The sequence below is a fragment of the Rutidosis leptorrhynchoides genome, chromosome 2 (genome assembly GCF_046630445.1).
Source record: "Rutidosis leptorrhynchoides isolate AG116_Rl617_1_P2 chromosome 2, CSIRO_AGI_Rlap_v1, whole genome shotgun sequence".
Lineage (NCBI taxonomy): Eukaryota > Viridiplantae > Streptophyta > Magnoliopsida > Asterales > Asteraceae > Rutidosis > Rutidosis leptorrhynchoides.
Window position 1 is genome coordinate 685,027,153 of NC_092334.1, and position 72,089 is coordinate 685,099,241.

The following is a 72,089-nucleotide window of genomic DNA, read 5'->3' on the forward strand; positions in this document are numbered from 1 at the left end:
AATGAATGCAGTCTTTGAAAAACGTCTCATATAGAGGTCAAAACCTCGCAACGAAATCAATTAATATGGAACGTTTTTAATCAATAAGAACGGGACATTTCAGTTGGTATCCGAGCGTTGGTCTTAGAGAACCAGAATTTTGCATTAGTGTGTCTTATCGAGTTTGTTAGGATGCATTAGTGAGTCTGGACTTCGACCGTGTTTACTTGAAAAATGATTGCTTAACAAATTTTGTTGGAAACTATATATTTTTAACATGTGAATATTATGTGATATATTAATCTCTTAACGTGTTTGATATTATGTGATAGATGTCTACCTCTAGAACAAGTCCCATTGACTCACCTAATAATAATGAAGAGTCAAATGTAAATTGGAATGATTCGTGGACTAATTCACAAGTTCCCGAAGAGGAACCGGAAGAAGAGTCGGAATCGAAAGAAGAATCAGAACCGGAAGAAGAGGAACCGGAGGAGGAAATAGAACCAGTGGGGGAAATAATAAAACGGTTAAGTAAAAGAAAATCCTCAACCAACCGACCAAGGTTAATTATGGTCAATGGTGTTTCCGCCAAGGAAGCAAAATATTGGGAGGATTACCAATTCTCCGATGAATCGGATTCCAACGAGAATTCCGATGATGTTATAGAAATTACCCCAACTGAATTTAAAAAGGCAAAAGAAAATAATAAGGGAAAGGGCATAAAAATAGAGAAATCTAATTCCAACCCCGATGAACTTTATATGTATCGTCAACCCCCGAAGTCCTTAAGTTGTAACAATGACCCAGGAACCTCTAAACCACCAGGTTTTTCTAAACCGTTGTGGAAAATAACAGCTAGTATTAGGGGAACATCATATATCCCTAGAAACTTGGCAAAACGAACCAAAACCGAAGAAGAAGAAGAAACAAGCGAGTCGGAATAAGATAGTTGTATTCGTGTGGTGTAATATATGTAATGTAGTGTGCTTATGCTTTATGATATATGTAAAAATTGCTTGTATTAATAAGTATTTTTTTTATGAATCTAACTCTTGTCTATTTTACAGTATAAAAACACAAAATGGATAGACAACCCAATATTTTAAGAGACCTACCCAGAGACATGATTGATGAAATCTTGTCTAGAGTCGGTCAGAATTCTTCGACACAACTATTTAAGGCGAGATCAGTTTGTAAGATATTCGAAGAACGTTCCAAGAATGCCTTGGTTTATAAAAGGCTTTCGTTCGAAAGATGGGGGATATCACATTGGAAAATCCATAAGTTACGATGTGTTTACTTTGACGCATATATTGCGGGGAACCCAAATGCTATTTTACGCAATGGGTTAAGAAATTATTTTGACTCAATATATCCGAATATTGGACTTCGTGATTTAGAAAAAGCGGCTAACATGCAACATAAAGAAGCATGTTATGCTTACGGATTAGTAATGTTCGCTTCTCACCAAAGTGAGAACAAGATCATCGGGCTACAACTATTAAACAAAACGTTCCCACAAGTGACGGAGTCGGTAATTGGGGTAAGAAATGAGGTTTTTAGATTGTTACGGGACTGTTGGACATTACGTAACCCTCGTCCCTTTGACGACATTACAACACGCTGTCTTATCAACGGCCATAACGGTTATGTTCCACAAGACCAAGGATGGGAAGTAGTCCTAGTAAAACCAGAATGCATGACTTGTTTCTGGACGTATGAATTATGTGTCTTTATTGCCTTTGCTGAACAACTTGTGTACTAGCTAGAATTATCTTCACAACTATCTTGTATCAAAGTTATTGTGTGCTATATTTCATGCTTTATGTAAAATAAGCGGTATTGTAAGTTTGTAAAATATTGTATAAAAGTTTGAACGCAAAATATTATTATAATCAGTTTTTCATATAGAATTGTAGTAGTTGAATTGTATATTAGCTACTAAGTATGAACTTAACGGGTAGGTACTACCCGAATTTAAACTTATAAAACGCAAATATGAAGAAAAAGCTTTTATAAATGAGTTCATATTATGCTACGAAATACTATTAACTACTCTTAATATTCTGTATGATTAACTTGTTCCATTTGATAATTTTGAAGGAAATGGCACCGACTACTCGACACACCGTGAATATGAATGAAGAGGAATTCCGTACTTTTCTAGCTTCAAACACAGCCGCAGTACAGGCTGCGCTACATACCAACAATAACCTTGGATCTAGCAGTACAGGAAATCGTGTAGGATGCACCGACAAAGAATTCACTGCCTGCAAACCTTCAGAATTTGATGGAACCGAAGGACCGATCGGATTGAAATGGTGGACCGAGAAGGTCGAATCGGTGTTTGCCATAAGTAAGTGTACTGAAGAGGACAAAGTGAAGTACGCTACGCATACCTTCACAGGTTCTGCGTTAACATGGTGGAATACCTATCTAGAGCAAGTGGGATAAGACGATGCGTACGCACTACCGTGGTCAGCATTCAAGCACTTGATGAACGAGAAGTACCGTCCCAGAACCGAGGTCAATAAGCTCAAGACAGAACTTAGAGGGTTACGAACCCAAGGATTTGATATTACCACGTACGAAAGACGATTCACAGAATTGTGCATATTGTGTCCGGGAGCATTCGAAGATGAGGAAGAGAAGATCGACGCGTTTGTGAAAGGATTATCGGAAAGAATCCAAGAAAATATAAGTTCACACGAGCCCACCTCCATACAACAGGCATGTAGAATGGCTCACAAACTAGTGAACCAGATTGAAGAAAGAATTAAAGAACAGACTGCTGAAGAGGCCAATGTGAAGCAAGTCAAAAGAAAGTGGGAGGAAAACGGTGATAAGAATCACCAATACAACAACAACAGCAATTACAACAATAATCGCAACAATTATCCCAACAATCGCAACATCAATCGCAACTACAACAAACGGCCCAACAACAACAACAACTACAACTACAACAATCATCCCAACAACAATAATAACCGCAACAACAATAACAACAACAATCAGAAGCAGCTATGCCAAAGGTGTGAAAAGTATCACTCGGGGTTCTGCACCAAATTTTGCAACAAGTGTAAAAGAAATGGTCATAGCGTGGCGAAGTGTGAGGTCTACGGACCAGGGGTTAATAGAACGAAAGGAACAAATGGTGTCGGAACGAGTAATGGCGGAGCAAGTAGTGTCGGAGCAAGTTATGCCAATGTAGTTTGTTATAAATGTGGAAAACCGGGCCACATTATTAGAAATTGCCCGAACTAGGAGAACACGAATGGACAAGGCTGCGGAAGAGTTTTCAATATTAATGCGGCAGAGGCACAGGAAGACCCGGAGCTTGTTACGGGTACGTTTCTTATTGACAATAAATCTGCTTACGTTTTATTTGATTCTGGTGCGGATAGAAGCTATATGAGTAGAGATTTTTGTGCTAAATTAAGTTGTCCATTGACGCCTTTGGATAGTAAATTTTTACTCGAATTAGCAAATGGTAAATTAATTTCAGCAGATAAAATATGTCGGAATCGAGAAATTAAACTGGTTAGCGAAACATTTAAGATTGATTTGATACCAGTAGAGTTAGGGAGTTTTGATGTGATAATCGGTATGGACTGGTTGAAAGAAGTGAAAGCAGAGGTCGTTTGTTACAAAAATGCGATTCGCATTATGCGTGAAAAAGAAAAAACTTTAATGGTGTACAGAGAAAAGAACAACGTGAAGTTAAATCTTATTAGTACTTTGAAGGCGCAAAAACTAATAAGAAAAGGTTGTTACGTCATTATAGCACACATCAAGGAAGTTAAACCTGAAGAAAAGAATATCAGTGATGTTCCCGTTGCAAAAGAATTTTCCGATGTATTTCCAAAAGAATTACCGGGATTACCCCCACATCAAGCTACCGCTTCTAGAATGGTTGCTTATCCTTCACTTTTTTTAGAGCGTATCACTATTCAAAAAAAAAAGTTTATGTAATCGGAAAAAGGGTTACGGTTGCGGAAACCAGAGAATTCTGGGTTCCACCCGCTTCCAGTCGAGTTCTATAGATTCCGATAGAGTCACCGCTCGCTTTTGCTCTTGACATAGACCTTGTACCAGGAGCTGCAACAATAGTTCGTGCTCCATACAGACTTGCACCCAGCGAAATGAAAGAATTACAAAGTCAGTTACAGGAACTTTTAGAGCGTGGTTTCATTCGACCAAGTACATCACCATGGGGAGCTCCTATTCTGTTTGTCAAGAAGAAAGATGGTACATTCAGGTTGTGTATCGACTTCCGAGAGTTGAACAAACTTACCATCAAGAACCGTTACCCATTACAGAGAATCGACGACTTATTTGATCAACTACAAGGCTCGTCGGTTTATTCGAAGATCGATTTACATTCTGGATATCACCAAATGCGGGTGAAAGAGGATGACATTCCGAAGACTGCTTTTAGGATGCATTACGGTCATTACGAGTTTATGGTTATGCCGTTTGGATTGACTAACACACCAGCTGTGTTCATAGACCTCATGAACCGAGTGTGTGGGCTATATCTTGACAAGTTTGTTATTGTTTTCATCGATGACATACTTATTTACTCGAAGAATGATCAAGAGCACGAAGAACATTTGAGAAAAGTGCTAGAGTTGCTGAGAAAAGAAAAACTGTAAGCTAAGTTTTCAAAGTGTGCATTTTGGTTGGAAGAAGTTCAATTCCTCGGTCATATAGTGAACAAAGAAGGTATTCAGGTGGATCCAGCTAAGATTGAAATCGTTGAAAAGTGGGAAACACCGAAAACTCCGAAACACATACGCCAATTTTTAGGGCTAGCTGGTTATTACAGGAGATTCCTCCAAGATTTTTCCAAAATAGCAAAACCCTTGACTGCATTAACGCATAAAGGGAGGAAATTTGAATGGAAGGATGAACAAGAAAAAGCGTTTCAATTGTTGAAGAAAAAGTTAACTACGGCACCTATATTGTCATTACCTGAAGGGAATGATGATTTTGTGATATATTGTGACGCCTCAAAGCAAGGTCTCGGTTGTGTATTAATACAACGAACAAAAGTAATTGCTTATGCGTCTAGACAATTGAAGATTCACGAGAAGAATTATACGACGCATGATTTGGAATTAGGCGCGGTTGTTTTTGCATTAAAGACTTGGAGTCACTACTTATATGGGGTTAAAAGTATAATATATACCGACCACAAAAGTCTTCAATACATATTTAATCAGAAACAACTGAACATGAGGCAGCGCAGATGGATTGAATTGTTGAATGATTACGACTTTGAGATTCGTTATCACCCGGGAAAGGCAAATGTGGTAGCCGATGCCTTGAACAGAAAGGACAGAGAACCCATTCGAGTAAAAGCTATGAATATAATGATTCACACTATCCTTACTACTCAAATAAAGGAAACTAGAAGTTTTAAAAGAGGGAAATTTAAAGGATGAAATACCCAAAGGATCGGAGAAGCATCTTAATATTCAGGAAGACGGAACCCTGTATAGGGCTGAAAGGATTTGGGTACTAAAATTTGGAGATATGAGAGAAATGGTACTTAGAGAAGCTCATAAAACCAGATACTCAATACATCCTGGAACAGGGAAGATGTACAAGGATCTCAAGAAACATTTTTGGTGGCCGGGTATGAAAGCCGATGTTGCTAAATACGTAGGAGAATGTTTGACGTGTTCTAAGGTCAAAGCTGAGCATCAGAAACCATCAGGTCTACTTCAACAACCTGAAATCCCGGAATGGAAATGGGAAAACATTACCATGGATTTCATCACTAAATTGCCAAGGACTGCAAGTGGTTTTGATACTATTTGGGTAATAGTTGATCGTCTCACCAAATCAGCACAGTTCCTGCCAATAAGAGAAGATGACAAGATGGAGAAGTTAGCACGACTGTATTTGAAGGAAGTCATCTCCAGACATGGAATACCAATCTCTATTATCTCTGATAGGGATGGCAGATTTATTTCAAGATTCTGGCAGACATTACAGCAAGCATTAGGAACTCGTCAAAGACATGAGTACTGCCTATCATCCACAAACTGATGGGCAGAGCGAAAGGACGATACAAACGCTTGAAGACATGCTACGAGCATGTGTTATTGATTTCGGAAACAGTTGGGATCGACATCTACCGTTAGCAGAATTTTCCTACAACAACAGCTACCATTCAAGCATTGAGATGGCGCCGTTTGAAGCACTTTATGGTAGAAAGTGTAGGTCTCCGATTTGTTGGAGTGAAGTGGGGGATAGACAGATTACGGGTCCGGAGATTATACAAGAAACTACCGAGAAGATCATCCAAATTCAACAACGGTTGAAAACCGCCCAAAGTCGACAAAAGAGCTACGCTGACATTAAAAGAAAAGATATAGAATTTGAAATTGGAGAGATGGTCATGCTTAAAGTTGCACCTTGGAAAGGCGTTGTTCGATTTGGTAAATGAGGGAAATTAAATCCAAGGTATATTGGACCATTCAAGATTATTGATCGTGTCGGACCAGTAGCTTACCGACTTGAGTTACCTCAACAACTCGCGGCTGTACATAACACTTTCCACGTCTTGAATTTGAATAAATGTTTTGCTAAAGAAGATCTCACTATTCCATTAGATGAAATCCAAATCAACGAAAAACTTCAATTCATCGAAGAACCCGTCGAAATAATGGATCGTGAGGTTAAAAGACTTAAGCAAAACAAGATACCAATTGTTAAGGTTTGATGGAATGCTCGTAGAGGACCCGAGTTCACCTAGGAGCGTGAAGATCAGATGAAGAAGAAATACCCGCATCTATTTCCAGAAGATTCGTCAACACCTTCAACAGCTTAAAATTTCGGGACGAAATTTATTTAACGGGTAGGTACTGTAGTGACCCGAACTTTTCCATGTTTATATATATTAATTGAGATTGATATTTACATGATTAAATGTTTCCAACATGTTAAGCAATCAAACTTGTTAAGACTTGATTAATTGAAATATGTTTCATATAGACAATTGACCACCCAAGTTGACCGGTGATTCACGAACGTTAAAAATTGTAAAAACTATATGATGACATATATATGGATATATATATATATATATATAGTTAACATGATACTATGATAAGTAAACATATCATTAAGTATATTAACAATGAACTACATATGTAAAAACAAGACTACAAACTTAATGATTTTTAAACGAGACATATATGTAACGATTATCATTGTAAATACATTTAATGTATATATATATCATATTAAGAGACATTCATACATGATAATATCATGATAATATAATAATTTAAAATCTCATTTGATATTATAAATATTGGGTTAACAACATTTAACAAGATCGTTAACCTAAAGGTTTCAAAACAACACTTACATGTAACGACAAACGATGACTTAACTACTCAGTTAAAATGTATATACATGTAGTGTTTTAATATGTATTTATACACTTTTGAAAGACTTCGATACACTTATCAAAATACTTCTACTTAACAAAAATGCTTACAATTACATCCTCGTTCAGTTTCATCAACAATTCTAATCGTATGCACCCGTATTCGTACTCGTACAATACACAGCTTTTAGATGTATGTACTATTGGTATATATACTCCAATGATCAGCTCTTAGCAGCCCATGTGAGTCACCTAACACATATGGGAACCATCATTTGGCAACTAGCATGAAATATCTCATAAAATTACAAAAATATGAGTAATCATTCATGACTTATTTACATGAAAACAAAATTACATATCCTTTATATCTAATCCATACACCAACGACCAAAAACACCTACAAACACTTTCATTCTTCAATTTTCTTCATCTAATTGATCTCTCTCAAGTTCTATCCTCAAGTTCTAAGTGTTCTTCATATTTTCTACAAGTTCTAGTTACATAAAATCAAGAATACTTTCAAGTTTGCTAGCTCACTTCCAATCTTGTAAGGTGATCATCCAACCTCAAGAAATCTTTGTTTCTTACAGTAGGTTATCATTCTAATACAAGGTAATAATCATATTCAAACTTTGGTTCAATTTCTATAACTATAACAATCTTATTTCAAGTGATGATCTTACTTGAACTTGTTTTCGTGTCATGATTCTGCTTCAAGAACTTCGAGCCATCCAAGGATCCGTTCAAGCTAGATTCATTTTTCTCTTATCCAGTAGGTTTATCCAAGGAACTTAAGGTAGTAATGATGTTCATAACATCATTCGATTCATACATATAAAGCTATCTTATTCGAAGGTTTAAACTTGTAATCACTAGAACATAGTTTAGTTAATTCTAAACTTGTTCGCAAACAAAGGTTAATCCTTCTAACTTGACTTTTAAAATCAACTAAACACATGTTCTATATCTATATGATATGCTAACTTAATGATTTAAAACCTGGAAACACGAAAGACACCGTAAAACCGGATTTACGCCGTCGTAGTAACACCGCGGGCTGTTTTGGGTTAGTTAATTAAAAACTATGATAAACTTTGATTTAAAAGTTTTTATTCTGAGAAAATGATTTTTATTATGAACATGAAACTATATCCAAAAATTATGGTTAAACTCAAAGTGGAAGTATGTTTTCTAAAATGGTCATCTAGACGTCGTTCTTTCAACTGAAATGACTACCTTTACAAAAACGACTTGTAACTTATTTTTCCGACTATAAACCTATACTTTTTCTGTTTAGATTCATAAAATAGATTTCAATATGAAACCATAGCAATTTGATTCACTCAAAACGGATTTAAAATGAAGAAGTTATGGGTAAAACAAGATTGGATAATTTTTCTCATTTTAGCTACGTGAAAATTGGTAACAAATCTATTCCAACCATAACTTAATCAACTTGTATTGTATGTTATGTAATCTTGAGATACCATAGACACGTATACAATGTTTTGACCTATCATGTCGACACATCTATATATATTTCGGAACAACCATAGACACTCTATATGTGAATGTTGGAGTTAGCTATACAGGGTTGAGGTTGATTCCAAAATATGTATAGTTTGAGTTGTGATCAATACTGAGATACGTATACACTGGGTCGTGGATTGATTCAAGATAATATTTATCGATTTATTTCTGTACATCTAACTGTGGACAACTAGTTGTAGGTTACTAACGAGGACAGCTGACTTAATAAACTTAAAACATCAAAATATATTAAAAGTGTTGTAAATATATTTTGAACATACTTTGATATATATGTATATATTGTTATAGGTTCGTGAATCAACCAGTGGCCAAGTCTTACTTCCCGATGAAGTAAAAATCTGTGAAAGTGAGTTATAGTCCCACTTTTAAAATCTAATATTTTTGGGATGAGAATACATGCAGGTTTTATAAATGATTTACAAAATAGACACAAGTACGTGAAACTACATTCTATGGTTGAATTATCGAAATCGAATATGCCCATTTTTATTAAGTCTGGTAATCTAAGAATTAGGGAACAGACACCCTAATTGACGCGAATCCTAAAGATAGATCTATTGGGCCTAACAAACCCCATCCAAAGTACCGGATGCTTTAGTACTTCGAAATTTATATCATATCCGAAGGGTGTCCCGGAATGATGGGGATATTCTTATATATGCATCTTGTTAATGTCGGTTGCCAGGTGTTCACCATATGAGTGACTTTTATCTCTATGTATGGGATGTGTATTGAAATATGAAATCTTGTGGTCTATTATTATGATTTGATATATATAGGTTAAACCCATAACTCTCCAACATTTTTGTTGACGTTTTAAGCTTGTTTATTCTCAGGTGATTATTAAGAGCTTCCGCTATCGCATATTTAAATAAGGACGAGATTTGGAGTCCATGCTTGTATGATATTGTGTAAAAACTGTATTCAAGAAACTTATTTTGTTGTAACATATTTGTATTGTAAACCATTATGTAATGGTCGTGTATAAACAGGATATTTTAGATTATCATTATTTGATAATCTACGTAAAGCTTTTTAAACCTTTATTGATGAAATAAAGGTTATGGTTTATTTTAAAAATGAATGCAGTCTTTGAAAAACGTCTCATATAGAGGTCAAAACCTCGCAACGAAATCAATTAATATGGAACGTTTTTAATCAATAAGAACGGGACATTTTGAAATGTCCCGTTCTTATTGATTAAAAACGTTCCATTTTATAAACATGCTTAAAACGTATATATCAACAAAAATGCTTAATAATCACCTGAGAATAAACATGCTTAAAACGTCAACAAAAATGTTGGTGAGTTATAGGTTTAACCTATATATATCAAATCATAATAATAGACCACAAGATTTCATATTTCAATACACATCCCATACATAGAGATAAAAGTCACTCATATTGTGAACACCTGGCAACCGACATTAACAAGATGCATATATAAGAATATCCCCATCATTCCGGGACACCCTTCGGATATGATATAAATTTCGAAGTACTAAAGCATCCGGTACTTTGGATGGGGTTTGTTAGGCCCAATAGATCTATCTTTAGGATTCGCGTCAATTAGGGTGTCTGTTCCCTAATTCTTAGATTACCAGACTTAATAAAAATGGGCATATTCGATTTCGATAATTCAACCATAGAATGTAGTTTCACGTACTTGTGTCTATTTTGTAAATCATTTATAAAACCTGCATGTATTCTCATCCCAAAAATATTAGATTTTAAAAGTGGGACTATAACTCACTTTCACAGATTTTTACTTCATCGGGAAGTAAGACTTGGCCACTGGTTGATTCACGAACCTATAACAATATATACATATATATCAAAGTATGTTCAAAATATATTTACAACACTTTTAATATATTTTGATGTTTTAAGTTTATTAAGTCAGCTGTCCTCGTTAGTAACCTACAACTAGTTGTCCACAGTTAGATGTACAGAAATAAATCGATAAATATTATCTTGAATCAATCCACGACCCAGTGTATACGTATCTCAGTATTGATCACAACTCAAACTATATATATTTTGGAATCAACCTCAACCCTGTATAGCTAACTCCAACATTCACATATAGAGTGTCTATGGTTGTTCCGAAATATATATAGATGTGTCGACATGATAGGTCAAAACATTGTATACGTGTCTATGGTATCTCAAGATTACATAATATACAATACAAGTTGATTAAGTTATGGTTGGAATAGATTTGTTACCAATTTTCACGTAGCTAAAATGAGAAAAATTATCCAATCTTGTTTTACCCATAACTTCTTCATTTTAAATCCGTTTTGAGTGAATCAAATTGCTATGGTTTCATATTGAAATCTATTTTATGAATCTAAACAGAAAAAGTATAGGTTTATAGTCGGAAAAATAAGTTACAAGTCGTTTTTGTAAAGGTAGTCATTTCAGTTGAAAGAACGACGTCTAGATGACCATTTTAGAAAACATACTTCCACTTTGAGTTTAACCATAATTTTTGGATATAGTTTTATGTTCATAATAAAAATCATTTTCTCAGAATAACAACTTTTAAATCAAAGTTTATCATAGTTTTTAATTAACTAACCCAAAACAGCCCGCGGTGTTACTACGACGGCGTAAATCCGGTTTTACGGTGTTTTTCGTGTTTCCAGGTTTTAAATCATTAAGTTAGCATATCATATAGATATAGAACATGTGTTTAGTTGATTTTAAAAGTCAAGTTAGAAGGATTAACTTTTGTTTGCGAACAAGTTTAGAATTAACTAAACTATGTTCTAGTGATTACAAGTTTAAACCTTCGAATAAGATAGCTTTATATGTATGAATCGAATGATGTTATGAACATCATTACTACCTTAAGTTCCTTGGATAAACCTACTGGAAAAGAGAAAAATGGATCTAGCTTCAACGGATCCTTGGATGGCTCGAAGTTTTTGAAGCAGAATCATGACACGAAAACAAGTTCAAGTAAGATCATCATTTGAAATAAGATTGTTATAGTTATAGAAATTGAACCAAAGTTTGAATATGATTATTACCTTGTATTAGAATGATAACCTACTGTAAGAAACAAAGATTTCTTGAGGTTGGATGATCACCTTACAAGATTGGAAGTGAGCTAGCAAACTTGAAAGTATTCTTGATTTTATGTAACTAGAACTTGTAGAATTTATGAAGAACACTTAGAACTTGAAGATAGAACTTGAGATAGATCAATTAAATGAAGAAAATTGATGAATGAAAGTGTTTGTAGGTGTTTTTGGTCATTGGTGTATGGATTAGATATAAAGGATATGTAATTTTGTTTTCATGTAAATAAGTCATGAATGATTACTCATATTTTTGTAATTTTATGAGATATTTCATGCTAGTTGCCAAATGATGGTTCCCACATATGTTAGGTGACTCACATGGGCTGCTAAGAGCTGATCATTGGAGTGTATATACCAATAGTACATACATCTAAAAGCTGTGTATTGTACGAGTACGAATACGGGTGCATACGAGTAGAATTGTTGATGAAACTGAACGAGGATGTAATTGTAAGCATTTTTGTTAAGTAGAAGTATTTTGATAAGTGTATCGAAGTCTTTTAAAAGTGTATAAATACATATTAAAACACTACATGTATATACATTTTAACTGAGTCGTTAAGTCATCGTTAGTCGTTACATGTAAGTGTTGTTTTGAAATCTTTAGGTTAACGATCTTGTTAAATGTTGTTAACCCAATGTTTATAATATCAAATGAGATTTTAAATTATTATATTATCATGATATTATCATGTATGAATATCTCTTAATATGATATATATACATTAAATGTCTTTACAATGATAATCGTTACATATATGTCTCGTTTAAAAATCATTAAGTTAGTAGTCTTGTTTTTACATATGTAGTTCATTGTTAATATACTTAATGATATGTTTACTTATCATAGTATCATGTTAACTATATATATATCCATATATATGTCATCATATAGTTTTTACAAGTTTTAACGTTCGTGAATCACCGGTCAACTTGGGTGGTCAATTGTCTATATGAAACATATTTCAATTAATCAAGTCTTAACAAGTTTGATTGCTTAACATGTTGGAAACATTTAATCATGTAAATATCAATCTCAATTAATATATATAAACATAGAAAAGTTCGGGTCACTACAGTACCTACCCGTTAAATAAATTTCGTCCCGAAATTTTAAGCTGTTGAAGGTGTTGACGAATCTTCTGGAAATAGATGCGGGTATTTCTTCTTCATCTGATCTTCACGCTCCCAGGTGAACTCGGGTCCTCTACGAGCATTCCATCGAACCTTAACAATTGGTATCTTGTTTTGCTTAAGTCTTTTAACCTCACGATCCATTATTTCGACGGGTTCTTCGATGAATTGAAGTTTTTCGTTGATTTGGATTTCATCTAACGGAATAGTGAGATCTTCTTTAGCAAAACATTTCTTCAAATTCGAGACGTGGAAAGTGTTATGTACAGCCGCGAGTTGTTGAGGTAACTTAAGTCGATAAGCTACTGGTCCGACACTACCAATAATCTTGAATGGTCCAATATACCTTGGATTTAATTTCCCTCATTTACCAAATCGAACAACGCCTTTCCAAGGTGCAACTTTAAGCATGACCATCTCTCCAATTTCAAATTCTATATCTTTTCTTTTAATGTCAGCGTAGCTCTTTTGTCGACTTTGGGCGGTTTTCAACCGTTGTTGAATTTGGATGATCTTCTCGGTAGTTTCTTGTATTATCTCCGGACCCGTAATCTGTCTATCCCCCACTTCACTCCAACAAATCGGAGACCTGCACTTTCTACCATAAAGTGCTTCAAACGGCGCCATCTCAATGCTTGAATGGTAGCTGTTGTTGTAGGAAAATTCTGCTAACGGTAGATGTCGATCCCAACTGTTTCCGAAATCAATAACACATGCTCGTAGCATGTCTTCAAGCGTTTGTATCGTCCTTTCGTTCTGCCCATCAGTTTGTGGATGATAGGCAGTACTCATGTCTAGACGAGTTCCTAATGCTTGCTGTAATGTCTGCCAGAATCTTGAAATAAATCTGCCATCCCTATCAGAGATAATAGAGATTGGTATTCCATGTCTGGAGATGACTTCCTTCAAATACAGTCGTGCTAACATCTCCATCTTGTCATCTTCTCTTATTGGTAGGAAGTGTACTGATTTGGTGAGACGATCAACTATTACCCAAATAGTATCAAAACCACTTGCAGTCCTTGGCAATTTAGTGATGAAATCCATGGTAATGTTTTCCCATTTCCATTCCGGGATTTCGGATTGTTGAAGTAGACCTGATGGTTTCTGATGCTCAGCTTTGACCTTAGAACACGTCAAACATTCTCCTATGTATTTAGCAACATCGGCTTTCATACCCGGCCACCAAAAATGTTTCTTGAGATCCTTGTACATCTTCCCTGTTCCAGGATGTATTGAGTATCTAGTTTTATGAGCTTCTCTAAGTACCATTTCTCTCATATCTCCAAATTTTGGTACCCAAATCCTTTCAGCCCTATACCGGGTTCCGTCTTCTCGAATATTAAGATGCTTCTCCGATCCTTTGGGTATTTCATCCTTTAAATTTCCCTCTTTTAAAACTCCTTGTTGCGCCTCCTTTATTTGAGTAGTAATGTTATTATGAATCATTATATTCATAGATTTTACTCGAATGGGTTCTCTGTCCTTCCTGCTCAAGGCATCGGCTACCACATTTGCCTTCCCCGGGTGGTAACGAATCTCAAAGTCGTAATCATTCAATAATTCAATCCACCTACGCTGCCTCATATTCAGTTGTTTCTGATTAAATATGTGTTGAAGACTTTTGTGGTCGGTATATATAATACTTTTGACCCCATATAAGTAGTGCCTCCAAGTCTTTAATGCAAAAACAACCGCGCCTAATTCCAAATCATGCGTCGTATAATTTTGTTCTTGAATCTTCAATTGTCTAGACGCATAAGCAATCACCTTCGTTCGTTGCATTAATACACAACCGAGACATTGCTTTGATGCATCACAATAAATCACAAAATCATCATTCCCTTCAGGCAATGACAATATAGGTGTCGTAGTTACCTTTTTCTTCAATAACTGAAACGCTTTCTCTTGTTCATCATTCCATTCAAATTTCTTCCCTTTATGCGTTAATGCGGTCAAGGGTTTTGCTATTCTGGAAAAGTCTTGGATGAACCTTCTGTAGTAACCAGCTAGTCCTAAAAACTGGCGTATGTGTTTCGGAGTTTTCGGGGTTTCCCACTTTTCAACAGTTTCTATCTTTGCCGGATCCACCTTAATACCTTCTTTGTTCACTATGTGACCGAGGAATTGAACTTCTTCCAACCAAAATGCACACTTTGAAAACTTAGCGTACAATTCTTCCTTCCTCAATACTTCTAACACCTTTCTCAAATGTTCACCGTGTTCTTGGTCATTCTTTGAGTAAATAAGTAAGTCATCAATGAAAACAATGACAAACTTGTCAAGGTATGGTCCACACACTCGGTTCATAAGGTCCATGAACACAGCTGGTGCATTAGTTAAACCAAACGGCATGACCATAAACTCGTAATGACCGTAACGTGTTCTGAAAGCAGTCTTTGGAATATCATCTTCTTTCACCCGCATTTGATGATACCTGATAAGGCTAAAAAGGAACATATATTTTATAGCAATATCCCTCCTAAATAATAGGTTTTCATATGTAATTGTATTATATTTTCATTGTAATTGTTTAAATAAATAAGTGCGAAGACAAAAGGAGAAAACGAAGATTTGAAGACACAAACGTCCAAAAAGCTCAAATGTTCAAGATACAATTCAAAAGGTTCAATTTATTGATGAAAAACGTCTAAAAATGACAAGAGTACAAGTTACAAAACGCAAAGTACAAGATATTAAATTGTACGCAAGGACGTTCGAAAATCCGGAACCGGGACATGAGTCAACTATCAACGCCCGACGCAACGGACCAAAAATTACAAGTCAACTATGCACAAGAATATAATATAATATTTAAATAATTATATAAATTATTTATATATTATATATATTTAAAAATTATGTCGACAAGCTATGAGACAAATGATCCTGAGCTGGATTTTCAAACTCCGCGACTCGCGGAGTTTGAAGGCTAAAAACTCCACGACTCGCGGAGCTGTCAGAAATCAAAACTCCTATAAAAGGTCACGAATTCTGCGAGTAAAAAATATATAATAATAATAATACTCCCTAGTATAATATAAATAAATATATATATATGTATATATAGTATAGATTAGTGTTATATTAGATTAGTTTGGTTTATGTAAAAAGTTATTTTTACGGGTTTTTAAAGTCGGAGCTCTGTCCGTGTAACACTACGCGATAAATAATCAATGTAAGCTATGTTCTCCTTTTTAAATTAATGTCTCGTACTTAAGTTATTATTATGCTTATTTGAGCCAAAGTAATCATGATGTTGGACTAAATATTAAAGACGGGGTAATTGGGTTTTGTACCATAATTGGGGTTTGGACAAAAGAACGACACTTGTGGAAATTAGACAATGAGCTATTAATGGGCTTTATATTAAATTAACGATACCTCGTTAATTTAATATAAAGGTTATGATTTGAAGTATCTATATATAACCACATACGCTTAATCGGACACGATGGGCGGGATATTTATAAGTACAAATTATTGTTCATTTGACCGGACACGAGGATGGATTAATAGTCAATGGACTCATTAAAACAGGGGTGGATTACATTCAAGGGTAATTGGTGTAATTGTTAACAAAGTATTAAAACCTTGGTTTACACACAGTCGATAACCTGGTGTATTCATTAAGCAAAGTATTAAGACCTTGTTACAGTTCGAATCCCCAGTTAGTTGGAATATTTGACTTCGGGTATAAGGTTAAATTTTCCGAACAGTTTATAATTATGACCGATGAACTATTATGGACAAAAACCAGATAGGTTTCAAATACATCCAGGACAAAGGACAATTAGCCCAGGACAATAAATTAAAATCAAAACGTCAAACATCATGGTTACGGAAGTTTAAATAAGCATAATATATTTTATTTCATTTTTCCTCGTACTTTTATTTATTGTCATTTCAATTATTGTTATTTATTTTATATTGTTATTTAAATATCGTCATTTACTATACGCTTCGCTTAAAATATAAATCGACAAACCGGTCATTAAACGGTAAACCCCCTTTTATATATTATTATATATAATTATATATATTTTGTACAAATATAGTTGTTTAAAAATATAGTGTGCAATAAGCCCGCTCCCTGTGGAACGAACCGGACTTACTAAAAACTATACTACTCTACGATTAGGTACACTGCCTATAGTGTTGTAGCAAGGTTTAGGTATATCCCATTTGTAAATAAATAATTAAAACTTGTGTAATTTGTAACGTATTTCGTAGTAAAATATAGTACTATCATGTACCCCCACGCTACCACATCAAGTTTTTGACGCCGCTGCCGGGGACTTGGCGAAACGCTATATTTTTAATATATATTTGTATAAATATATTTTTAGAAAAACAATATCAAAAATATATATATATATATATATATATATATATATATATATATATATATATATATATATATATATATATATATATATATATATATATATATATATATATATATATATATATATATATAAATCTAGTTTTATGATTTTTATTTATAAAATTATAAAGTAGTTCTATTTTTATTTTAGTTTTTAAATATAAGTTTTTATTATATAAATATTTAGATTTTAAAACAGAAAAAAAAAAAACACGTCGAATTAAAAACTGTACCAGAGTTGAATTTTGGAACCCCGCGACTCGCGGGGTTTGCTGCTTGAAATACCGCGACTCGCGGAGACACTCTGACACACGTGACAGAACCCTAATTTCACATTAATTACGGATTTTATTATTATTATTATTAATAAACCCTAATTAGTTTAATTATTATAATTAGTTTAAGTTTTTTTTAATTAAATTGTATTTTAAATTTTAATTAGTTTTATTATATGTAAAATTAATAGTTTTAATAAATAAATAATATAAAAATAATATTTTTATAAAAATTGTACTTTTTACAACTTTTTGTATATTTTTATATTTTGTCCCTTTTTAATCGTTTTAGCGTAATATTTGTATTTTTAGCTCATATTTAGTTTTAAACTTAGTTTTTGCCATAGTTATTTTTACTTCTAGATTTTTAGGCTTTGCCGTAAAATCCCTTAAGTGCTTTTTCTTTAGACTAAGATTTAGGTGCTTTAGAATTTTGCGACGCCGTTTTTATATTTTAGTATCTTTTTAAGTTATTACCATTTGGGATATAGTTTTTCTTTTAATCTTTAATATTTTTAGACGCAACTTTTAATTCTTAGTTTTTAATTCCTTTTTAAGTTACGACGGGCTATTTTCTTATTTTTATTTTTCGACGTTTTTCGACGCGCATTCTTTTTCTTTCTTATTTCTCGACGCTTTAGTTTTTAGGACTAAGAAATTTTCTCTATTTCTTTTCTAATATCTCAAACAGAAAGAAAAATTATTTAAGTGGTTAAATTAATGGACGTTGACAATTTTCTACTTCGTAGTAATAGTTGGATTTGTTAGTGGCTGAGTTGTGAGCTTCCGATTTAAAGGGTTCTGGCTCCCTGCTGCATCTTTTGGCTATTCGAAACGTGGGCAAAAGCAGAAAAGTCTATTAATTGGACAACTTATATAAGTTTTTCTATTTTTATAACTAAATAGGATAATTAGTAAATGCACCACATTGTAGCTAAAATTTGGCCATCGCAATAAAATGGAAAATTTTGAAAACAAGGCTATGGAAACTCTTTTTGATATCCAAAATCAATTAAATCAATACTCTCAAACGAGTGTTGATGACAATTCGTTCGATCAATCTTGGATCACGAATGACGAAACAATAACTGGTTGTGAAATCTGTGGAGATTATCACTCAACATGGGAATGTTATTATTACGTTCCTATGAAAAATTACGCACCCACGGAACCTGAATGGAATGATTATGAAGAATACAATTCAAATTGGGATTATTTCCAAGAATATATCCAAACTCAACAACCAGTAGACGAGGAAAATTACGTGTCTGAAAATTTATTAGACAATATGAAAATCAAACTCGAAGAACTCAATGCTCAAAATGAACAAATGAGAGATTTTGTAAACCGGCAAGCTGAAACTCTATCAGACTACACACCTGTTGATCTGAGGAGTCGTGTGCAAGAAAATCTCATATCATCGAATTTTGATGAATTCGAGAGCTCCGAAATCACCAACTATCCCGATGATACTTTTTATTCAGTCTTACCAATTTTACAACATATCGACACATTAGCCTCTACCGACGAAATCATCGATCCATCAATGGATAAAGAAGAAGTAAGGGTAACAAATTGGTACTCTTGGGAATACGATAACGTTGAAAATTTTACCCCCAAGGCCAAACCGAACTTCACCATTCCACAACCTTCCAACCCAATATTCTCAATAGACGAGTCATTAACCGGAAATGAACTACGAGCTGTAATAGATAATGACACCTCGAATTTCACCCAATTGGGTAATAGAGGTGAAAACTTTGACGTCGAGAATAAAAGGAAAGAAACGTTAGAAATTGTCCACCCTATAATATGTATGTCGGTGTATATCGATCCATTTGACCAAGAACCAGAAAAGAGACATATCCATTTACTAAAAGCTACACTTAAAAAAGAATTAAGTAGTGACAATCGGGCGAGTCTAAACTTTAAACCCATTGATATATTATACACCACCCGAGATGTAAATAACTGGCTCACTACTCTAATTCGTGGAACTTATTCTACCGACTTCACATGTCGTCAGCTAAGAGTGGGGAAGTTTAACCCCACTTAACGTTAAATTAGGGGTTCGGGTTAGTGCATAACTCGTTAATAAAAATGCACGATTAGGGTAAAAGACGCATTTTCAAAAATTATCAAACAGTTCAGAAAAGCAACCGTTTTTGAAGAAAAACATGTGTGATAAAACAAGAAGGAATGAACGATGAGGTGCACCATCTATCATCCTGCAATTTTATGGTATCTTTAACTACTTTCTACACTAATCACCCTCATGAATTTATAATTATAGTCTGATTTCATGCAAATGAGGGCATTGCATGATCTTAAGTGTGGGGAAGGGTTATAAATTCTCTCGGGTTTACACTTGGTTTTATTTGCCAAATTTTGTGAAAATTTTAAAAAAAATTTCAACTAAATGAATTTAAAATCATGTTTATACATATTTATGAACGGTGAAAACTAGGTGTTAATACCGAAATTATCGTTACCTCGGAAAGGACATAAATTGAGAAACACCCTAAAACGATTGAATTCATTTAAAATGGAATAAAAGAGAATAAAAAGGCAAAGAAAGAAACTAAGTGTGGGGAGAATGTACCAAGTTATTCAATTAAAAACTATATATCACATGTTTCTGTAAAGTTATTGCAGGTGCTTTTGTTTTGGACTAAATTAACTGTTTTACCCGATTTACTGTAATATATTTGAAAGAAAAGATGGATCTACACGATGAATCAATTCCATCATTAAAAGGAAGTAAAGTCTTTCGAAAAAGACACGCGCTTCTTGATTTAGGTCATGAAGTTGTCGTCCAGACCAGCTGTAGGTTGACGAAAAATCTAGAAAAGTCATCTCTAAAATCAGCAGGAAATCCACGGACCTCAGCATCAAACAGGGTCGCCAAGTGGTCAGATTTATCCTAACCATGAGAAGGATTTATCTCGTACAATGGGGCGGGCACCGTGCAAATTAGCTTGATAAGACTAATGAATCAGATCCCCAGAAAGGATAATCTCCTTAAAGATCAAAAATCAGCTTTTAAGCCTGATATTACTCAATCCTTGAGATTGACCTTAAAGATTGAGAATTACAAACTCATGGAATTCAATGATATCTAAACTCGAGCTTGAACGAGAAAATATTTTGATCAAAAATAAAACCGATTTGTTTTCTGAAAACCCATTTTCAATGCGTTCATTACCTTTGAACGTAAAATCCTAGGAATTCACCTGGAATTCATTAGGTCACCTGAACCAAATCGGGTGTCAACCGTAAGAACGGTGTTGCATAGCATGGTCGGAGACAGGACCTTGTGCCAGACCAAAAAAATCATAGAATGATCTTTACTATTGCTCCTACAAAGGATAGTAATAGCATCCGACACGTTTATAGACCATAATCAAAAGCAAGTCATGGGACATTGCCTTAACAGTTTCTTGTTCATCGCTTTCCTTTACAACCGGACGGTAGTTTACCGAAAGGTAATATACGGAGCAAGTATACTGGACATGTTGCTTTCCCAATACAAGGTTAGCAAGTGGGTAACACAAAACCACAAGTGTTGAGCTAAAATTTTCAAATCTGAAACCCACACAACCCACAAAAATAATTTGCAAACACCGGTGAAGGGTTATTCCGAAAAACTTATCTAGGGTAAAAAACTAGATTGAATTTTCAAAAGATCAAATGTTTTCATAAAGATCCAATTTCCTTACGGATCTAAATTTTCATAGTCATGTGGGACTGTAAACCGCCTTTCAAATGTGCACTTTGCTTTGGAAACCGAAAGTAAATCGGCTATTTGATTGCAAGTGTCGTTGACCTAAACCCGAGGCAACTGTGGATGACACACCCACCTTTAACCATGGTTCTATCGTTACTATCATTGTTTATACCACCATATCAAAATCACTGATGTACAAAGTGTGACGAATAAAAAAGTGATTCATGTATGTTTTTATTTCAAATTCTGTATTGCTTGAGGACAAGCAACGCTCAAGTGTGGGGATGTTTGATAAGGCTAAAAAGGAACATATATTTTATAGCAATATCCCTCCTAAATAATAGGTTTTCATATGTAATTGTATTATATTTTCATTGTAATTGTTTAAATAAATAAGTGCGAAGACAAAAGGCGAAAACGAAGATTTGAAGACACAAACGTCCAAAAAGCTCAAATGTTCAAGATACAATTCAAAAGGTTCAATTTATTGATGAAAAACGTCTAAAAATGACAAGAGTACAAGTTACAAAACGCAAAGTACAAGATATTAAATTGTACGCAAGGACGTTCGAAAATCCGGAACCGGGACATGAGTCAACTATCAACGCCCGACGCAACGGACCAAAAATTACAAGTCAACTATGCACAAGAATATAATATAATATTTAAATAATTATATAAATTATTTATATATTATATATATTTAAAAATTATGTCGACAAGCTATGAGACAAATGATCCTGAGCTGGATTTTCAAACTCCGCGACTCGCGGAGTTTGAAGGCTAAAAACTCCACGACTCGCGGAGCTGTCAGAAATCAAAACTCCTATAAAAGGTCACGAATTCTGCGAGTAAAAAATATATAATAATAATAATACTCCCTAGTATAATATAAATAAATATATATATGTATATATAGTATAGATTAGTGTTATATTAGATTAGTTTGGGTTATGTAAAAGTTATTTTTACGGGTTTTTAAAGTCGGAGCTCTGTCCGTGTAACACTACGCGATAAATAATCAATGTAAGCTATGTTCTCCTTTTTAAATTAATGTCTCGTACTTAAGTTATTATTATGCTTATTTGAGCCAAAGTAATCATGATGTTGGACTAAATATTAAAGACGGGGTAATTGGGTTTTGTACCATAATTGGGGTTTGGACAAAAGAACGACACTTGTGGAAATTAGACTATGGGCTATTAATGGGCTTTATATTAAATTAACGATACCTCGTTAATTTAATATAAAGGTTATGATTTTAAGTATCTATATATAACCACATACGCTTAATCGGACACGATGGGCGGGATATTTATAAGTACGAATTATTGTTCATTTGACCGGACACGAGGATGGATTAATAGTCAATGGACTCATTAAAACAGGGGTGGATTACATTCAAGGGTAATTGGTGTAATTGTTAACAAAGTATTAAAACCTTGGTTTACACACAGTCGATAACCTGGTGTATTCATTAAGCAAAGTATTAAGACCTTGTTACAGTTCGAATCCCCAGTTAGTTGGAATATTTGACTTCGGGTATAAGGTTAAATTTGCCGAACAGTTTATAATTATGACCGATGAACTATTATGGACAAAAACCAGATAGGTTTCAAATACATCCAGGACAAAGGACAATTAGCCCAGGACAATAAATTAAAATCAAAACGTCAAACATCATGGTTACGGAAGTTTAAATAAGCATAATATATTTTATTTCATTTTTCCTCGTACTTTTATTTATTGTCATTTCAATTATTGTTATTTATTTTATATTGTTATTTAAATATCGTCATTTACTATACGCTTCGCTTAAAATATAAATCGACAAACCGGTCATTAAACGGTAAACCCCCTTTTATATATTATTATATATAATTATATATATTTTGTACAAATATAGTTGTTTAAAAATATAGTGTGCAATAAGCCCGCTCCCTGTGACGACCCGACCCAATCCATAGGGACGAATACAATAACATATGATTACATCGCGAGGTACTAGACCTCTAAATGATACATTTTACAAACATTGCATTCGTTTTAAAAGACAAACTTTCCTTTACATTGAAAGTTAACAGGCATGCATACCATTTCATAATATCCAAACTAAAAATGACCTAATCTGCCATTTACTTAGTAATAATCTCTAATGAACTTCAACGACTCGAATGCAACGTCTTTTGAAATATGTCATGAATGACTCCAAGTAGTATCCTTAAAATGAGCTAATGCACAGCGGAAGATTTCTTTCAAACCTGAGAATAAACATGCTTTAAAGTGTCAACCAAAAGGTTGGTGAGTTCATTAGTTTATCATAAACAAACATTTCATAATTGTAATAGACCACAAGATTTCATATTTCAAATTCTTATAAATAAACGTCCCATGCATAGAGACAAAAATATCATTCATATGGATTGAACACCTGGTAACCGACATTAACAATGTGCATATAAGAATATCCCCCATCATTCCGGGATCCTCCTTCGGACATGATATAAATTTTGAAGTACTAAAGCATCTGGTACTTTGGATGGGGCTTGTTGGGCCCAATAGATCTATCTTTAGGATTCGCGTCAATTAGGGTGTCTGTTCCCTAATTCTTAGATTACCAGACTTAATAAAAAGGGGCATATTCGGTTTAATAATTCAACCATAGAGTGTAGTTTCGATTACTTGTGTCTATTTCGTAAAACAATTATAAAAATTGCGCATGTATTCTCAGCCCAAAAATATAAAGGGTAAAAAGGCAAATGAAACTCACCATACTGTATTTTGTAGTAAAAATACATATAACATCATTGAACAAGTGTAAGGTTGGCCTTGGATTCACGAACCTAAATTAATTATATATATTTATATGTTGGTCAATATTTGTCTAACAATTTAAGTTAAGTCATAGTATACCACAATCCTAATGCTCGAGTCTAATATGTAAAAGTCAACAAAAGTTAATTTGACTCAAAATGATTTCCAAAATTTATACATGATTATTATATAGTTTAGATATCGTCGTTTTATATTTTTAAATATTTTAAAAGATTTATTAGAGTAAATAACATAATTCATTTGTTAATAAAATTTTATATTACAATTTATATATAATAAATTATACTTATATATATATTAGGTATAAAATTTATAAAGTTTATAAAGATAATATGATGGGTATTATTAACGTAATTATATTACACGTAGTAAAATATCTTTGTATTACATATTTATTTGATAAAATAACATTGATAATAATAATAATAAATAAAAGTCATATTATTTTGTAATAGTAATTATTATTATTTAATTAATAAAAATCAATATTTATATTTACTAAAAATGATATTATAATAAAATGATAATTCTAATTATGACGTCTTTAATATTTATGATACTTTTTATTATTAACTTTAAAATACTAATTTTTATTTAAAATGATAATAATAATGATATTTTATAATAACAATGACATTTCTATAAAAATGATAATTTTGATAAAATGATAGTTTTAATGCTAACGATACTTTTAATAATACTAGTAATGATAAAAATAAAAAGAACGATAATTTTATCTAAATCATTATCTTACAATATTTAAATTTCATCATGATACTCATACTCATTATTTCCTAATTAATTTGTTAAAGGTTCCTAAATCGTCTTTTATATCGCGTTCATTTTAATGAATATAATAATAATCATATTAGTTAAATATTACTGTTAATACTTTTAATTATAATACTAATAATAATTATTATGATAATGATAATACTAATAATCTATTTTAATGATAATAATAATAATAATACTAAGTATAACTTTTAATAATAATAAGTGATAGTAATAAAATAACAATTTTTAAGGATAATACTTTTTATAGATAATGATAATGATAATAATAATAATAATAATAATAATAATAATAATAATAATAATAATAATAATAATAATGATGATAATAATAATAATAATAATAATAATAATAATAATAATAATAATAATTAAATAAAAATTAGAACGACGATAATGACGAGGATAATAATAATCATTTTTATAGAACTTCAAATGACTATAACTTCCAATCCGTTCATCGGAACGATTCGACATCTAAAGGAAAAGTTATTAATTTTTCGCTAGCTTTCCAATGACATGCATATCTTATACCTTATCTCGACTGTAGGCGTAACTAATTCAAGATTTAACATAACCTATCTAAGGGCAATATCAAAAGTATAAGCATGCATAATCCTATTTTCTCGAGCACTAGTAAGGGATACACTATTAATAAATAAAAATTAATTTACGAGTACTCACGTATCAATATTGAGATTCAATATTGCAGGAAAGGTACGTAGACGCAACGGAGATGATAAACACTAGATTGACCTCACGAGCATACCCCCGAACATTACCCATATCCTCCATAGCTATAACCCATAATTTCCTTATCTCTATCCCTCTCACAAAACTTGTCTTGAAACGATCCGCTCATGACCTCGTCGTAATATTTTATGTATAATACTACTAATAACACTTCCTAATAATGCTACTATCAATAATAAAATTAATAATAATAATTTTAATATTAATAGTAATTTTAATATTAATAATAATAATTACAATAGATATATATATATATATATATATATATATGTATGTTACGAGATGCAGAAGGGAAAGAAATGATCCACCAAAACTGAATTTCGTTCGATTTAAAGCATTTGAAGCCACCTACCACCCCATGATCGAAATAATTGAGTGCCGACACTTCTTATCCTTTTCATTGCACAATACGTAATACTTATATGGAATTTAATATTTATTATATTAAATCTTTAGAATTAATTAAATATTATATTATATTTACGCTCATGGTAAAAATATAATTTTTACCAAAATGACACGGTCGTGGTCTCACGACTCATGTACCACTTTCGGTTTAGAAAACTAGCCTTTTACGTTATGTGACGTGTACCTTTTACAAAAATTAAACTTTCTCATCAATAATTTACCTCTATAAAAATGTAACTTATAAAATCGAGCGTTGTGGTCATTTCCTTCTATAAATCAAAGTCTCGTTGTTTGTCAAAATATTTTATTTTTAAATTAAACGTTTTGTGTCATGTACCTTTACTAATAACTAGACCTAAATTATTTAAAACTAACCCACTCAAAGTGTAACTTAATCTTTTGAGTGTTTTGATCATTTCCTTTTATAAATCATAAACTCGTTATTTATCAAAGTCCATCTATTAATATTAGTTTAAAATCAAAACGTTCTATGATTAATTATAATCCATCACTTTATAAAATATATTTATTTTTATTTAAAACTATAAACTTGTACATATCGTATATAATGGAAATATTAACGTAATAAAATACTAATTAAATTTCTCAATACTAATAATAGTTCATAGTTTATTTAAAAATCCGTTTAGAAAATCTTTTAACATGTAACGTTCACACTTTAAAACTTAAGTCGATATAATTCATTTATGAGCCATCGTTTAACTTAATTTCCTTATCTTTCTTAATATATCTTAATATCTAACGAATCAAATGATCAGGTTCTATTATATCGAAAACGTTTTCGCATGTTTGAAAGTAAATCAATCTAATATTATAAAATTCAATTCTCCACCAACTTTTGTCTAATCCTCATAATACTTTTGTCCTTACACGTAATCACTTTACTAAATCTTCCGAATACCGTTAAAAGTAAAGGTTTCCTAATTCAAAGTGGACCTCATAACAAAGACTCGTAATCATAATTCAATGTATCTGATAATTCAATCATTTGATTACATGAATATAGTTTCAAAGCTTTCGAGACTCAACATTACAGATTTTGCTTATCGTGTCGGATATATATAAAGATCAAAGTTTAAATTTTTTTGGAAATTTTCGGGTCATCACAGTACCTACCCGTTAAAAGAAATTTCGTCCCGAAATTTGATTGAGGTCGTCATGGCTAACTATAAGAATGTTTTCATGACGAATATGAGTCGATCATTGAGTAATAGAGATAAAACGATTTGTTTTTGTGAAGAGCACAAATGAAGCTATCACTTAAGAGTGAAAATGAATAAATGCAGGTTTGACTTAACCGGTGGCGTAGTCAAGATTGATTTCCGGAATTTAAGGAATTTAGAAGAAAATCTCCATAATAAAATTTAAAATTGTCAGTAATTTAGGAGATTAGGATCCTCTTTGGTTATAAATCTGCTTCGATTGCTCTGTCTATAAATCCACCCCCTTCATTTCCTTACAACTCACACCTTCCATTCTTTCTTCCTCAATTCTTACTTTAAAGTATTCGTTAATATGCTCCATCCCATCCTGATCCTTGATGTCTTCTTAACTTTCATATCTGTCATCCTTCTTTTTAATCTGCCACCGGAAGAATCTATTTACTTCTACTATACCCTAGGGTTTATAGTGTTTTTAGTTCTCCCGTGTCTTTACGTTGCTATATGCATTGACATATACGGTTTATGATTTCTGGGTGGTTGTTGGGTTTTATATCTTCCTTCATACTTTGATGTCCCTGCTTCTGTCTTTTATAATCATTGTCATCTACAGTTAATGCTCTCTTCTATTTGTTGCGATCTATACTCCAATCTCTGTTTCGAAGCTTTGTCCTTTCGTTTCTTCTTTTTGCGATTTAACATCTCTTGTAATGGTCTGGAATTCGTAGGTATGGATTTCAGAATGAACATAGTAATTATTCTAAGAATGAAATGGTAATGGTAAAATCTGGATTTGTTAAATTACCAGAATACCCTGGAAAGAACCGAGTCATCAAGAAATATTTTCTTGATATGTTTAGAGATTAGATAGAATGTAAGAGTCGTGTAAATGGCACATGATGATGGTATGTTCTGTGAATCATCATGTTCCATTAGAAACTCAACATGAATTACTGTATGATAATGACGTTGATCAAGTGTCATTATATTATACTAGCTCATGCATCAGTTTCCAACACTACTTCAAAACATTCATATTTGAATTTTTCAGAATTTAGAAACTCACACAGTTTCTTTTTATGTTGCAGATATTACGGAGAGATAAATGATCTGGAATAAGAATAGTTGTGATAATATCTCCAGAAATATGGAGAATATGTATAATGGGAGATACGAAGATATCTTATAATATTTAAGATATGATGATGATGAAGAATATCTGTCTGCGAATGTTTAGAATAAGATGTAACGTGTTTGCTAACGATTTTAGCAGACACTAAATCATTTGGATCCTTTGAAGGCAGATTCAGTCTCTGTGATTTGTCCACGGCTTCCTTCATACTTTGCTCAATCCGTTTTTCAGTACCAAATCCTTTCTTTTTCTGAGCTTTACCAACTCACTATCTTTTATCATCAAACTTTTGGCCGTTTAGATCATCTACCATTTTTATGTTTCCTCTGCATTTAATGCTATAATATCTGAATCACTGGTTATCAATCCGAGTTGGGTTCAGAAAAATCATGTTTTAGATGATTAAACGCTGGTGGTAATATGGTGGAATATGAAAGGTTCCCAAGTAACAATGACGAATGGGCAACGTATCTATCGAGGTTAAAATAAGACTAGTCCGACTAAAAAGTCGAAGTTGACTTGCTGAAGCTGTGACAAAATTGACTACTTTGAAAGGAATCGTAAAATTGTCTTTGCTAATAAATGATAAAGAATTCGACGCGGGTACGTGTTAAACTACGACTTTGGTTTCGAGAGTTTTTCAGGTACAAGACTTCGGGTAATGTGTGGTTGGATCATCATCTCAATTGTTCATTAGTTGAAGTATTTTTTCGGAATTTCGAAGGGTTTTAGATGCAGATTGTCATAGTCAATATCCAAAAGATGAAATCGACATGAATCTGATTGATTCTCAAATCCTTCTGAGTGTTACGAATAAGAGTGATTTCCTATCACAGTTTTGAGGTCAAAGTATAGCTTTGATAGATGTAGGAATTTAAGAGTGATGATTTCGGTTATATCTCGAAGTAAATTCAAAATCAAAATATGTAGTTGAATTTGGATATGAATGGTTGTTTTGATGCCTATGGAAGAATGTATATTATTGTAAAAGTAAGGAGTATAGTTGACGATCGTTAAGTCAGAATCGAAGAATGTAACATATTAATTGTAAATTTAAATATCTCTTCGGGTATTACCTACCCGTTAACAAAATTTCACAAGTAATATTTTGTACCAGAGAATTATAATCTTTATGAAAATATATGTGGGTATATCTTCTTCAGATGTAATACAGATTTAATGAGTTTAAAATCACATTAAACTCATTTAATTTTCGGCTTGAATTAGAAATGAGTAATCTCTAAAACATTAGCGATTACATAATCATCATGGAGTATTTCACTAATGCAATCAATACTTTAATATTTATTTTTATTGATATTCTTCAGTGAAGGATGTTGACGCTTGAAGAATTTTTGCGAACTTCGCAATGTGCGATTGATGTTTTCTAGAAAGTTTCGAGTGCATCGAAGATGAAAGTGTAAAATCAAACATGTTATTGAATGATACACTTGATTTGTTATGAAATTAGATTCATTGAGTTGAAACAGAGATTGCAGTTAACGATGGTTAAGTTGTTATTGATGGATGTACATCATGGCATATTAGTAATATGAATTTATACGAGTAGTATCCACCCTTTTTCAATTCATACTTAATAGCTTAGTACAAAATGTTTATTATAGTTTCAGAATTCATATATATACAAAATATATATATATAATTTCTTTAGAAAGGATGAGTTAATAATTCATAACTCGTTGATACAATATATTAGTTGTTGATTCATAATAATTTCCACAGTACTTCTTGACCTGGCGGAGCTGGTGATGTTAGAGGTGCTGACGATTCTAACGATGTTGACAACACTGACTGTGTTGGTGAGGTTAAGGGTACTGTTGATGCCGTTGGTAAAACAAGTCTAGCTTGTAAGCCGCGCACCATTCTTGTCAGGGTTTCGATTCTTCTCCCTATCATCTCTGTCCACTCATCTGGTTTACGGTTAAGGCTGAGAAAGATAATCTCTAAAACTTTAGAGATTACATAATCACCATAGAATGTTTCTCCGATGAAGTTATGAATCAATACTTCATCGTTTGTTGTTATTGGTACTCTTTGGTAGTTGTGGTGTGTGTGACGTTGATATCCGATGTACAAATTAGGATATTGAGGTGTGTAATACGGGTGTGATTGTTGGTGGTGGTAATGATCATGTTGATGTTAATGATGGTGGTTGCTGTTGATGCCGGTGATGTTGCTGGTGCTTATGGTATTGAGGCTTGCGATGTGGATATTACTGGGGGTACTGGTTATGATGCTGGTGCTGCTGATGGTATTTGTAATCTTCGCACCGTATTCTCCAAAGCCACTACCCGAGAGCGAAGCTCGTTAACTTCTTCTATTACACCGGGGTGATCGTCGGTTCGGACGAGCGGATAAATATAATCTAGAATTTGGTGTAGTATATAATCGTGACGAAATACTCTGGAGATGAGAGAGAAAATGGTTTCTCGAACAGGTTCGCCGGTAAGTGCTTCAGGTTCATTGCCAAGAGGGCAATTTGGTGGATGGAAGGGATCACCTTCTTCTTGTCTCCAATGATTGAGGAGGCTACGAACCCATCCCCATTTCATCCAGAATAGATGATGTCTGACTGGTTGATCCATTCCGGTCACACTGTTTTCAGAGCTCGAATGAAACTCCATATCGGAATAGCTGTCGTAGTCTGAGGAATTCGAACTGGTTGAGGGATCCATCTCGTATGATCAAGGGAATGAATTTTTGATATGAAATAGATTATAGGAGTTAGAATTGGTATCCTTCAATACAAAATTTATATATGTATATATATTACCAAAATCCCATAACTTACGGAAGAATCTTTGAAAAATGTCAGTCAAAGTTCACAGAAACGGATATGTCAGGATAAGATTTCGTCTATACACTATTATGCAATAAATGCAAGAAAACGCGTCTAGACTAAAGAATAATAATCAGGTAATTTCCTAAGGATGGTAAGTAGATGATTTTCGACACAAAATGATAAGCAAAAATTTTGACATGCAGACACGATCGAAGTCCAGACTCACTAATGCATCCTAACGACTTATCAGCTAGACACACTAATGCAGACCTGGTTCTCTAAGACCACCGCTCTGATACCACATGTGACGACCCGACCCAATCCATAGGGACGAATACAATAACATATGATTACATCGCGAGGTACTAGACCTCTAAATGATACATTTTACAAACATTGCATTCGTTTTAAAAGACAAACTTTCCTTTACATTGAAAGTTAACAGGCATGCATACCATTTCATAATATCCAAACTAAAAATGACCTAATCTGCCATTTACTTAGTAATAATCTCTAATGAACTTCAACGACTCGAATGCAACGTCTTTTGAAATATGTCATGAATGACTCCAAGTAGTATCCTTAAAATGAGCTAATGCACAGCGGAAGATTTCTTTCAAACCTGAGAATAAACATGCTTTAAAGTGTCAACCAAAAGGTTGGTGAGTTCATTAGTTTATCATAAACAAACATTTCATAATTGTAATAGACCACAAGATTTCATATTTCAAATTCTTATAAATAAACGTCCCATGCATAGAGACAAAAATATCATTCATATGGATTGAACACCTGGTAACCGACATTAACAATGTGCATATAAGAATATCCCCATCATTCCGGGATCCTCCTTCGGACATGATATAAATTTTGAAGTACTAAAGCATCCGGTACTTTGGATGGGGCTTGTTGGGCCCAATAGATCTATCTTTAGGATTCGCGTCAATTAGGGTGTCTGTTCCCTAATTCTTAGATTACCAGACTTAATAAAAAGGGGCATATTCGGTTTAATAATTCAACCATAGAGTGTAGTTTCGATTACTTGTGTCTATTTCGTAAAACAATTATAAAAATTGCGCATGTATTCTCAGCCCAAAAATATAAAGGGTAAAAAGGCAAATGAAACTCACCATACTGTATTTTGTAGTAAAAATACATATAACATCATTGAACAAGTGTAAGGTTGGCCTTGGATTCACGAACCTAAATTAATTATATATATTTATATGTTGGTCAATATTTGTCTAACAATTTAAGTTAAGTCATAGTATACCACAATCCTAATGCTCGAGTCTAATATGTAAAAGTCAACAAAAGTTAATTTGACTCAAAATGATTTCCAAAATTTATACATGATTATTATATAGTTTAGATATCGTCGTTTTATATTTTTAAATATTTTAAAAGATTTATTAGAGTAAATAACATAATTCATTTGTTAATAAAATTTTATATTACAATTTATATATAATAAATTATACTTATATATATATTAGGTATAAAATTTATAAAGTTTATAAAGATAATATGATGGGTATTATTAACGTAATTATATTACACGTAGTAAAATATCTTTGTATTACATATTTATTTGATAAAATAACATTGATAATAATAATAATAAATAAAAGTCATATTATTTTGTAATAGTAATTATTATTATTTAATTAATAAAAATCAATATTTATATTTACTAAAAATGATATTATAATAAAATGATAATTCTAATTATGACGTCTTTAATATTTATGATACTTTTTATTATTAACTTTAAAATACTAATTTTTATTTAAAATGATAATAATAATGATATTTTATAATAACAATGACATTTCTATAAAAATGATAATTTTGATAAAATGATAGTTTTAATGCTAACGATACTTTTAATAATACTAGTAATGATAAAAATAAAAAGAACGATAATTTTATCTAAATCATTATCTTACAATATTTAAATTTCATCATGATACTCATACTCATTATTTCCTAATTAATTTGTTAAAGGTTCCTAAATCGTCTTTTATATCGCGTTCATTTTAATGAATATAATAATAATCATATTAGTTAAATATTACTGTTAATACTTTTAATTATAATACTAATAATAATTATTATGATAATGATAATACTAATAATCTATTTTAATGATAATAATAATAATAATACTAAGTATAACTTTTAATAATAATAAGTGATAGTAATAAAATAACAATTTTTAAGGATAATACTTTTTATAGATAATGATAATGATAATAATAATAATAATAATAATAATAATAATAATAATAATAATAATAATAATAATAATGATGATAATAATAATAATAATAATAATAATAATAATAATAATTAAATAAAAATTAGAACGACGATAATGACGAGGATAATAATAATCATTTTTATAGAACTTCAAATGACTATAACTTCCAATCCGTTCATCGGAACGATTCGACATCTAAAGGAAAAGTTATTAATTTTTCGCTAGCTTTCCAATGACATGCATATCTTATACCTTATCTCGACTGTAGGCGTAACTAATTCAAGATTTAACATAACCTATCTAAGGGCAATATCAAAAGTATAAGCATGCATAATCCTATTTTCTCGAGCACTAGTAAGGGATACACTATTAATAAATAAAAATTAATTTACGAGTACTCACGTATCAATATTGAGATTCAATATTGCAGGAAAGGTACGTAGACGCAACGGAGATGATAAACACTAGATTGACCTCACGAGCATACCCCCGAACATTACCCATATCCTCCATAGCTATAACCCATAATTTCCTTATCTCTATCCCTCTCACAAAACTTGTCTTGAAACGATCCGCTCATGACCTCGTCGTAATATTTTATGTATAATACTACTAATAACACTTCCTAATAATGCTACTATCAATAATAAAATTAATAATAATAATTTTAATATTAATAGTAATTTTAATATTAATAATAATAATTACAATAGATATATATATATATATATATATATGTATGTTACGAGATGCAGAAGGGAAAGAAATGATCCACCAAAACTGAATTTCGTTCGATTTAAAGCATTTGAAGCCACCTACCACCCCATGATCGAAATAATTGAGTGCCGACACTTCTTATCCTTTTCATTGCACAATACGTAATACTTATATGGAATTTAATATTTATTATATTAAATCTTTAGAATTAATTAAATATTATATTATATTTACGCTCATGGTAAAAATATAATTTTTACCAAAATGACACGGTCGTGGTCTCACGACTCATGTACCACTTTCGGTTTAGAAAACTAGCCTTTTACGTTATGTGACGTGTACCTTTTACAAAAATTAAACTTTCTCATCAATAATTTACCTCTATAAAAATGTAACTTATAAAATCGAGCGTTGTGGTCATTTCCTTCTATAAATCAAAGTCTCGTTGTTTGTCAAAATATTTTATTTTTAAATTAAACGTTTTGTGTCATGTACCTTTACTAATAACTAGACCTAAATTATTTAAAACTAACCCACTCAAAGTGTAACTTAATCTTTTGAGTGTTTTGATCATTTCCTTTTATAAATCATAAACTCGTTATTTATCAAAGTCCATCTATTAATATTAGTTTAAAATCAAAACGTTCTATGATTAATTATAATCCATCACTTTATAAAATATATTTATTTTTATTTAAAACTATAAACTTGTACATATCGTATATAATGGAAATATTAACGTAATAAAATACTAATTAAATTTCTCAATACTAATAATAGTTCATAGTTTATTTAAAAATCCGTTTAGAAAATCTTTTAACATGTAACGTTCACACTTTAAAACTTAAGTCGATATAATTCATTTATGAGCCATCGTTTAACTTAATTTCCTTATCTTTCTTAATATATCTTAATATCTAACGAATCAAATGATCAGGTTCTATTATATCGAAAACGTTTTCGCATGTTTGAAAGTAAATCAATCTAATATTATAAAATTCAATTCTCCACCAACTTTTGTCTAATCCTCATAATACTTTTGTCCTTACACGTAATCACTTTACTAAATCTTCCGAATACCGTTAAAAGTAAAGGTTTCCTAATTCAAAGTGGACCTCATAACAAAGACTAGTAATCATAATTCAATGTATCTGATAATTCAATCATTTGATTACATGAATATAGTTTCAAAGCTTTCGAGACTCAACATTACAGATTTTGCTTATCGTGTCGGATATATATAAAGATCAAAGTTTAAATTTTTTTGGAAATTTTCGGGTCATCACACTCCCTGTGGAACGAACCGGACTTACTAAAAACTATACTACTCTACGATTAGGTACACTACCTATAGTGTTGTAGCAAGGTTTAGGTATATCCCATTTGTAAATAAATAATTAAAACTTGTGTAATTTGTAACGTATTTCGTAGTAAAATATAGTACTATCATGTACCCACACGCTACCACATCAATACCCGGAACGTAAGTCAATCTTTGAATAAACAGACGAGCCTTGTAGTTGATCAAATAAGTCGTCGATTCTCAGTAGTGGGTAGCGGTTCTTGATGGTAAGTTTGTTCAACTCTCGGTAGTCGATACACAACCTGAATGTACCATCTTTCTTCTTGACAAACAAAACAGGAGCTCCCCACGGTGATGTGCTTGGTCGAATGAAACCACGCTCTAAAAGTTCTTGTAATTGGCTTTGCAGTTCTTTCATCTCGCTGGGTGCGAGTCTGTAAGGAGCACGAGCTATTGGTGCAGCTCCTGGTACAAGATCTATTTGAAATTCAACGGATCGATGTGGGGGTAATCCCGGTAATTCTTTCGGAAATACATCGGGAAATTCTTTTGCAATGGGAACATCATTGATGCTCTTTTCTTCAGTTTGTACTTTCTCGACGTGTGCTAGAACAGCATAGCAACCTTTTCTTATTAGTTTTTGTGCCTTCAAATTACTAATAAGATGTAGCTTCGTGTTGCCCTTTTCTCCGTACACCATTAAGGGTTTTCCTTTTTCTCGTATAATGCGAATTGCATTTTTGTAACAAGCGATCTCTGCTTTCACTTCTTTCAACCAGTCCATACCGATTATCACATCAAAACTCCCTAACTCTACTGGTATCAAATCAATCTTAAATGTTTCGCTAACCAGTTTAATTTCTCGATTCCGACATATATTATCTGCTGAAATTAATTTACCATTTGATAATTCGAGTAAAAATTTACTATCCAAAGGCGTCAATGGACAACTTAATTTAGCACAAAAATCTCTACTCATATAGCTTCTATCCGCACCCGAATCAAATAAAACGTAAGCAGATTTATTGTCAATAAGAAACGTACCCGTAACAAGCTCCGGGTCTTCCTGTGCCTCTGCCGCATTAATATTGAAAACTCTTCCGCGGCCTTGTCCATTCGTGTTCTCCTGGTTCGGGCAATTTCTAATAATGTGGCCCGGTTTTCCACATTTATAACAAACTACATTGGCATAACTTGCTCCGACACTACTTCCTCTGCCATTACTCGTTCTGACACCATTTGTTCCTTTTGTTCTATTAACCCCTGGTCCGTAGACCTCACATTTCGCCGCGCTATGACCATTTCTTTTACACTTGTTGCAAAATTTGGTGCAGAACCCCGAGTGATACTTTTCACACCTTTGGCATAGCTGCTTCTGATTGTTGTTGTTGTTGCGGTTATTATTGTTATTGGGATTATTGTTGTAGTTGCTGTTGTTGTTGTTGTTGTTGTTGGGCCGTTTGTTGTAGTTGCGATTGATGTTGCGATTGTTGGGATAATTGTTGCGATTATTGTTGTAATTGCTGTTGTTGTTGTATTGGTGATTCTTATCACCGTTTTCCTCCCACTTTCTTTTGACTTGCTTCACATTGGCCTCTTCAGCAGTCTGTTCTTTAATTCTTTCTTCAATCTGGTTCACTAGTTTGTGAGCCATTCTACATGCCTGTTGTATGGAGGCGGGCTCGTGTGAACTTATATCTTCTTGGATTCTTTCCGGTAATCCTTTCACAAACGCGTCGATCTTCTCTTCCTCATCTTCGAATGCTCCCGGACACAATAGGCACAATTCTGTGAATCGTCTTTCGTACGTGGTAATATCAAATCCTTGGGTTCGTAACCCTCTAAGTTCTGTCTTGAGCTTATTGACCTCGGTTCTGGGACGGTACTTCTCGTTCATCAAGTGCTTGAATGCTGACCACGGTAGTGCGTACGCATCGTCTTGTCCCACTTGCTCTAGATAGGTATTCCACCATGTTAACGCAGAACCTGTGAAGGTATGCGTAGCGTACTTCACTTTATCCTCTTCAGTACACTTACTTATGGCAAACACCGATTCGACCTTCTCGGTCCACCGTTTCAATCCGATCGGTCCTTCGGTTCCATCAAATTCCGAAGGTTTGCAGGCAGTGAATTCTTTGTAGGTGCATCCTACACAATTTCCTGTACTGCTAGATCCAAGGTTATTGTTGGTATGTAGTGCAGCCTGTACTGCGGCTATGTTTGAAGCTAGAAAAGTACGGAATTCCTCTTCATTCATATTCACGGTGTGTCGAGTAGTCGGTGCCATTTCCTTCAAAATAGTCAAATGGAACAAGTTAATCATACAGAATATTAAGAGTAGTTAATAGTATTTCGTAGCATAATATGAACTCATTTATAAAAGCTTTTTCTTCATATTAGCGTTTTATAAGTTTAAATTCGGGTAGTACCTACCCGTTAAGTTCATACTTAGTAGCTAATATACAATTCAACTACTACAATTCTATATGAAAAACTGATTATAATAATATTTCGCGTTCAAACTTTTACACAATATTTTACAAACTTACAATACCGCTTATTTTACATATAGCATGAAATATAGCACACAATAAATTTGATACAAGATGGTTGTGAAGATAATTCTAGCTAGTACACAAGTCATTCAGCAAAGGCAATAAAGACACGTAATTCATACGTCCAGAAACAAGTCATGCATTCTGGTTTTACTAGGATTACTTCCCATCCTTGGTCTTGTGGAACATAACCGTTATGGCCGTTGATAAGACAGCGTGTTGTAACGTTGTCAAAGGGACGAGGGTTACGTAATGTCCAACAGTCCCATAACAATCTAAAAACCTCATTTCTTACCCTAATTACCGACTCCGTCACTTGTGAGAACGTTTTGTTTAATAGTTGTAGCCCGATGTTCTTGTTCTCACTTTGGTGAGAAGCGAACATTACTAATCCGTAAGCATAACATGCTTCTTTATGTTGCATGTTAGCCGCTTTTTCTAAATCACGAAGTCCAATATTCGGATATATTGAGTCAAAATAATTTCTTAACCCATTGCGTAAAATAGCATTTGGGTTCCCCGCAATATATGCGTCAAAGTAAACACATCGTAACTTATGGATTTCCCAATGTGATATCCCCCATCTTTCGAACGAAAGCCTTTTATAAACCAAGGCATTCTTGGAACGTTCTTCGAATGTCTTACAAACTGATCTCGCCTTAAATAGTTGTGCCGAAGAATTCTGACCGACTCTAGACAAGATTTCATCAATCATGTCTCCGGGTAGGTCTCTTAAAATATTGGGTTGTCTATCCATTTTGTGTTTTTATACTGTAAAATAGACAAGAGTTAGATTCATAAAAAGAAATACTTATTAATACAAGCAATTTTTACATATATCATAAAGCATAAGCACACTATATTACATATATTACACCACACGAATACAACTATCTTATTCCGACTCGCTTGTTTCTTCTTCTTCGGTTTTGGTTCGTTTTGCCAAGTTTCTAGGGATATATGATGTTCCCCTAATACGAGCCGTCGTTTTCCACATTGGTTTAGAAAAACCTGGTGGTTTAGAGGTTCCCGGGTCATTGTTACAACTTAAGGACTTCGGGGGTTGACGATACATATAAAGTTCATCGGGGTTGCAATTAGATTTCTCTATTTTTATGCCCTTTCCCTTATTATTTTCTTTTGTCTTTTTAAATTCAGTTGGGGTAATTTCTATAACATCATCGGAATTCTCGTCGGAATCCGATTCATCGGAGAATTGGTAATCCTCCCAATACTTTGCTTCCTTGGCGGAAACACCATTGACCATAATTAACTTTGGTCGGTTGGTTGAGGATTTTCTTCTATTTAACCGTTTTATTATTTCCCCCACTGGTTCTATTTCTTCTTCCGGTTCCGATTCTTCTTCCGGTTCCGATTCTTCTTCCTGTTCCGATTCTTCTTCCGGTTCCGACTCTTCTTTTGGTTCCTCTTCGGGAACTTGTGAATCAGTCCACGAATCATTCCAATTTACATTTGACTCTTCATTATTATTAGGTGAGTCAATGGGACTTGTTCTAGAGGTAGACATCTATCACATAAAATCAAACGCGTTAAGAGATTAATATATCACATAATATTCACATGTTAAAAATATATAGTTTCCAACAAAATTTGTTAAGCAATCATTTTTCAAGTAAACACGGTCGAAGTCCAGACTCACTAATGCATCCTAACAAACTCGATAAGACACACTAATGCAAAATTCTGGTTCTCTAAGACCAACGCTCGGATACCAACTGAAATGTCCCATTCTTATTGATTAAAAACGTTCCATATTAATTGATTTCGTTGCGAGGTTTTGACCTCTATATGAGACGTTTTTCAAAGACTGCATTCATTTTTAAAATAAACCATAACCTTTATTTCATCAATAAAGGTTTAAAAAGCTTTACGTAGATTATCAAATAATGATAATCTAAAATATCCTGTTTACACACGACCATTACATAATGGTTTACAATACAAATATGTTACAACAAAATAAGTTTCTTGAATGCAGTTTTTACACAATATCATACAAGCATGGACTCTAAATCTCGTCCTTATTTAAGTATGCGATAGTGGAAGCTCTTAATAATCACCTGAGAATAAACATGCTTAAAACGTCAACAAAAATGTTGGTGAGTTATAGGTTTAACCTATATATATCAAATCATAATAATAGACCACAAGATTTCATATTTCAATACACATCCCATACATAGAGATAAAAATCATTCATATGGTGAACACCTGGTAACCGACATTAACAAGATGCATATATAAGAATATCCCCATCATTCCGGGACACCCTTCGGATATGATATAAATTTCGAAGTACTAAACCATCCGGTACTTTGGATGGGGTTTGTTAGGCCCAATAGATCTATCTTTAGGATTCGCGTCAATTAGGGTGTCTGTTCCCTAATTCTTAGATTACCAGACTTAATAAAAAGGGGCATATTCGATTTCGATAATTCAACCATAGAATGTAGTTTCACATACTTGTGTCTATTTTGTAAATCATTTATAAAACCTGCATGTATTCTCATCCCAAAAATATTAGATTTTAAAAGTGGGACTATAACTCACTTTCACAGATTTTTACTTCGTCGGGAAGTAAGACTTGGCCACTGGTTGATTCACGAACCTATAACAATATATACATATATATCAAAGTATGTTCAAAATATATTTACAACACTTTTAATATATTTTGATGTTTTAAGTTTATTAAGTCAACTGTCCTCGTTAGTAACCTACAACTAGTTGTCCACAGTTAGATGTACATAAATAAATCGATAAATATTATCTTGAATCAATCCACGACCCAGTGTATACGTATCTCAGTATTGATCACAACTCAAACTATACATATTTTGGAATCAACCTCAACCCTGTATAGCTAACTCCAACATTCACATATAGAGTGTCTATGGTTGTTCCGAAATATATATAGATGTGTCGACATGATAGGTCGAAACATTGTATACGTGTCTATGGTATCTCAAGATTACATAATATACAATACAAGTTTATTAAGTTATGGTTGGAATAGATTTGTTACCAATTTTCACGTAGCTAAAATGAGAAAAATTATCCAATCTTGTTTTACCCATAACTTCTTCATTTTAAATCCGTTTTGAGTGAATCAAATTGTTATGGTTTCATATTGAACTCTATTTTATGAATCTAAACAGAAAAAGTATAGGTTTATAGTCGGAAAAATAAGTTACAAGTCGTTTTTGTAAAGGTAGTCATTTCAGTCGAAAGAACGACGTCTAGATGACCATTTTAGAAAACATACTTCCACTTTGAGTTTAACCATAATTTTTGGATATAGTTTTATGTTCATAATAAAAATCATTTTCTCAGAATAACAACTTTCAAATCAAAGTTTATCATAGTTTTTAATTAACTAACCCAAAACAGCCCGCGGTGTTACTACGACGGCGTAAATCCTGTTTTACGGTGTTTTTCGTGTTTCCAGGTTTTAAATCATTAAGTTAGCATATCATATAGATATAGAACATGTGTTTAGTTGATTTTAAAAGTCAAGTTAGAAGGATTAACTTTTGTTTGCGAACAAGTTTAGAATTAACTAAACTATGTTCTAGTGATTACAAGTTTAAACCTTCGAATAAGATAGCTTTATATGTATGAATCGAATGATGTTATGAACATCATTACTACCTTAAGTTCCTTAGATAAACCTACTGGAAAAGAAAAAAATGGATCTAGCTTCAACGAATCCTTGGATGGCTCGAAGTTCTTGAAGCAGAATCATGACACGAAAACAAGTTCAAGTAAGATCATCACTTGAAATAAGATTGTTATAGTTATAGAAATTGAACCAAAGTTTGAATATGATTATTACCTTATATTAGAATGATAACCTAATGTAAGAAACAAAGATTTCTTGAGGTTGGATGATCACCTTACAAGATTGGAAGTGAGCTAGCAAACTTGAAAGTATTCTTGATTTTATGTAACTAGAACTTGTAGAATTTATGAAGAACACTTAGAACTTGAAGATAGAACTTGAGAAAGATCAATTAGATGAAGAAAATTGAAGAATGAAAGTGTTTGTAGGTGTTTTTGGTCATTGGTGTATGGATTAGATATAAAGGATATGAAATTTTGTTTTCATGTAAATAAGTCATGAATGATTACTCATATTTTTGTAATTTTATGAGATATTTCATGCTAGTTGCCAAATTATGGTTCCCACATATGTTAGGTGACTCACATGGGCTGCTAAGAGCTGATCATTGGAGTGTATATTCCAATAGTACATACATCTAAAAGCTGTGTATTGTACGAGTACGAATACGGGTGCATACGAGTAGAATTGTTGATGAAACTGAACGAGGATGTAATTGTAAGCATTTTTGTTAAGTAGAAGTATTTTGATAAGTGTATTGAAGTCTTTCAAAAGTGTATAAATACATATTAAAACACTACATGTATATACATTTTAACTGAGTCGTTAAGTCATCGTTAGTCGTTACATGTAAGTGTTGTTTTGAAACCTTTAGGTTAACGATCTTGTTAAATGTTGTTAACCCAATGTTTATAATATCAAATGATATTTTAAATTATTACATTATCATGATATTATCATGTATGAATATCTCTTAATATGATATATATATACATTAAATGTCTTTACAACGATAATCGTTACATATATGTCTCGTTTAAAAATCATTAAGTTAGTAGTCTTGTTTTTACATATGTAGTTCATTGTTAATATACTTAATGATATGTTTACTTATCATAGTATCATGTTAACTATATATATATATATATATATATATATATATCCATATATATGTCATCATATAGTTTTTACAAGTTTTAACGTTCGTGAATCACCGGTCAACTTGGGTGGTCAATTGTCTATATGAAACATATTTCAATTAATCAAGTCTTAACAAGTTTGATTGCTTAACATGTTGGAAACATTTAATCATGTAAATATCAATCTCAATTAATATATATAAACATGAAAAAGTTCGGGTCACTACAAAACCCACCCAAACACTTTATTTTTTGCATTTTACAATCATGCATGTACATAAAATGCAAAATATATAGTGAGTTTAATAATCATCTCGAAGCATATTTCAACAACTTCGGCTCTAGGTACCATTGTTGGGATTTAACAAGTTTCATAATACTTAAAACATTTTAAGAATCAAATTAAAGCGGAAGCATGTAAATGTTACCATTTAAAACTTGTTATACTTTAACCAATTAAAGTTAAATCCCAATTAGGATCAAGTTGTGAAACATACTTACAAACTACAAGTAAGAAAGGAGTTTATACCTTCTCCAAGCTAGGTAGTAAGTGATGAAGATGATGATGATAAATGGAGCTTCAAAAGTATGAAACCTCAGGTTGTTATACCCCAAGCTTAACACCAACACCTTGTACTTTAGTTAGGCTTTGATAACACTTGAATTTGGCTTGCAAAAAAAAAAAGAAATGAACTCTCCTACACCTTGTAAAGGCCACGGCAGCTACTGCTCAAAATAGGGAGAATGCAGAATTTTTATTTGCTTGTTTTGATGTGTATAGCATGTGTGTGTTGGTCTTGCAAAATGTATTGGTTAATATGCACATGGAATGCAAGTAACAAGGTAAAAGCAAGTCAAAAGAGCATGCCTTCTCCATACTCCCATGCCACTTCCAATTCTTTTATAAACTTATTTTATAAGGCTAGATTTTATAAAACTAGTTTTTATAAAACTAGTTTTTATAAAACTAGATTTTATAAAATACATTTTTATAAACTTGCACATTATATATTTTACGAAACTAACTTTACAAAATGTAACATAACTTAATTAATTATTTAACCTATAAATAATTAAATCCATATTATAAGTTATGTTTACATTATTTTATAAAACCAATTTTATAAAATGTAACTTAACTTTATTAATTATTTAACCTATAAATAATTAAATTCTTGTTATATAAATTATACCATAATTTATATACACATCAAGTAATATTATTTAAGAAAACCATTTTTCTTAAATTTCAAGTGTTGCGTAATTCAATCAACGATCCAATCGTTAAGATCAAAATACGATTAAGGTGTCGGTAAGCTTGTTATTGGGTATGACCCGACTTGGATCAAAACATATTAGCCACATTAATTTAATATGTCTCTCGGGCATACGAAATACCTTCAAATATTACGTTAAGTTAGTTACCGGGTAACCACAGATAAGCATATACTTTTTTATACTGATTTGATATACTGACTTAACTTGCTGGTTGAAGCACTGAAATCTCGTGGTCTACATTACATTACTGATTACAAACAAACTATATGTAAGACCCTAAACCCAAGTGTACAAGTGTACCTAAACATCGATTAATCAAACTGTAGCAAACTGGAACTCACTGTCTGAAATTGAGTGTGTACGCGCAGCGCACCTTCAGGTGTGCGCTCGGCGCACTGTCCCAGCGACGGTTTTCTGCTTTTTCTATTTTGAGTTAAATGAAGGGAATATTGGTCTTTTTACTTGAGGGTCAGTTTTAGGCCACAAAAGGCAGATTGGTGGACTCTTTCAAGTCCACAACCTTATCTTCATTCTCTCATCTTCAACCTCAAACCCTAGAGTGAGAAAAGAGTTTAGAGAGAGAAAGCTTCATTTGGAGAAGAAGAAGCTTGAATTGATCAAAGTCACAAGTGTTAAAGTTGTTCATCTTGTTTACGGCTACGTTGTGGTTGTATTGGTAAGTTCTAACTCCAAGTTTTCATAGTATGATTAGTGTTCATAATTGGGGTTTTGAAATGGGTGTTCTTGAGTAAACCCACTAGTTGATTTTTAGGTGATTGAGTTAGTAAATGGTGTTGATAACCATTGTTGGTGGGTTTTGGGTTGGATGATGAAATTGATTAGTTGATAATCATGTTCGGGTGTTAATATCACTAGTTAACTTAGGTTATAAGTGATTATTAGTGTAAACTTGCAAATGGGTGTTTTGACTTGAGATTAGGTCAAAATGGGTTTTGTGTAAATTGATGCAAGTAATGTGTTTTGATGATTAAACCTTGATTAAAATGAGTTGTTAGAACATAATCACTAGTCGATTGTGATTATGGGGATTTTCGGGTGAGATTTGACTTGGTCAAAGTGGAAGTAAGTGCAAATGGGTCAATATTACACTTAATGGTGTTTTGGGTATAAGCTAGAGTGTTTAGCTTATTTGTTTGTGAATTACTTAGGTGATTTGCATTTGGATTATTAGGGGCTCTATCGGGATTGCTTTTCAAAGTAATCGTGGTGAGTGGAATATTTATACGTTTATGTATATAATTTGGTTGCTTGTGTACGACGTGGCATGTGTTATTCGGTAGAATACACTTCTTTTAGGCCACAATGGGACCGGGGTGCGGGACGAGGGTTTAAGTTCGCTAGTGTCGATACCTCATATGTATGGATTTCAATTTCGCTAGTGTCGACGCCATACCACCATTTCGTTATTCGATGAGGGTTTAAGTTCGCTAGTGTCGATACCTCATATGTAAGGATTTCAAGTTCGCTAGTGTCGACGCCATACCACCATTTCGTTGTTCGATGAGGGTTTAAGTTCGCTAGTGTCGATACCTCATATGTATGGATTTCAAGTTCGCTAGTGTCGACGCCATACCACCATTTTCGTCGTTCGATGAGGGTTTAAGTTCGCTAGTGTCGATACCTCATATGTATGGATTTTAAGTTCGCTAGTGTCGACGCCATACCACTATTTCGTTGTTCGATGAGGGTTTAAGTTCGCTAGTGTCGATACCTCATATGTATGGATTTTAAGTTCGCTAGAGTCGACGCCATACCACCATTTTCGTCGTTCGATGAGGGTTTAAGTTCGCTAGTGTCGATACCTCATATGTGTGGAATAGGAATTTGGTACTATTTGATGTTATGAACATCCGTGGCTTTCTAAGGGGGATTATTCCCTCGTGATCTTGTCTTAACCGGTGGTTTGTACGTATTCATATTTAACATTGTATTATGGGCGTGGCCCATATGTTATCATTGTTGGCTTGTTATACATTTTGGATACGTGATTTTTATGTTTTGCTAATGACGTGTGTTATTTTGTGTAGGTGAATGCAAGTAATTGAATTATGTATGTATGCGTATAAGTATTGCATTTACTAAGCATTAGCTTGCCCTCTCGTTGTTTACATTTTTAGGTTCGGAGGCGGACGTGGCAAGGGTATGCTCGGGATTAGATGATTTTCCCTTTTGATTGCTTGCATGGATTACTTTTGGATTCGACCTAGGATTGGGTAGTCTATCCCCAACATCATGCTTGTAGTTTTTGTTGGATCTTAAACTCTTGTGGTCGAACTTGTATTTTGTAATTAAAGGATAATTTGGGCATATGTGGGCCCGGCGTCGTAAAACTCGTTTTATTATTGAATCGAGTTAGTTTTACTTATATTAATGTGTTGTGAAAAGCATTTAGTCTAAAAGTGTCGGGAAGCAAGTGATCTTTAAACGAAAATTGGCAAAACCGGACAGAAGCTGCCAGGCCTTGTGCGCGCAGCGCACTGGGTATGGTGCGCTCAGCGCACTCCACTGTTGTATAAAAAAAAAATTACGCGTATTCGGTTGGATAATGGGTTGGGTCGTTACACTATAGCTCACCAACATCCGTGTTGACTTTTTAAGCGTGTATTTCTCAGGTACTTAGACGTTGTTGCTTCCGCTGTTAGACTTGCTGTTATAGTCTTGGTGTTATAGACTTGCTATTACAGACTCGCTGTGTTAGACTTCGGTTGCATTAATTAGAGATGTCTCAATCATGGAACGTTTGTTTTGCATTCGCAACTTATGTTATTTTGAATAATGGCTTTGTAACGACCTTTGTGTCACGTTATCTTCTGTAAAACGTTATCTTTTCATGAATGCAAAACTTGTCTTAAAACATCATGTAGTATTATACCGTGTAATGGACCTGTTGTTGACGATTCGTACATGATGGTTTTGTACGGGGCGTCACACCCACCTCTCGGGATCCTTCTCTAAAACCAATTCCAACTAGCATATGAAATCCGATCTGCAACCTTGGACTCTTTGTTGATGTCAAGCGCAAATATTCTCGGGAATCGATTAGCTAAAAGAATATCATCCACCCAAGGATCTAACCAAAAATTAGAACGCTCAACATTACCAAATCTGATGGGCAACCATGAAGCATCTAAACAAGAAGAGTTATGCAACATATCAATGTTTTTGACAATATCAAACCAGATACAAGAAGACTTTGTCGAGAGAGTACTTTTATTGCCTCTTTGATCGTGGATAATCTTGATAGTCTTAACCCAAGATGCATTTGTTTTTGAAACGAACTTCCACCTCTATTTGTATAATAAAGCCAGATTCAAGGAGGAAAGACTCGTGACCCCAAGACCTTCTTTCGAGATTGGATTAAGGATTAGACGCCAATTTACCCAATGACCCTTTTTCATTTTCTTTTTCAACCCAAAAAATGATGCACACAATGATTCAAGCTTCTTTATGATCGTGATCGGGGCCTTGAAGATGGAAAAATAGTAAGTACCAACGGCACCCAATACGAACTTAATTAGTGTTAGTATGCCCCACCCCCCACCTCCAATCGAAATCATATTTGCCTTACAAGAAGAAAAGTGTTTTTTGGTCTTTTAAATTATAGGCGTCCAACTTTCCACTCGTTTAATGTTCATGCCAACCGGCAGACCTAAATGATGAAAAGGAAGCGAAGAAACCATGCATCCTAAAGACGATGCAAGATTTGAAACCTCCGAATGGTGAACCCTCACTCCATACAACAAAGACTTATTGATATTAATCTTTATGCTTGAAACTGCGAAAAACAATATAAGATGAGTAAAAGGTTCGTAGCACTAGTTGCACACCAATCTCCATAAAACATTACGTCGTCGACATACATGCAAAGAGCGACCTGTTTATGTTTATTTTCCTAACCAATAAGGAGCGGATGATAAAGGGCCACATTTGTGGCATCATGGATAGTTGCTTGAAGTCCCTCCATTCCGATAATAAATAAAAAAAACGACGACAAAGGGTCACCTTGTCGAAGGCCTCTGCCTATGGAAAACTCGGAAGAAGGGCTGCCATTTAGTAAATTAGAAGCTTTCGAAGAAACGAGGCAGGCTCTAATCCAAGTGATGCACCTGTTATTGAAACCCATGTGATGCATTATCGTCAGAATATAATCCCAATGAATCGAGTCGAACGACTTATCGAAATCTACTTTAAAAAACATCGCCTTCTTTTTTTTTTCTTACACCAACTCACCACTTCATTTACCATTAGAACAACATCCAAGATCTGTCTACCTTTAATAAAAAGCAGGCTGGTCCGGGCCGATGATGTCATCAATAACCAAAGCCAGTCTATTAGCCAAGGGCTTTGCGATGGTCATATATTGAATTCCAATAAGGTTGATAGTACGAAAGTCTTGTACATATGTAGGATTCTCTTTTTACGGGATAAGAGAAGAAAGGAAGAGTTACAGCCCTTTGCAATATGACCCGCGTCTAAGAAATGTCGTACGGAACAAAAGATATCCGCATTCAAAATATCCCAAAAATGTTTGACAAATTTAAAGGAGAAATCGTCGGGACCTAGTGATTTTTCGCTGCCGCAAAATCACACCGTGTTTTTGATATCCTCATCTGAAAAGGCATCACTGAACATCGAAGGGTTATCAAGTGAAATTTTCAGGATATGAGGACTAGGGTGGGTGATGTTATCATGTTTCACGGTTTCACCTGCTTGAACTTTTTTATGAAAAAATTGAAAAATACATCTTTAATCAACGAGGGAGTAGTAACCCAATTGTCATTCGACATGACACCGCTATTTGAAATTTCTTCCGTTTTCTATTTTGCGAGGAGTGAAAAAAAAAGGTGTTTCTATCACCTAAACATATGTTTTAAATATTAGCGTAGCAAATTAATCTTATGGGGTATTAGAAAAAAAAAATCAATATTAATATTAAATCTTATAACATGACAAAGTCCGAGGAATCTATCTGGAGTCTATCATGTGTAAATATTCAATAGCTTCATAAACAATCCAAACATTTTTAATACAAAATATAATGATCATAATCATACTCCGTATTATGTTATTCATACCATCAATTTTAAAATTTTTAATGAAACCACGTAGAAACGTCACGTTTTATAACCACTTCGTTATCTTTTTAAAACCTTTGACTGAAATGCTTTAAAAAAAAACCCTTTCCTGATTTCAGCATTTATAAACCAGACTCTTGTTTATTTCTCATTCTCAATCTCTTTGCAACTACAATGCCCAAAAAATCACTTAAGAGTTTCTTAGTGAATTTTATGTGTGGATCTTCAGTAAACGACGTCGTCAAACATAACGTATCACCCGTTTCTCCTACATACGAGCCATTATCACCAAGAATCAGCTGGACAGGCCAAATCAAGAAAAAACTAACCACGACTACAACCACAACCACCACCACCAGCAACAATAACAATCACAATAATAACGACATCAACAACACTAGCAATCGTTTCATAGCATCTTCAACCAACGTGAGATCATCGTTTGGCCATTCTCTTCGTTATTCCATATTCTCCGTTAGAAACCTAATAACTTCTCCCGCGATTGATGGTGCATCTATTAACAAACCATTAGGCCATTCCAACCGGCACACGAATGTTCACAATCTTTTTTCTAGTAAAAATATCGAATCAATCAACAACAAGAAAGTTGTTTTGAAGAGAAGTAATAGTTGGGATGGTAGAAGAAGAATAAAAAGTAGTTCAAAGAAATATTATAAGAATAGTAGTTGTGATCATGATATTGAGAGAGAGGTGGTTATCGGACATTTGGAGCCCCCTTTACCCGTGGTGAAATGTTCCTCACGAGATCGAGAATCGAACATAAATCTTGGAACGAGACGTGGATTCCAAATGAAATCTCTACAGATTGAGCCGATTCGAGTTGCTATGAATCGAAACCATGGTGCATTTTCGGTTTCTACATCAGCAACAACCTTCGGAATGGATAAACAGATAACGTAAGTGTTTGGGATTTGATATCAAACGGCTTAATTACCTGTTTTTAGCGTTTTCAAAAGCAAAACTGTTTTTATTCAATTATTTTTGCAAATCCAAATTATAAGTTTGAGATTTGTTATTCGATATTTGAGATAAGTTGTTCTCGTTTCTGCTTTATGTACATGAACTTAAGCAGTTCTAACATCAATCCCAAACACCCCCACAACTTATAATTAAAAATTGGGTATCAGTAATAAAAGTATACAACGGAAAGTATATACGAAGTATTTATTCGTTTTTCTTTGTATTATTGGTTACACCAAATATAGTTGACACGAATTTCAGACTTTCAGTGGTAAATTACATATTTTTTATCGGCACGCTACAAACATGCTTATTTCTGTCTTATTTGTAACATAAAATATTAATTACTGGTATTAGTATTAATATTATATAGATAGGTACAGGGGCGGTTTTATTTAGGGGCAAGCGGGGGCAGCCGCCCCCAGTGGATTTGCAATTTTTAGTGTAAAAATTTTGGATTTTTCGACTTTGACCCGGTGAATTTTTTTTCCGCCCTAAAACCTTCAGATTTTGCCCCAAAACTTCCATAATTTGCCTAAAAACCTCAATTTTTTGCCCCAAAACCTCCATATTTTTCCCAAAAAAATTGCTAAAAAAATTGCTACGGTTTTAAATTTTTTTTTTCCCCCAGTGAAAAAAAATCCTGGTACCGCCACTGGATAGGTAGTTACTCCGTATAATTATGTGATTTGTTTCATATAATATTATAAAATAATGAAACTTATAGATTATAATGTATTATGAATTGTTATTTACAGAGATTACATAGAGACCATTTAAAGTGAAATGCCCCGTTCATATTAATTATAAACGTTTCATATTAATTGGTTTTTTTGCGAGGTTTTGACCTCTATATGAGACGTTTTTCAAATCTTGCATTCGTTTTTAAAAACAACCATAACCTTTATTATTGAATAAAGGTCTTAACGACATAATTTAGATTGTCTATCAAAGACAATCTCCTCAAATAAATAAGTTTTTTACACAACCCATTACAATATGATCAAATATATTACAACAAATACTCTGAATGCAAGTTTAAACAATATAAACAATTATGCCGACTCCAAATCTTGACCTTGGGTTGGCATACGACAACGGAAGCGTTTTTAATATTCACCTGAGAATAAACATGCTTAAAACGTCAACAAAAATGTTGGTGAGTCATAGGTTTAATTTCTATATAATAATCATAACATTTAATAAGCCACAAGATTTCATTTAATTAAATGTGCAGGATCATTACAACTGCAAAAATCATTCATACGATGAGTCGCCTGGTAACCGACCTTAACATAGAGCGCTTAAGATATCTGGCATCATACATTCCACTATTCAAATGTATGACAAGAACCCTTCGAAGTACTAAAGCATTTCCACTATTCGAAAATGGGGGTGGTTGGTGCCCGTAGATCTACCTTTAGGATTCGCGTCAATTAGTGTTTTTCACTAATTCTTAGGTTACCAAGCATAATAATAATAAGTACAGATATCCGGTATAACAAATCAATCGTAGAATGTAGTTCCATGAACTTGTGCTTATTTTGTAAAACATTTATAAATTTTGCATGTATTCTCATCCCAAAATAATTTAAATAGTAAAAATGGGACTATAACTCACTTGTGATGATTTCCGAATAGATGGTGATAAAACTTGGCCTTTTGACAAATTCACGAACCTAATAATAATATTCTTGTGTCAATATATATATATATATATATATATATATATATATATATATATATATATATATATATATATATATATATATATATATATATATAATTAATATTCCATACTTATGATACTTGTGATAATTTTAATTGGCCATTGTTAGTAGTCCAACGTTCGTAGTCCAATAGTCCAATAGTATAAATATATATATAAATATAAATGCGTATATTGTGTTAGAATTCACTAACACTATAATATATTGTCTTAATATAATAAGACACATAATATGTATATTGTCTGAAGCAATCCGCGACCCATTGTATACATGTCTCAGGCTCGATCACAACTCAAAGTATATGATATTTTGGAATCCACTTTGACCCACAGCTAACTCGAGATTACTGCCAATGGTGTCTAATAGTTCGTTCCAATAATATATATAGAAGAAGTCAAAATGATATGTCAAAACTTTGTATACGAGTCCACGATGATCAAGTCATATATATATGGTGCCTTACGATCTTTATTAAGACTATAATATATTGTCGTAGAACTTAATCACGACTATTATAAATTGTATTTCCATAAGTTCAGGAACAAGACATGTATAAATACATGTAGGATACAAGGTAAGTTAGCTAGGATAAGGTTAGCATCCATTTTTATAAATCATGTCCGTAGCTAAAAATTAAGAAAAATATCCAATTTTGTTTTACCCATAATTTCTTCGTTACAAATCCGTTTTGAGTGATTCGAGTTGCCATGGTTTCGTATCGAACTCAACATTATTAATCTTAACAGAAAAAGTATAGGTTTATAGTCGAAAATACAGCTTAGGTGTCAAATAAGAGAAGATAGTCATATCCGTCGTAAGAACGACATCTTGATGACCCTTTTGAAAAACATACTTCCACTTTGAGTTTAACCATGGATTTTGGATATATTTCATATCCATATAAAATAAGATTTTTCACCAAAGGAAATCTTTTAATTCAAAGTTTAAGATAGATTTTTAAAATTAAACCCAAAACAGCCCCCGTTTGACTAAGACGGCGTATATTCGATTTTAAGGTGTTCTTCGTGTTTACAAGTTTTATATCCTTATGTTAGCTTGACATACTGTCATAATACATGTGTTGAAGTGTTTTAAAAGTCAAGTTAGAAGGATTAAGTTTATTTGCAAACAAGTTTAGAAATAATCTAAACTATGTTCTTGTTGTTATTAGTTATAACTCAAAATAAGATAGCTATATGAATACGAATCGAATAAGATTATGAATAAGGTTACTACCTCAAATCAAATGAGTAAAGTTTCTGGAGAAATAAGGAGAATATATTGAGTTCAAAGATACCCTTGATGGCTTGGAATTCTTGAAGTGTTCTTGATCAAGCTTTGTTATGATGATTATAACTTGAATTATGAGACCAATACTTGCTGAATTGAATGGAGGTTTGAGAGAGTGTTTGAGTATGTGTTTAGAGAGTAAAATGATGTAGTTAATTGGAATGAAATGGATGGTTATTTATCCTACATGTTGGCATCAAAATGGAGACAACAACATGGCTCCATGGTTTGTAATTTTATGCATTTAGTCATACTAGTTTTCAAGCCATGGTTCCCACAAGTCTACATCATGTTTATACATGTCTCATAACTGATTGAGGGCTGCTAAGATCAATGATTTGGTATGTATATACCCATAGTAAATACGTATAGAAGCTGGGTATTATACGGGTATAAATATCGTACGAATACGAATAGGATTCTTGATAAAATTGAATGAGAAAATGAGTATAGCTATCTTTATTGAGTATAAATATATTGATATATATTATTAAGTCTTTCAAAAGTGTATTAATACATATTAATACAATACATATACATACATTTTAATTTAGAAGTTATTACAACGTTAACCGTTATATATATGTATATAGTCTTGAACTCTTTAAGTTAGTAATCTCATTTTATGTATATAACCAATTGTTATTATATATAATGAGATACTTAAAAATCATTTTAACAAATCATAAGTATGTATATATATATATATATATATATATATATATATATATATATATATATATCCATATATATATCCATATATACATCATTATATAATTATTTCAAATTATGATGTTCGTGAATCGTCAGACAGACTGGGTGGTCAAACATTTGCATAAAATCCATTTCAAATATATATATCTTGACAAGTTTGATTGCTTAACATGTTGGAAACATTTAATTATATAAATATTAATCTTCAATATTGTCACGACCCTACTTTTTCCGTTATCTTTTCCGTTAATTATTTAACGACCGTTAACTGTTAGTGTGCCACGTCATTTCTATGACCTATATTATTATTTTTATAATAGTATATATATATATATATATATATATATATATTAATTATTATGTGTTATTTGAATATTTGTATTCATATTTTAATTTTTACGTTTCTACGTCTCGCGAATTTCCATCCGGCGAATCTTTTCGGTTTTAAAACCAACGGACGCGTTTTCGAGATTTTTAAATCCTAAATATTTTAAATATGATATTTTAAGATCATATTATTATATAGTGTATTTATATTTATTTTTCGTCGCGCGTTTGTTATCTTTCCGGATTTTTAATCGCGTAAGTACGTTTTCGCGTTTCGGGACTCGTTCGGGCTTTCGGGCCATCAGGAATTTACATTTAAGTGAGATGGACCAAGTGGGGCCCACCCCACTAAAAACTTCAGCTGACCCATGGGAGGGGAGGGAGTATACTCCTCATTTTCCATTTTTTTGTATCATTATCACATTCCATCTATTTTTATCAAAACCTAAATTCTCTCAAACCCTCTCCTCTTTTCTCCTTTTTGTTTGACGCCACCACCAACCATATCATCATCATCATCAACCAAAATTAAAGCTTGGATCATCAATTGATTAACACCAACGCGTTCCTCTCGTTCTTCTCTACGCGTTCATACTTCTCGTTTCTCGATTAGGGTATAAACCCTAACCCTAGAATTTTCAATTTTTCATTTATTTACTGTATTTTGATGATTATTTAGTAGTATGATGTTTGTGGATTATTGTAATGGTGTTTGTATGCATAGATGTACTCATAATCACATGTTTTCGGTTTGTTAAATTCTGGACAGCAGCTGTCTCGTGTATTCTGGGTTTGTGACTGAGATAAAAGTTAAAATAAAGTATTTAAATGAGTTCCTCTCATCAAGACATTAATTTTAGACTCCAGATTCATGTCGTTTCGATTCCCGGAGCCCTAGTTATGATCAAATTACTATTTTGTTAAAATTGAATTGTGGATTGACATGAACCAGGTTTGGTCCGACTTTGTGGCCATCCTTGGTATCTTTAGGGTGTGTTAGTGTGTTAGGACTAATGGTGGGACGAACTTTCATGTTTGGGTCACCTAAATCCGAGCCACGGTTCACCCGGTACGACTAAAACACGGTTTTGAGTAAATTGAAAGTCCAAGTGGTGTCATGGCTGATTACCATGACTTTTGGACTGTTCTTGGTGAGTTCTTGAGTGCACCATTGTGTCGGGTGGTTTGAATAGGCGGAGATGCATATAAGGCTCGCCAGAAATCGACACCCGGGGCTCAAGATACGACCCGATGAACTTTTGAATTAAAACTTATGATTAATTCTAAAACTTATGATAAAAATAATGAAACTCATTATTAATTAATTACTTATGATAAAAGAAGTAATTATTATTATTTAAGAATTATGATATAAATATTTATTATATCACTTGATTATTATTTATGATTTAATTAACATTTTAATTTAACTTATGATTAATAATACTTTTATTATTAATGGAAAATACTTATGATAAGTATTAAATTTATTTTATAAGAATATTATTATAAGACTTATAATAAAGATTAAATAATTATTTAATTATTATAAGACTTAATTATTATTTAATTATGATTTAATTATTAAATACTTATGATTTAATAATTATATTTAGAAACTTATGATATGATTAATAATTCATTATTAATTAATAATACTTATGATATGATTAAAATTTATTATTAATTAATAATATTTATATTATGACTAATATTTAATTAATTAATTAACTACTTATGTTATATTAATTATATCATTTCAACTTATATTAACTTTAATAATTTATTTTATTTAATTAAACTTATGTTATGACATAATTATACACTTTTAACTTTAATAAACATTATAACTTATGTTATTATTATAACTTACACTTTTCAAATTAACGTTGACTATGTTTGACCAAGTTTGACCTTTGAGTTGACTTTCGGTTGACTTTGACTTTCAGTTGACTTTTGTTGACTTTTCTAAATAAGGAAACTTTCCTAACTTAAAAACTTTCCAAAAATAGAAACTTTCCAAAAATAGAAACTTTCCAAAAATGGAAACCTGCTAAAAATAGAAACTTTCTAAAAATAGAAAGTATGTGTCCGTACGCTGTTCCAGTCAAACCGATGCTTGCCGAGTATTGTTCTATGTCTACTTGCAACATGTACAATAGCTATCATACTAAGACTTGACCTAAGTTAGTTATTTATATCGACCTGCTTTATTTATAGGTCGGCGTTGTGATCGTTCCTGATCACTTTACTCTATTTGCTGTTCGTTGTTTGTGTGGTTTCTTCAGTTGCTTTTAAGGTGAGTTATAGTCCCGTTTTTACATACTTTTCAAAGTATATTTTTGGGATGTGATTACATGCATTTTCATTTACGTTTAGACACAAGTAACAGTTAAATTTAATTATTCATTGTGAGTTGAACAAAAATATTCCCTAGTCTGGTAACTGTAATCATTGGTTTCTACCGGTGAACGCGAATCCTACGGATAGATCTATCGGGTTTGACAACCCCATTTCGAGCTAGTCGCGCTAGCAATTTATAATCAGAATGTTTAGTACTTCGTAATTTGTTGTAGATACACTCTCCAAGTGTATATTTTTATTGTGTTTGGCAAGGGTAAATAAAGGGTTAAGTGGTTACCAGGTGGCTCATTGATAATGGAATAATGTTTAATGTTTTCTAACATTTTTAAATCTTGTGGTCTAAAGTTTACTTATTTATTTAAACCTATAATTCACTCAACTTTTGTGTTGACAGTTTACTTGCATGTTTTCACAGGTACTTGAGTTTTGTGATGCTTCCGCTGTGTTTAGAAGAGTCTGCATGCATTTGGGCAGATTTTATGAAACATTTTATGAAACTTAAGCTTGCATTCTATTTTTGGATAATTTAAACTTGTGGGTTTGTTGGCAAGGTTTTGTGTCAACTTTTGGTTTATTACTATGGTTGGTTGTTTAAAACTACATATTTTGGTTTGTTTCTTTTTTGGGAAACTTTTGAGATAAAAGAATGCAACTTTGTTTATTTAATTCATTTAAGTTCGATCAAGCTGTGGGACCAACTGACAGATCCGTTAAGTGTTTTGACGGGGTCGTCACATGTGGTATCAGAGCGTTGGTTGTAGGGAACTAGGCGGTCTTAATGTGGTCAACCCGTGGTTTTTAGGGTGCATTAGAGTCTAGTCTACAGCCCGACCTTTTTGCTATAGCATTATTATGCATTTCATTTCGTATAAGTTATATTATTAGCTTTTATATCTTTTTGGTATGTGGTTTGCGGTTTTGCTGTTTGCAGATGTCGACTTCGAGTGATAACTCTGTTGCTGCTCCTGCTCCACCGTCTCCTGCTAGACGTCGTGCTAATCAACCAGAGATTGATGATCCTGTTCATTACTATTTTTCTACCATTACTCATATGAACCGGGCTTATAATGAGGTGACACGTATTAACGCCCTTAGTGATTGTTTGCGCACTTTGCCACATAATGAAGTTATGGACGAGATCCGTGCCGACATGGGTAACTTTATCACTTTCAAGCATAGGGTTGAGGATGAGAATCGTAAGCGTGATCGAGAAGTTAAGGCTAAGTTCGAGGCTCTCGAGAGCACTGTTCGTGTGTTGAAGGAAGAGTTGGATGTTGTGAAAGGGAAGTTGCGTAAGTATGAGGATCCTGCCGAGACTCATGCTGGACCAGCTTATCACACCCGCTCTAAGCGAATGTGATATGATTATTCATATTGATTATCTATTTCATCAGACTTAATGTCCTTTTTATACATACATTTTGGGTTATGTACGGCGTTTTACCGAGGATTTTATTAAGATTTTGTTATGGGATATTTTTCATTATGTATGGATGGTTATTTTTATGACATCTATTATCATTATCATGTTTTATTTCTGATATTGTGGCTCTTGGCATGTTATATTATGCGTAATATATGTTCATGTATGTTAGGTGCTATGTATGTTGCATGATGTTATCATAAAATATGTATGCATGTGATGGTTATTTCTATAACAATCATAACTGTCATGTTATTACTCATAGTGTTAGTTGACTAATATCTTAATGGTTAGTCTTTTCGTGTTTTGATCTATTCCTTTTTGACACTAGTATTATTCTTGGTACTAACGATGTGTTATTCTATTTTGAAGATCATGCCTCCAAGAGAGTCCACTGAAGCGCGTATGCAACGCCTGATCAATGAAGGAATTGCTGCTGCTATGGCAGCAAATGCTAATGTTAACGCCAACAACAACAACCAGGTGGGATGCTCCCATAAAACTTTTATGGCTGGTCGACCCCAAGAATTCAGTGGTATGGAAGGACCAATAGGGCTTACTCGTTGGTTCGAGAAAATCGAATCTATTTTCAGGGTCAGTCGGGTCCGTGAAGATGACAAAGTTAGTTTCGCTAGTTGCACTCTCAAGGATAGTGCCTTAACATGGTGGAACAATCTGCTTAGTAGTTTAGGAAGCGATGTAGCTTATGGTTTGGCCTGGAATGATTTTAAGGAAAGATTGATCACCCGCTATAGACCTCGGGGTGAGCTTAAGAAGCTAGAGGTTGAGCTCAAGAATTTGAAAATGCATGGCACCGAGTTAGATGCCTATGAACGAAGGTTTTTTGAGTTAACTTTGCTGTGTCCTAGGGTTTATGCGGATGAGGACCGCAAAATTGAGGCTTATATTGATGGTTTGTCCGAGAAGATTGAACACGGGGTTGAGTCTAGTGAACCCCAGACTATTGAGGCGGCTATGTCTATGGCCCACAAACTTAATGAAAAGGTGTTAAGAAGAAGCAAGACTACAGTTGTTGAAAGTAGTGAGGAGGTTGTCAAGAAGGCTGATAATGGGAAACGAAAGTGGGATAACAACCGCAATCAAAACCAGGGTCAGCAGAAGAAACAGGATACCTCCGGTGCTAACAACAGAAATCAGCGTGTGTGTCCTCGTTGCTATAAAGCTCATGATGGTTACTGCACAGTTACTTGTAAGAGGTGCTCCAAGCAAGGGCACATTGCTAAAGATTGTACAGTGCTTTTGTCGGGTTCTGCTACTCCCGCGGCTGGTGGTAATAATAATAATGTTGGTAATAGAGGTGGTAACGGAAATGGTAATGGGAAACCGAATAATGGAAGTAATCAAAGGGTTTGTTATGAGTGTGGGAAGCCGGGGCATTTTCGAGATGCTTGTCCCAATAAGAAGACTGCTGAAACTGCACGCGGCCGAGCGTTCAACATTAATGCTAAGGATGCGGAGGAAGATCCTAAGCTTGTTACTGGTACGTTCTCAGTCAACAATTTATTAGTTTATGTACTATTTAATTCGGGGGCTGATTTAAGTTTCGTGTCGAGTAAATTAAATCCGAGAATCAAAACGCCGTTAACTCCCTTAGACAATACTTATGTTGTTAAAGTAGCTAATGGTAAAGAACTTACTGCTAAGACTGTACATCGTAAATGTAACATTAATCTGGGTGGTAGGGATTTTGAGATAGATTTGATACCGATTGAACTTGGTAGTTTTGATATCGTTATTGGTATGGATTGGTTGTCTGCGAACCGTGCTGATATCGTGTGTTATGATAAGGCTATTCGTATTACTGATGTGATTGGAGAGCCACTGATGGTCTTTGGAGATAAGAAATACACACAGTTAAATCTTATTAGCTGTATGAAAGTTCGTAAACATCTCCGCAAAGGCTGTCATGCTATTCTTGCTCATGTTGTTGATCCTAGTAAGGAAGTAAAGAACGTTGATGACGTTCACATTGTTAGGGATTTTACCGAGGTGTTTCCCGATGACTTACCTGGCCTTCCGCCGCAACGCGCGGTAGAATTTCAAATTGATCTTGTTCCCGGCGCTGCTCCTGTAGCACGTGCTCCTTATCGTCTTGCGCCTTCCGAACTTCAAGAATTGTCGAGTCAACTCCGTGAGTTGTTAGACAAAGGTTTTATTCGTCCTAGTTCGTCCCCTTGGGGAGCTCCTGTTCTGTTTGTTAAGAAGAAAGATGGTTCTTTTCATTTATGCATTGATTACCGTGAATTGAATAAGCTCACTGTTAAAAATCGTTATCCTCTTCCGAGAATTGATGATCTGTTCGATCAGCTGCAGGGTTTTTCTGTTTATTCAAAAATTGATCTTCGTTCTGGCTATCATCAGTTGCGTGTTAAGGAATCTGATGTTTCAAAAACTGCTTTTCGCACCCGTTACGGTCACTTTGAATTTCTTGTTATGCCATTCGGATTGACAAATGCACCTACTGTGTTCATGGACCTCATGAACCGTGTGTGTAGACCCTATCTAGACAAGTTCGTTATTGTTTTCATCGACGACATCCTTATCTATTCTAAGAGTGATGAAGAGCACGAAGAACACTTGAGGTTAGTGCTTGATTTGTTAAAGAAAGAAGAGTTGTACGCTAAGTTCTCTAAGTGTGCTTTTTGGGTTAAGAGAATTTCAGTTCCTTGGTCATATTGTTAGTAAACAGGGAATACAAGTTGATCCTGCTAAAATTGAAGCGATTGAAAAGTGGGAAACCCCGAAAACTCCTACTCAGATTCGTCAGTTCTTAGGGTTGGCAGGTTACTATCGAAGGTTCATTCAGGATTTCTCTCGTATTACGAAACCTCTGACTGCTTTAACGCATAAGGGGAAGAAGTATGAGTGGAAGGATGAACAAGAGGATGCTTTTCAGATTTTGAAGAAGAAGTTGACTACCGCTCCGATTTTGTCACTACCAGAGGGTAATGACGATTTTGTTGTTTATTGTGATGCATCGCGACAAGGCTATGGTTGCGTTTTAATGCAACGAAAGAAGGTTATTGCGTATGCGTCACGACAGTTGAAGATTCACGAACAGAACTATACAACTCATGATTTAGAGTTGGGGGCTGTTGTTTTTGCGCTTAAAATTTGGAGACACTATCTTTATGGTGTTAAGAGTACTGTGTACACCGATCACAAGAGTCTTCAACATATCCTCGATCAGAAACAGTTGAACATGAGACAACGAAGATGGATTGAGACGTTGAATGATTATAATTGTGACCTTTTGTATCACCCGGGTAAGGCCAATGTTGTGGCTGATGCATTAAGTCGTAAAGAAAGGACTGAACCTCGCAGGGTTAGGGCCTTGAATATGACAGTTAGATCAAACCTTACAAGGCAGATTCTTGAGGCACAACAAGAAGCCTTAAAGGAGTAGAATTTCGTGAAGGAGAATGTAGAAAAGGTAGCTAAGAAGTTTGAAGTACGAGCTGATGGTACTAGGTATTTTGCGAGACGTCTTTGGGTTCCGAAATTTGGAGGTCTTCGACAACTTGTTTGGGATGAGGCTCATAAGTCTAGATACTCTATTCATCCTGGTTCAGGAAAGATGTATCAGGATCTTAAGGAGCTATATTGGTGGCATAATTTGAAAGGTGATGTGGCTACGTATGTGGCTAAGTGTTTGACCTGTGCTAAGGTCAAAGCTGGACATCAAAAACCGTCTGGACTTTTGGTGCAACCAGAAATTCCCGAGTGGAAGTGGGAAGGTATTACTATGGATTTTATTACTAAGTTACCAAGAGTTTCGGGTGGCTATGATCCGATTTGGGTGATTGTAGATCGACTCACTAAGTCGGCTCACTTTTTGCCGATTAGGGAAACGGATTCAATGGAGAAACTCACCCGTTTGTATTTGAAAGAGATTGTTTCTAGGCATGGTGTTCCCGTGTCCATTATTTCCGACCGAGACAGTCGATTTGTGTCGAGGTTTTGGCGATCTTTACAGGAAGCCTTGGGTACTAGGTTGGATATGAGCACCGCTTATCATCCTCAAACGGATGGTCAAAGTGAAAGGACCATTCAGACATTAGAAGATATGTTGCGAGCGTGCGTCATTGATTTTGGAAATGGGTGGGATAAATATTTGCCGCTAGCTGAGTTTTCTTATAACAACAGTTACCACGCAAGTATTAAAGCCGCACCTTTTGAAGCTTTGTACGGTAGGAAATGTAGGTCTCCTATTTGTTGGAATGAGGTTGTGGATGCTCAACTTACAGGTCCAGAGATTATTCACGAGACTACTGAGAAGATTGTACAAATTAAAGAAAGGTTGAGAACTGCTAGAAGTCGGCAAAAGAGTTATGCCGATAAGGGAAGGAAAGATGTTGAATTTCAAGTTGGTGATCGTGTTATGTTAAAGGTTTCGCCTTGGAAGGGCGTAATCCGTTTTGGTAAAAGAGGGAAGTTAAGTCCTCGTTTCGTGGGACCTTTTGAGATCATTGAAAGAGTTGGACCGGTGGCTTATCGTTTGAAATTGCCACAAGAACTCAGTGTTGTTCACGATGTTTTCCATATTTCGAATTTAAAGAAGTGCTTGGCTGAATTTGATCAGACTATTCCTTTGGAGGAACTTCAAGTGGATAAGCAATTGTATTTTATTGAGGAGCCTGTTGAAATCATGGACCGAGAGGTTACGACTCTTAAACAGAGCAGAATTCCTATTGTTCGGGTCAGATGGAACGCTAGACGCGGTCCCGAGTTCACTTGGGAGCGTGAAGACCAGATGAAGCAGAAGTACCCGCATTTGTTCTCAGATGCCGAGTCAACCCCTGCGCCTGCTTAAATTTCGGGACGAAATTTCCGTAACGGGAAGGTGCTGTCACGACCCTACTTTTTCCGTTATCTTTTCCGTTAATTATTTAACGACCGTTAACTGTTAGTGTGCCACATCATTTCTATGACCTATATATATATATATATATATATATATATATATATATATATATATATATATATATATATATATATATATATATATATATTAATTATTATGTGTTATTTGAATATTTGTATTCATATTTTAATTTTTACGTTTCTACGTCTCGCGGATTTCCATCCGGCGAATCTTTTCGGTTTTAAAACCAACGGACGCGTTTTCGAGATTTTTAAATCCTAAATATTTTAAATATGATATTTTAAGATCATATTATTATATAGTATACTTATATTTATTTTTCGCCGCGCGTTTGTTATCTTTCCGGATTTTTAATCGCGTAAGTAAGTTTTCGCGTTTCGGGACTCGTTCGGGCTTTCGGGCCATCAGGAATTTACATTTAAGTGAGATGGACCAAGTGGGGCCCACCCCACTAAAAACTTCGTCCGACCCATGGGAGGGGAGGGAGTATACTCCTCATTTTCCATTTTTTTTGTATCATTATCACATTCCATCTATTTTTATCAAAACCTAAATTCTCTCAAACCCTCTCCTCTTTTCTCCTTTGTGTTTGACGCCACCACCAACCATATCATCATCATCATCAACCAAAATTAAAGCTTGGATCATCAATTGATTAACACCAACGCGTTCCTCTCGTTCTTCTCTACGCGTTCATACTTCTCGTTTCTCGATTAGGGTATAAACCCTAACCCTAGAATTTTCAATTTTTCATTTATTTACTGTATTTTGATGATTATTTAGTAGTATGATGTTTGTGGATTATTGTAATGGTGTTTGTATGCATAGGTGTACTCATAATCACATGTTTTCGGTTTGTTAAATTCTGGACAGCAGCTATTTCGTGTATTCTGGGTTTGTGACTGAGATAAAAGTTAAAATAAAGTATGTAAATGAGTTCCTATCATCAAGACATTAATTTTAGACGCCGGATTCATGTCGTTTCGATTCCCGGAGCCCTAGTTATGATCAAATTACTATTTTGTTAAAATTGAATTGTGGATTGACATAAACCAGGTTTGGTCCGACTTTGTGGCCATCCTCGGTGTCTTTAGGGTGTGTTAGTGTGTTAGGACTGATGGTGGGACGAACTTTCATGTTCGGGTCACCTAAATCCGAGCCACGGTTCACCCGGTACGACTAAAACACGGTTTTGAGTAAATTGAAAGTCCAAGTGGTGTCATGGCTGATTACCATGACTTGTGGACTGTTCTTGGTGAGTTCTTGAGTGCACCATTGTGTCGGGTGGTTTGAATAGGCAGAGATGCATATAAGGCTCGCCAGAAATCGACACCCGGGGCTCAAGATACGACCCGATGAACTTTTGAATTAAAACTTATGATTAATTCTAAAACTTATGATAAAAATAATGAAACTCATTATTAATTAATTACTTATGATAAAAGAAGTAATTATTATTATTTAAGAATTATGATATAAATATTTATTATATCACTTGATTATTATTTATGATTTAATTAACATTTTAATTTAACTTATGATTAATAATACTTTTATTATTAATGGAAAATACTTATGATAAGTATTAAATTTATTTTATAAGAATATTATTATAAGACTTATAATAAAGATTAAATAATTATTTAATTATTATAAGACTTAATTATTATTTAATTATGATTTAATTATTAAATACTTATGATTTAATAATTATATTTAGAAACTTATGATATGATTAATAATTCATTATTAATTAATAATACTTATGGTATGATTAAAATTTATTATTAATTAATAATATTTATATTATGACTAATATTTAATTAATTAATTAACTACTTATGTTATATTAATTATATCATTTCAACTTATATTAACTTTAATAATTCATTTTATTTAATTAAACTTATGTTATGACATAATTATACACTTTTAACTTTAATAAACATTATAACTTATGTTATTATTATAACTTACACTTTTCAAATTAACGTTGACTATGTTTGACCAAGTTTGACTTTTGAGTTGACTTTCGGTTGACTTTGACTTTCAGTTGACTTTTGTTGACTTTCTAAATAAGGAAACTTTCCTAACTTAAAAACTTTCCAAAAATAGAAACTTTTCAAAAATAGAAACTTTCCAAAAATGGAAACCTGCTAAAAATAGAAACTTTCTAAAAATAGAAAGTATGTGTCCGTACGCTGTTCCAGTCAAACCGATGCTTGCCGAGTATTGTTCTATGTCTACTTGCAACATGTACAATAGCTATCATACTAAGACTTGACCTAAGTTAGTTATTTATATCGACCTGCTTTATTTATAGGTCGGCGTTGTGATCGTTCCTGATCACTTTACTCTATTTGCTGTTCGTTGTTTGTGTGGTTTCTTCAGTTGCTTTTAAGGTGAGTTATAGTCCCGTTTTTACATACTTTTCAAAGTATATTTTTGGGATGTGATTACATGCATTTTCATTTACGTTTAGACACAAGTAACAGTTAAATTTAATTATTCATTGTGAGTTGAACAAAAATATTCCCTAGTCTGGTAACTGTAATCATTGGTTTCTACCGGTGAACGCGAATCCTACGGATAGATCTATCGGGTTTGACAACCCCATTTCGAGCTAGTCGCGCTAGCAATTTATAATCGGAATGTTTAGTACTTCGTAATTTATTGTAGATACACTGTCCAAGTGTATATTTTTATTGTGTTTGGCAAGGGTAAATAAAGGGTTAAGTGGTTACCAGGTGGCTCATTGATAATGGAATAATGTTTAATGTTTTCTAACATTTTTAAATCTTGTGGTCTAAAGTTTACTTATTTATTTAAACCTATAATTCACTCAACCTTTGTGTTGACAGTTTACTTGCATGTTTTCACAGGAACTTGAGTTTTGTGATGCTTCCGCTGTGTTTAGAAGAGTCTGCATGCATTTGGGCAGATTTTATGAAACATTTTATGAAACTTAAGCTTGCATTCTATTTTTGGATAATTTAAACTTGTAGGTTTGTTGGCAAGGTTTTGTGTCAACTTTTGGTTTATTACTATGGTTGGTTGTTTAAAACTACATATTTTGGTTTGTTTCCTTTTTGGGAAAGTTTTGAGATAAAAGAATGCAACTTTGTTTATTTAATTCATTTAAGTCCGATCAAGCTGTGAGACCAACTGACGGATCCGTTAAGTGTTAGATCAAGCTGTGGGACCAACTGACGGGTCGTTACAAATATATTAGCGGAAAAATCCGGGTCGTTACATAAAGCCTTAGATCCATAAACATGCGGGGCTGTACTAAATAGGAATAACGATAAGCTATAGTCTAACACTCATCGCACTCGGAGCGACGAAATCACGTAAGTTCGGACTAGAAGAAAGAGTTAAATATGAAATAAATGAATATTTCCTTATCCATAGCGTTTTTTTTCTTGACCGGTTTTCCTTTTCCATAACGTTTTTTTTTACGTTGTGACTTACTATGCCAACCAAGAGAATCGGTAGAATGGGAATCCAACACAAACAAGAGAATATATTTTACGTCGTGGTTTTTGTCTATATATATATATATATATATATATATATATATATATATATATATATATATATATAGAGAGAGAGAGAGGGGGGGAGAGAGAGAGAGGGAGAGACAGAGATTTAATCAAGAGATAAACACTTTTTTGGAGGGAAGTGGGGGAACTAATTTTTTTTTCGTTTTTTCGAATTTTTTTTTCGGACATCAAGATCACATGAAAGTATGAACATTTAAAAAAGACACTTTGTGATGAATGTTATTATTTTGGCGGTAAAACGCTCGAAGAAAAAAATAAAAACATTCAATGCATTGAATGCTTTGATTCTGAGTTTTTTTAAGGGCTTAGAAGTTAGGATTTAGAAATTAGGGTTTAAAAATTAGAGGGTTAAAAATTAGGGTTTAGCTATTAGGGTTTAGAAATTGGGCTTTTGGGTTTAGAAATTAGGGTTTAGGGTTTAGAAATTAGGGTTTAGATAGAATATTTTAACACGAACAGTTTAGAGTTTAGGGTTTAGGGTTTTGGGTTTAGGGACTAAGGGTTTAGGGTTTTGGGTTTAGGGACTAAACCCAAAACACTAAACCCTAAACTCTAAATCGGGCTAAATTTCGAGAGAAAAAAAACACTTCACAAAAGATGAAAACAAAACGATGCAAATAAACTCATAATCAAAACATTCAATGCATTGAATGTTATCATTTATTTCTTCGAGCGATTTACCGCCAAAATAATAATATTCGTCATAAAATGTCTTTTTTAAATGTTTATATTTTTACCTAATTTTGATGTCTGAATTTTTTTTTTTTTTTTGAAAAAAACTAAGATTTAAAAAAAAATTACTTCCCCCCAAAAAAGTGTTTCCCTCTTGATGATGACTATATATATATATATATATATATATATATATATATATATATATATATATATATATATATATATATATATATATATATATATTCGTTTTTAGTCACACAAACAAGATAATCGGTAGAATGAGAATTGAACACTATAACTAAGAAATAGGTGGTGGCTTGAACCAAAAATAAAAGGTTGTGGCTGATTGAAAAGTTTAGGATATTTAGGTTAGGTTTTTTTTTTTTCTCCTTTTTTTTAATATGAAGCACGTACAAAAGGATGAATTCTCACGGTAAACGAAAAACAACTAAGCAAGCAGTTAGTGGTGTTTAACATTTGGTTTCAAACCGATTAAACCGAAAACCAAATCAAATCCAAACCGAATTTGAATTAGGTTTCCATTCGATTTCAAATTTGAATTCAGTTTAGGATTGTTTTTTAGTTTTTTTAAAATTCGGTTAAACCAAAAACCGAATGTAAAACCGAATGTAAATATAGTGTATTAAATTATTATTTTATATAGACCAAAAATCAATTTAAAAACTCAAAATTGTATACCAAAGTCAATTTTTATGTTTATTTTGATTAAATTATGATTTTTTGATTTTAACCGACCAAATTCAAATTTTGTTTTCGGTTCGGTTCGGTTTCGGTTTTTAAATTGAATTCAGTTTTCGGTTCCGTTTTCGATTTTAATATAAAAATTTTCAAATCGAGGACACCGAACCGAATAAATCGACCTAAAATCGAACCGATGAACACCTCTACAAGTAGTAGTTGGTGGCAATTGAATAACTATTGAGAGGCGGGGTTTTGTACGTTTAGGAAATGAAGAAAAAGCCTTTCAAAAAAAAAAGGAAATGAAGAAAAAATTTAAAAAATAATAAAATCAATAGAAAAATAATCATCCGTTTGTAACAAACAGACGCTTGGTTGATAAGATGATTTGGGGTTTTAGGTATTTGGTGGTGGTAGGAGATTTGACTCAGCGGTTTTAAAGTAGTGGCACGTGATGGCCGGCTAGGTCTGGAATTCTGATACCATGTAAAATAATGAAACTCCTAGGTTATATTGTTTTATTAATCGCTATTTATAAAGATTACATACAGAATAAAAAAAATCCTAAACCCACAAACGGGTCTGACTATACTAAATAGAAATAAATATAAACTCTAGTGTCGTATTATTTATGTCCATAAACTTTATTAAATGAATAGTCTTTCTTAATTATTATTATTAAATAATAATAATAATAATAATAATAATAATAATAATAATAATAATAATAATAATAATAATAATAATAATAATAATAATAATAATAATAATAATATAGTGTTTCATTATAAAAAGAAAACAAGTTCCCTTTTAAGTAGTTTAGTTGTCCTCTACGATCTTTCATCTTTTGAAATCGCTTTATGACAGCTTAATAAATCACTTAAAGTCGAAGTCCTTTTTTATGGCACAAATTAGACAGTCATTTATAAAACCATCACCCATTCAATTGTGTAATTTGGATTTAACAAGCTTTCGAGAAATACATCTTTTAACGGTTGCATTGCAACAGACAAAATTGAAGATTGCTTCAACTATCGATAAACATAACGATATGAAATATGTTTTCCAGTTTTCACCATTAATCTAGAAAGGTTGATGATCCCATTCAAATTAGCAACTCCTCATCCCTTCGTATAATATCATAATAGATGGCAATGTGAATGAGACTAAGTCAATTACAATGAGACCACTAAAAATTGCATATCAAACAAATAATGCCACTTTTATATTCTTTAACATCAAGTCAATCTACAAAACTCACTAAAAATAGCAAAAAAAAAAAAAAAAAAAAAAAATTAATAATAATGGCAGTTGTTTGCTGAACATAATGTTCACTTTGATAAATATGAATTAGCAAATAAAGATTTCTTAAATAAATATGAAATCTTTATTTACTTATACTGTTACAAATGGGGGCATGGGTCCAACGAATAACCAGTGACGAATATTATTACGTATATAGTAATTGAGACTAAACAGGCTTATAAAATTTTGGGCTGAAAATAGCACATCAAAGGGGTTATTACCTATTTGCCTTTTTTTTATCCTTTCTGAGCTGGAACCCTAAAAATTTTTTTTTTTGAGAATTTGCCCGCGCAAGGCGCAAGGATCATTAGTCCTTGCAACTTGCGCCTTTGCGTACAAACGCAAGGCGCAAGGTTCATGACTTGCGTCCTTGCGGCCTTGCGCCTTATCATGATGGATTTTTTCTGATTTCTAGATAAGATTTTGTTAGATTTTTTGTACCTTTACGGATAAGATTTTGTACCTGTGTATTTATTGAGGTTAGAACTCCATATAACCAATTTCATTTCACTTCATTTCCAAATAGATCATGTCATTAGAGCATCGTTAAGGTACACTTTTATCTATTTTTTTCACTAATTTGTGTATTAATGAGCTGTAGTAATGATGAAGCATTTGTTGTTCATGTATGTTGTGGGGATAATTTTGAATTTGTTAACAACATACCTATGTATCTGCCTTTTGATTGTTTTAGAACCAGATTAAAACTACCACTTGCTCCACAAAAACCAATAAATCGAAGAGTATTGTTAAGGAAAGTTCTTAAAAAAATTGATTTGCAACTAATGCACCTGTTTCGCTGAGATATATTGATAATAATCATATTTTTGATATTACTGATGATCATGAATTTTTTTTTGAGTTTTTAAAACACGCTGTCTCAAACGAGCCTATTGATATTTATGTTGTCGACAAAGTAAGAATGCTTCAACCCCAACAAAATCCACAAACACACCATCTCCAATAAAAGCTAGAAACACTCCAGCCCCAACAAAATCCACAAACACACCATCTCCAACAAAACCTCCGAATACTCGAGTCTCAACCAAACAAACAAACACACCATCTGCAAGAAGAACAGGCTGAAATATACAATTCCGAACCAAACCTCGAAACACACCATTTGGAAGAAGAACAGGCTGAAATACCACCTCCAAACACAGAAGAATTTGATTTCTTCAACCATGGCGCCGAGAACGTGTGTAAAATAAAAAAAAAAATAGAGAACCCGTTTATACCTGCTGTTGCGTCTAGTGAATCGGATGAAGCAAGTGACGAGGAAGATGAAGATGACGAAGATGAAGAAAAACAAGATTTATTCTGGAATATGCCAACTCTACACAGTCAGCAAGATGAAGAAAACCCAGAATTTACGACCCCAATTCCAACCACGTATCAGGTATCTGATTTGGTCAAAGTTCGTCAAACGTTTTCGAACAAGGAAGAATTCCTAAACCAGCTATTTACAAAATGCCTTGAAGAAAACTTTCAAATAAAGCCTGTAAAGTCGGACAAATCTCGGTACACCGCTAAATGTGTGTTGCCAAATTGTGAGTGAAAATGTAGTGCATACAAAATAAGACACACTGAAAACTTTATGGTTAAGAAGTTGCATGACGTACATACATGTTCACGCACACAAATTATGGGAAACAATAAACATGCTACTAAAAAGGTGTTGGGTAGTATTTTTATGGATTCGTTCAAGGCTGCAAATCGAGGGTATAAACCAAAAGATATACGTGATGATGTTGCCAATCAGTTTAGAGTGAGCATATCATACAATCAAGCATGGAGGGCCAAGTGTCAAGTAATAGAGATGTTACGTGGCAGTAGTGATGACTCCTTTAGAATGCTTCCAATTTACCTTCATAACCTTAAGATCCACAACCCGGGAACCATCACCAATTTGGTTACCGACAAAGAAAATAAATTTGTGATCTGTTACATGTCCATTGGCGTAGTTGTAAGTAAATATATATTAGCAAAAACCAATTAAAATATGTAAACCATACGCAAGGACGCAAGATTCACCTTGCGCCCACGGGTACGCAAAGACGCAAGTCACACCTTGTACCTGGCAGTAAAGACGCAAGGTGTAGTAACCCGAACTAATCCTCCCGAACGAAGTCATCAACAGTTGGTCTCATTGCAATAATCGACTCCAAGTAATATCCTTAATTTGAGCTAATGCACAGCGGAAGACTTAATTCATACCTGAGAATAACATGCTTTAAAATGTCAACATAAAGTTGGTGAGATATATAGGTTTGATGCTAGCAGCGTTATAACAATGGACCACAAGATTTCATATGTAAACATTTAATAAAAATATTCTAAGTGATTGAGCACTTGGTAACCATACTTAACATTTAATTACGTCGCATATTCCCTTATACTTCGATGTCCTTGCTTTTGTTTTCTATAATCATTATCATCCACAGTTAATACTCTCTTCCATTTACTGCGATTTATACCCCAATTTCTATTTCGGAGCTTCATTCTTTTTCTTTTCCTCCTTTTCAACTAAGCATCTTTTGTAATGGTCCGGAATTCGTAGGTATGAAATTCGAAATGAATATAGTTAATGTCCTAAGAGAGAATTGGTAATGGCACGATTTTTAATTTGTCAAATTACCAGAATATCCT